The 72,089-nt window shown below is 34.5% G+C and overlaps 1 protein-coding gene across 1 annotated transcript; it reads right to left on the reverse strand.

Annotated features, from left to right (window-relative positions):
• Positions 1-5,517: 5,517 nt before the first annotated feature.
• LOC128239465 (multiple epidermal growth factor-like domains protein 11) lies at positions 5,518-52,956 on the reverse strand. The gene is made up of 15 exons (XM_052956108.1): positions 52,879-52,956; positions 17,170-17,236; positions 16,460-16,585; positions 15,642-15,740; positions 15,236-15,361; positions 14,845-14,940; positions 14,192-14,314; positions 12,437-12,553; positions 11,750-11,839; positions 10,594-10,722; positions 9,800-9,895; positions 8,192-8,311; positions 7,866-7,952; positions 6,730-6,843; positions 5,518-6,271 (listed from the first exon to the last, which is right to left on the reverse strand). The coding sequence occupies exons 4-15, from the start codon at positions 15,664-15,666 to the stop codon at positions 6,195-6,197; spliced, it is 1,200 nt and encodes a 399-aa protein (XP_052812068.1). The 5' UTR covers positions 15,667-15,740; positions 16,460-16,585; positions 17,170-17,236; positions 52,879-52,956; the 3' UTR covers positions 5,518-6,194.
• Between the last annotated feature and the right edge of the window lie 19,133 nt (positions 52,957-72,089).

The raw sequence follows: 72,089 nt of genomic DNA on the forward strand, positions 1-72,089 counted from the left end.
AAGTTGCTATGTCAAATCAACCACAATATGTCTATAAAATTTGCAGCTCCATTTATGCAGTTTCTGCGTCTTTAGACATATTAAGAAATATGCATTCTTACCCAGAACAGAGTGGGAAGATCATGTATATGTCAGCAATGCGATATTTTCATCGAAGCTTTTACGCAGTACTTATGATACCAATGGGGGTTGTATGGACGAAAATTAGGAATAAATTAAGAATAAAAAGTTCAGTATTGCGTGTATTCTTTTTAAAAATAGCTGTACTTGGCATATGCAATTTGTTTTTTTGCTTCGTTTGTCCAACCCTGGTGGTGCCCATTCTAGACTATTTTATGCTTTGATGCATTTTGCGCACTAGTATTTTGATAAGGCTTTACATTGCTTTCTTTCGAATATAATATAAGAAACTTATAACCTGGCTCATAAAGTATAAAATATGACTACCGTAATGAACGGCAAAAACATCATTGACTGGAGAGCATGTTGCTGTTATTATGGGCATTGTTGAAGGAGGAGGACGGTAAACGGTTTGAGGTATTGCGAAAAGAGTTGGGATTTATAAAGGAATTAATATACATTTTGCAGGCTAAGAAAAGTTACATGACAATAACATTACCAAGCTCAAACGAGGAAGGAGGTCATGCAATTGCTGGAAAGACATTGAAAGTGTAATAACAAGATGGTGTTTAATCTTTATATTAAGGTCCTTATATTGAGGGCAGACCATTTTGAGGTGTTTTCAAGCTGGTCGCCACGTGATATAAAATCATTTGTTACAATGTTATACTTTAAACACCGTTTACTTCCAAAACACCATCAAAGTACATGAGTGTATAGATACGACAAATGAATACTTTTACCTTTTTTTGAAGTAGCGACAACATTACTTGTAACTTTATTATATAAAAAACAAGAGGTATACTTTATATTTATGTAGACCTAATTTAGGTAAAAATAAAGGTTTCCGATTCTAAGTGTCTTGTATGATAAATGAATATTGCTATTATGGGAACGGATCTACGTACCTGTTTTTTAGATGCATCATCTACTTGCCAGACGTTTTTAATATGTTGTCTGTGATCTACGCATAACAACCGAAATAAATACTGTATAACTTCCCTTTCCTTTCTAAAATTCACTAAAAGCGTAACACAATTTTCTTCTCCAAAAATCAATTTTCGAATCAACAGTTCACTATGGTCTTTATAATGCTCATTGACCTAGTACATATGTACTGGTTCAAAATAACCTATTCAATAGACTTAGAATGTTGATAAAGAAAAGAGAAGTTACTTTTTGATGATCTGATATCAACAGCACATAACTCACAACATGTATATATACCTAAGTGGATAAAAACCTATAACAAGGTCCCGGGTCTAATCCCCGCTCAAAGAATGGTCAAAAGTAAGGAGCAAACTCAAAAGGAAAAACATCCATAATGGCAAGAGGATAACATATTGTCGCAAACTTTGGTAATAGCAAATGCCAAAATAGCAAGGTCTCATGTATAGCGACGAAAACTGCAATAAATACATAGCAAAACAACTAAAACATATTTTAACCTATTTAGGCCAAACCATTTTAAGGGACTCGCTCATGCTTTTGACCAAAAATGAATTATGCCGGTCATGCATCTAAAAAAAGGATTCTAGCTGTTAGTATTTTAGTCATAACACTCCTAATGAATTGCCACTCTTTATTTTGTAATAGTGCATTTCATAAATAGTCCCTTTGGTAAAATACTAGATACGGGCCTAGTCCCTGACTACAGGACAACTAGTAACCTATTACTTAATTACAAAGGGAAAGGCTCACATACAGATCCTGCAAATTATCGATCCATAAAAATTCTAAACTCCCTTGGAAAAATATTCACAGCTGCCTTGGATTATTGCATAGTATAATTAAAGTACATGTACGAAACAATAAACAAACACCAGGTAGGTTTCCATAAGAAATTCTCCACTGTTGACCATATTTGCACGCATTTTTACCAAGTTAACTTAATCAAATCCAAAAAGAAGGAAAACATGATTGTTATATCGACTTTGCACGTTATATTGATACAAATCCGTGGGCGGAGCTCTTTTCAAAATATAAAAATACAGGAGTTGATGGAAAATGAATTACAGTGGTATATATATCGAAATCAAGTCCTGCTTCGTTTTCATGGTCAGACATCTTCTTTTTATGTTCCAAATTGTATAGTTTTACAAGGCGAAAGTTTGTCGCCGTTATTATTTTCTTTTTACCTAAATGATCTAAATGGCTACCTTGCTTATCTTCAAAATGAAACTATAAACTATACTTACAATAACGCAACATTATTTCTTCAAATTTTTGTTTTGCATTTTTTTTTGCTGACGATACGATTATTCAAGGAAAAACTCTCTAATCTTTTCATAAAAGTCTTAATGACTTAACAGACTTATAAATGCATTTAAAACAAAACTTGTATTTAGATCAACCAAACAGCTCCTGGACTTATTATAGTTATACTTAAATTGCACCAAGCTTTATTTAACCACACTTTTCCCCCGATTCGAACGTACTCCTGTGACCCTAATTTATTTTTCCTCGAAAGAAAACATCTGTCATTCCTAAGGAGAATAACAAAAGCAAGAAATTTCACACCTGTGTACATGCTCTTTGTAGAGTTAAACATATAATCTTTAAATTTAATAATTAGTTCAAGCATCATAAACTACTGGAACTGATGTGCAGTCCGGCAGATACATATATTAACAAGAGATGTTTGACAAACATTATGCCCCCTTAAGCGCCGTGTTGTCAGGATTATATGGTCAATTGAATGAAATATCAATTGACCGAAATGACAACTGATTTGTCACTGACATTGGATGCGGTTGAGGCAGTTTTAAGATTATGACCATTCAAAGTGTGAGGATAGAGTGTGTAATGACCATGACCTTTGACTAAATGACCTCAAAATACATAGGAGTCATTAGCTGGTCACCAAAAATCTGAATATCAAGTTTGAGGGCCATGGGCGCAGGCATTGAGAAGTTATCAAACAGACAAGCTTTAATCAGGTTCACTGTGACCTTGACATTTGACCCGATGACCCCTAAAATCAAAAGGTGTCATCTAAAGGTCAGACGCAACTCCAAGTCAAGTTTGAGGGCTATGGGTGCAGGCATTGTTCAGTTTACTGGGGGTTTAAACCATTTTGCATGCAGATCAACCAATCAGCTCCTGGACTAACTGTTTATTTAACTTGAACAGCATCAAACTCTTAATCGTCCTAAGTTACAAATACTTACGTGTTAAGCTGGAACGCGACCCTGTGCTCATTTCCAAGTAAATGACTAAATATTGGTATACAACTAAAGCAGCATATGCCCAAACAGGGACTCTTTACTTTTGCAATATTTAAAACAGTTTTTAAATAACGATTTGTCAAAATATACATCTCACGTCAATATTGAGACTTCTGCCACTTTTTGGAGTTCCAGCTACAATGATCGATATTTTCATAAACTCTCCATGTTAACATCCTTTCTTGGACTATTAATTGAAAGTCAATAGGTATGAAGATCTGCTCGCGCCAATGCATTGACTTCGATAATGCTTGACCCGCGTTTACCATCAATACTATTTTCATAATATACTTCTGTTTTTAAAAGCTGTAATTGACCTGTGTTTGAAAGTTCACAAAATAATTAAGACGAGTTGAAAAACAGCACAAAGTGTGATACAAAATCCAGATGATATTCCCTTAAAAGCTCTTGTTTTCTGTAATACAAATGAAACACACGTTCAATTGGAGATACGATACAATCGGTATATGGTCGGAGGGCTGTGTATGGGTTTAACTAGGGGCTATGCCGTTGACGGGGCGGATGCACGGGACTGTTGCTGGCCATGAGATAAGCAGTTTTGATTGCATCCTGGGTCAATTAACGGGAGTAAACTTTATTCTGGGTGTCAAACGCAGGAGGTGCATTGTCCTTAAGTTGATCTTGAGGCATGTTGAATGACTTAGTAGTCGAATCATATAGATATCTGTTCACATTAAGCCTATCGCGCACCAAAGACACTTTGTGTACTCCCTCACGAGCGGATACAGGGTTTTCCTCGATTCTTCAACTTCGCGTTAGAAATGCTCGTAATTTTTATAACGCATCTAAGCCTTATTAAGTGTGAGTCCAGCACGTCATACTGCTCCACGTTGCATGTATTTGTCGAAGAAAACGACTACTGTTCGTTGTCGTCAGTCAGACGATGGTTGATTCGGCTTACCAACGCGGTGGAATTTGGTGAAATGCATACTTGCGACGTGAACGTCACACAGACTAGACACTTAACGACGTTTCTCTAATCCTCATCAGCAGCATCATCATCATCATATTCATCATTATCATCATAGTTTCGGGTATGTTAAAATGAATTTACAAATAATGATTGTTCACAATTGGGAATTGAAAGGTACACGAAAGACAATTCTTTTGTAGGTGTATATTGGCTAGCTGACTCTAGATTGCTAATCATAATTGCTTTTTCGTTAACAATCCAGTATGTATAACTATTTTGCACTTCACAATTACAAGTAAAAGTTGATCAGCAGATAAACTTGTTTATCATTTTATCTCATTTGTTTTTAACCGTTGCACACCGATAATAAGCTCATTTTGTTATGCTAATATGATAAAATCAAATCCCATCTTTAACTTAAGGAATTTGCAGCTATTGTAAGAAAAACAACGGTAAAACTTGACTAAATACAACTTTCAGAAACGTTCTGACATACTGTCACTTATGTTTCATTCCATTTTCCTTTGTGAAGACGGTTTTCATTTTTTTTTTTGTATTTATATGTAAAGTATTCGATTGTGAATTTATAATTTCCATATATACTCTTTCGTTAAATAGGACAAGTCCAGTAGCAAACAAACTTAAATATAAAACCTGTTTAGAGACACAAAGAAAGTGCAAAACCCTGAATGAGCGACACATACGTACAAATAGACCTCATACGCATCAAAATAGCTTCATCGATAAATTATCAGATTACCGCCGAATCCGGATTGATATAGAAACATGAGTAAAGCACTATTTGTAAATGACAGAGATAATGAAGCATTCCTGAACACAGACGTCATTAACCGCCATATTGTAAAACGCATTGTTTTTCTATATTCATGGCCGAGACAACAAGACAATACTGCAACAGCATAATCACAAATGCCACCTTAGATGTTGGCATGAAACACAAGTGGTCCACTCATATGTGTGTGTATATAAAGAGGCCGAAACCATTGCTAGGCGAATCAGGTAAGTGATAATGTACCATCTGCCTCTTGTATTAAGGCATATCAAAGATTTAAAAGTTGTCGTCTCTGCCTGAGGTCATCAACCATAGCTTTAACCACTGAAGTTCCTTTTACTAGAAACAATGATCAGCGATAACACGACACATTTCGATTTTTTTTTATTCTGTGTCCAAGTATTTAACACACAAGTTTCAAAACATAAACAGCTATCATTTAAACCACAAACAGTTGCATAATGCGATAAGTCGATACGTTGAACATGGGATTGAATGTAAACTCAATAAAATAATGTTCAAATAATTAGATTTCAGTTCAAATCTTAAAATTTCTTAAACACGATATATTTCAGATACTTTCATTATGAGTATATGTATTTTATGTGTGAAAATAGAACAAATTGACAACATGTGATTTTTTGCCTCAAACTGTTTGTATGTGTTATTCCACTTGTTCATTAGTTTACAGTTAACACAGAAAAACATAAGTAAGCAAATATACAAAACATCAAAGTATAAATACTATGTACATTCTTAAATTTTGAAAAAGACATTTCAAACGGTTAACTTAAATAGTTAGTTCTAATTTATTCCAACAACTTTTGACAGTTTTAAAAAAGTACTTAAACGCATATCTTAAATAATAAGTTGGTGGAAAGTATACAATTCTATTCCACTGAATGTTTTTTATCTTCAATGTCACGTGGAAGGCTATCCGCGTATGTAAAAAAAATGCCCAATTGTTGTAATATTGTGATGTGTACGTAAAAATGTTACTTCATATGGTTAGTGGTTTTCAGAAAAGGGCACTACAATACACGGAATTTTTTAATTGTTTCATTTTGAATTCGTTGCTTGACTATTCGATCTTCGTACACTGGAGTCAGCCCGATGGTTGTTAAAAGAGCGAAACAAGGAGACAGATCATCAGCAATACAGCAGAAACAAAACAAGTGGATGTCGCCTTGTTGTAATCTGAAAAAGAGGTGAATGACGCTTCTGAATTGATGTAAGTAAAACACACCATCAATTTTTCAATTGAATGTATTAGGAATATGAATCATGGACTTGAAAATGCATTTGTCATTATTTATATCATACAATTGATTATCAATCTCGTTGTAAATAGGAAATATTTTTATTGAACATAGTGGGACATGACATGTTTATACTTTTAATATCCAAAATAAAATGTCGACTTAATATATATTCTTATGTAGATTTATTTCCGTGAGATAAAGAACACACTTGTAGACAGTAGTTAACAAGTGTGTTTTGATCAGAATGGTGTGATTGTAAAAAAGATCATGGCCAATTGATACCGATGTCATTTTAGTTTTCATTTTGTGATTGACGTGTTATATAATTCACAGAGATTATATCGAGTCTGATCATGAATCATTGTACAGCTTGAAGAAAATATGTTCACTTACCACATGTAAAGGTAGTAGAAGCGTATGTGTAGCTGTCCAAACACGCACACAAGCTGCACGAGGCACATTCAGCATTGGTTATACACTGGTTTGCAGAGCAGCTTGCAGCAACGTCTGTAGACAGAGATAATAATGATAACACATGTTCCATATAGTGAATACAGCAGAGTATACATTCGCTTCGTAATAAAGTCATGTTTGTTATACATTGGTAAAAAGCTATGCAGGTGCCAAGAACGGCTGAAGAAAATACTTTTTCACATTGTTTACTCATATACTACAATTAGCAAGATATAGAGATGTTATACTGTCATGGAGGTTGTATCAATTTTTTAATGGAAGCCGAAAGAAATATTTATTTCGGATCACGCAAATGCCACTGAAAATAGTTTACAAATGTAAATAAGACTTTTAAGCTAAACATATTTATGTAAGATCTAGTTTGAAGAATGATATATTTTCAATAAAAATGCAACAACTTATTATTATAGGACCTGATTTTGTTTTTCATTTCACATTTAAAATGGATACGGGATTTACAATCGAAATTTCTGTCAAATTTAACTTTCAAGAAATGTTTACAAGCCTTTCCATTGAACCTAAACGGGTTTGTCATATAACAGTTTTGGTAATATTGGAATCTTTATATCTATTACCCAAACCCTTGGTTTAACGGTATGTGAAGCACACAATAACATTGTTCGTTGGAAGTGCTTTGTTGCTCACAAAATAAGCTTCACATTGATTATTACAAATTAAAGAACACTGGAAGACTCAAACCGGTTTTGCTAGTGCTTTCTTGTTTATTTTGTGTCGAATTATTTGTGTCCTTTTACCAATAAATTATTTCAGTGGTTGCATTTCGTTACATGTGAAATATGTCATTCAATAATTGAATTAAAAGGTTTCCGTACTCTATTTCATATGGGAAATTCGCATGAACCGTCTATAGTGCAAATTTTCATAAAAAATAACATACTGTCTCCATTTCATTGTGAACGTAAACTTGTCGATTGTATATTATGGATACCAAATAATCGTATTGCATTTAAAATGTTCAAAATACGTTTATTATCTAACATTTGATATTACATTTTAAAATAATGCAAATCTAATAAAATTGAATGATTCCTTACCCTTTTTGCATTTACTAGATGATGTGTCACACACAATGCCCGTATTCGCATCACAGTCATACTGATTGTCACATGTTGAATCAACACCTGCAACATAACCAAAAAATATAACTGCATGTTTTGTTTGATGATACCGCTACTTTGAATGATGTTGTCCTTGTACGGTTTAGCCAAAAACGTCGTTATTAATATTAATGCACACATGTATGTAAACAATTCGAACACATAATTACTCATTCCATAAAAAAAATATCATCACGTTTTTCTAAAAGAAGTTATACACTTAGTGTGTTTAAAAGTTCCAACATTTAAGCTCATCACATTACCTCCTTCACAAAGGAATGTTGTGCCATCTTCGGAAAATCCGGTTGCACAGTTACATGTACCGCCACTACAGGCGTTATTAGCAACACAATTGGTGGTGTCTGCGCCGCAGTCGGTTAGCTCTAAAATAAGAGTATACTGATTAATACATATTACAAATAACATCCATCTACCATCATACGCTTCTTCGGGTACCCACTGGTGACACATTATGTAGCACGCCCTGTATGTTTATGTTCTATGCAAGTTATAATAAATAATCATATATAATCAAACACAAACACAGAACGTAACTGATCGATAAGAAGTCATAATAACTTGATAACAAGGCCCAAAGATCACAAAACACTTTGGTCTCTCAACGTCGACTCATTTAACCATAGAACCGCATAGCATTATTCAAAATATTATTCTAAAATACATTTAAATATTATTAAAAAGCGCATTCGTTCATAGATGACGTGAATAAAACAATGGGCAACATTAAAACAGCATTATTTTACAGCAGACAATGTAAGTCAGCCAAACTTCTAAGTTTAACATAATTCATAATGCACCCTAACAAAGAGTGAACATATAGTTGTTTAATTGACCTCATGCTGTTGTGAGGAATAATAATTTGAGAAATGTCCTTAAGTATTTTCGTAATATTAAGGCCAGGCCCCAATATCACAAAAATACTTAAGAGAAATCTCAATCTCAACTTATTTTACTGCATTAATAGAGCATAGTATTATTCAAAATATTTTCAAATTTTTCATGTTTCTTTTTCACATTTTGAAATCGTATTTTCTCTTAGCATGTGTTATTTAGAGATTTTGACAATATGTCAAAGATAACTAATTCTAGAGCAAACATATACTTGTTTAAAGGCAATTAATTGTACTCGCGTACATTTTTGGCTGTAGAATATTTTCCCTTGGAGTCTAGACCAAAGGTTTTAATCAACATGTTTAATGATAGAATGCAGTTTAAAAATGAGTAAAAACGTATTTTCTTTCAATAAATTTTGATGTTATATGGTTAAATGAGTTGAGACTGAGTTTGAGATTTGTCTCAAGTATTTTCGTGATATTGGGGCCAGATCTTTCATTTGATATAGAAACTAATAATTTTCGTTAATCCCTAAACTCCTTTCCTGTTAAACGTCTGCTAGTTATATGTGTTTGATATTCCAGGCAATTTAGTTTGTTTCATTTAAAGCTTAACTAAATAACATCGCATAATTGTAAACATTGTGAAGGTATCTATATCATTTTAAACATGTCACAATTCACAGCAAATTATGACGAAATATACCCTGCTTTTATTACTGGACCAGAAATAAATTAAAAATCTTAAGTGAATTCCTTTCTTAAGTCTTTGTCGTAAATTAATTATCTCTCATATCAAATGATATAATAATTCAAAAATATCTGACATACTTAATAGACATTGATCATATCCCATAAACATACTTTAAAAAAACAAACAGTTTTCTTTTAATTTGACTATGAAAATGTTAAGAAATCGACTTTAGAAATGATGTTTTACGAATACCGGCCCTGCTTGTCGGTCTCTAACCTTCGATACGACTGGAAAAAAACATACCAGAAAATGAAAGGACTCACTTTTCCTGCAAACTGGTGATGAAACGGTTAGATCGCATACCAGAGCAACTGTTACTTGGTCACAGTCTGTTGATGCGGTACATGTTGTTCCGGCGTCTGTAACAAATATTCGAAATGGATTTGGAATTGTGAAAAAAGATGCTATGATGTTTTCAAGCTTTCCTCTGAGAGAGAAATAATAATAAAAGTCGTATGTTTAAACTCACCCGACCTTTCTTATTTTAAAGATTCCGATTTACTCCCAAATAAGATTTAACATAATTAATACAATTGTTTTGATATACCAAAAAGAATGAATAAATGTCGAAAACAATGGTTCTTATGATGGATATCGAGTTAAATTTAAACACGAACGGCGAAGAAAACACGGTTTTTCTATCTTATGAGACGATAGTAGATCGCACTAAATATTTTAGCACTCACCAATCATTTAATATTTTTGCGTTTCCAGCTAATACACGCTTACAATCTTGTTATCAGTAATTAACATTTTCCATAAATGCATTATTTAGTAGTTAAAAGTTAATCACTCGAAATTTATGTTTGATATTCAAGTGTATGTATTGATTTTGAATAAGATTGTCACTATTAATGCCAACCCGTAAAGTTGTTTTGGTATTCTGTTTGTAAACATTTAGTTCATGTATTTGTTCTTTCGCGCTGTTTACGATCCTTCGTCATGAAACACGGTATGCTACTAGCAGTAGCATGTGTCAACAAATCGTCATGGAACATGGTATGGTACTAGCAGTAACATGTGTAAAATTCATCGTGAAAATAATAATTATGTTTACCTCCCAGGCATAACGCCGGTGTAGCATCCTGTGTGTACCCACTGTTACATGCGCAGTTGGAAGTTCCGCCGTCACAAGAGGCGCCTGATACACACTTGTCTGTGTTTCCAGCGCAGCTCGATCCCGCCTCTATATAGGACATTGATAAGTGGTTAGGCTTCAGAAACACCTAATGTTTTCAATAATAACCTGACAAAGTGCTCAAATCTCCATTTAATTATTAATTAGTTTAATTCGATCACATTTTTACAACGATTGTGAAACACGCCGGGACCTCGGGTTGTCTGGAGAAAACCCATTTGTCCGGATTAGTGACTTAAGGCGCATTGAATTCCTTTACACATATCACTGTATGTCGACGAGTGTCTAGAACATAGATAAATATAAGACAAGAAAATAGTTCTCGCGCATCATCCCGATTTTCCAATATCAAAATAAGACTTAAGACCCATATTTATGTGAATATATATATGAAATACATCCTTTAAGAAAATGACACAAATATATATTATCACAACTTAGATACTATGCGAACGAATTATTGCAATATTTCAATTCATAGTCATAGATTAAACCATTAAGCACTAATAATAACCTTTTTAAACGCACAATGATTAATCCTACCTAACTAGAGACACACAATGCAATACGTATTACCTATCTATCAAAATATCCTAGTCACTTAAAATTGGAGGTAACCGCCTACGCTCGCTTGTAAACTTTGCGTTTTTGTTCATACCAAACTAGTTTCAGTTTTGGTTTCAAGGGTTTGAACAACATGGTCGAGCCTTTGCATGTAGCCATTATTTCTGAATTTCTTCAAAACAATGATACCGCAGATGATCGCTTGGCTGTTTTAACTAAATGGTGTTTCAACGCACGTGTTTGATTACTGTCCGCCATGTTGTTTTTTCACAGTGAACTAGTTTTCGGATTGAAGGAACCGACAAAACTGCCTCAGTAGGGGGTTTCGATATTTTCAAAAACCAGTTTCGGTTTCTTAAAACAAGCGATAAAACTTGTTTTTTATTTTATTTGAAACTGTTAAAGCAAATACACAGTTCGTGAAACCTATATGAAACACTAGTGTGTTACCAACAAAAACGCCATAGGAACTCACTTAAGTTTAAACGTATAAACCGCGCAAAAAACTCACTTATTTTACAGAAGCCAGTATTATCGCATACAGCCAGGGTGTTTGTTGCTGTATCGCATGGAGATGCTACTGAACAGGCAGTTCCATAATCTGTAAATACAAACAATATTTTCAGGAATAATATCTTCTTTTTAGATTTCAATGTATTTTATTACAAAACAAATCGGATAATTGATTGAAGAAACAAACTTTTAAATAGTTTAAGGCAAAAAGTAAGATAATTGTACATTACTAAATGCTCTGAAAAAGTTAGATGTATATCTTGTACACTAACAGTTGATGTAGCAATATACGGCAGATTTTTATATAGTATATAATTTATGTACTGTGTTGTATTTATGTACTGTGTTGTTTGTAGAGTTTTGTGCTGTTGTTTCCGGTGTCTTGTTTGTGATTGGTTGTTTTTGTGTTCTATGTTCTTGGCGTTTTCTCTGTGCCATTAACAGGGTATATGTATAAACTTTTTTGTCTGCAAAACAATATTAATTGTACGTTGAAATTTGGGTTTCACTTGTTATACAATAAACATTGTCTCACTATATGCGGAAGGGATGTGGAAGTATTAACCATTTTGACGTTAATTCGTCTAACTTCAGGACAAAAATGTCCTTCATTGACATGCTATATCAAGATGTTTATACGTATTCCAACACCAGCCTGACTTTCAATTTTCACCAAAGACCGTACCTCCTTTACAAGCAGTATTGCCAGTCGCGACATATCCAGAACTGCAAGCACATGCACTTGATACACATCCGGCGTTACTGATGCAGCCAGCGTCATTGACGCAAGATTGTGTCAATTCTGAAACAATATGATAGTCACATGAGTTTCACTATTTCTAAATAGATTTTTTCAATGGCTATATTTAATAAAACGTATATATCGGAAGGATCATAATGCGAATATGGCTGCAACTGTGTGTTGGTATTTACGTGTATTTTCAGTGTTTAAAATACCTTATGGGATTGCTTTGAGTTGGTATATTAGAGGGAAATAGAATTTAAAAATACATGCCCAGCACAAGATAAATAATATGAGCAAGTCGCTGAGTAAATTATTATAATTTAGGTATCAAAATAACGCATAAATTAGGTATCAACTGGATACAGCATATTTTTTTAACATTGAAAGTAATTTCTTTTTATTAATGATTGTTTTAGCCTGTCCTTACATAAACTAAGGAATACCAATCGACGTCTTAACAGTTTCTTTTTATAGTGAATGTGCTTTGATAAAATAAAACGTAACCAAATTTTTAGGCTACGGTTCAAGATGAATATTTAGAAATTAACATTTCTTAACACTGTAGGAAAATTGTATGCCAAAACAGAGTAATGGAATAATTGTGATCTCGATTTTAACAGTATAGGTTAAACCGATTGACACTCCACAGTATTGATTGGTTCTGACATAATTTGTGCACATGTATTTTTATGAACATAATGACATACATTATTTAATCATGAAGTGGAAAACGAATTTATTAATTGAAATATACATTTATATATCATAATATGTTAAAGTATGATTAATACTGATTAAAAATGATCCATACAATCTTGATAATGATAAACATGCAAAAGTATAAATTATATGAAATTAAATAGTTTATTTTACGTCCGCCCATATTGCGATATATTTCTTGAAATGTTTGAATTTTGGTTCATACTGACATATTTAAACATTTATGATGTATTTATTGGTACTGAATTAAAGTAATTCGACGTAATAAATGGATATTTGCGATGGAATCGTCTCGTGTTAAGACCATTTTGCTGTTTTGTTGGATACATTTAAAACAAAAAATTATGATACGCTAATAATGATACACCCGATGCATAAATCTGATAAAAAAACTTTATTTTAAGAGCCAGTAGCAGAGTGTGTACCACGTGATAAATTGCGTCATAAATGTTACATCGGAATGCAACATTTTGCTTCGCATGAAGACTTTAAACAAAGATAACTTTCCCATTTCTTCACCATTTTAATTGAAACATAGTGCAGTCTACGCCGCTTACGGAGCCCCGCCTTCGGGCTTTTACCAGAGTTTGATTGAGAGTTTAGTTTCTTAAAACATTTCGACAAACCTTTTCACAATACGGCCGTCTGACGGAGCACTGTCAAAAAAAATTTTGGAAACAGGTTTGTCGAAGTGTTTGATCAAACTAATCACCTTATCAAACTCCGGTAAAACAACGAAGGCGGGGCACTTTAAGCGGCATAGACTGCCCTTTGTTTCATTTAAAATGGTGTAGTTAAAGAAAAGTTCTTTTGATTTAAGTCTTCATTTTAAGCAAAATGTTGCTTTACGAAGTAGCATATATGACGTAATTTATCACGTGGTATACACACACTGAGTAGGCCAGTTTGAACGCTTTTAGGTCTGAACGCTTAATATTGTATCAAATGTATTTCTTTGGTTATAAAATGGCCTACCTCCAACACAAAGAGTACCCAAGGCTGGATAATTAGCAGAGCAAGCGCATAATGAACTTCCACCGTCACAAGCTGAATTAGTCGTACACTTGTCTGTAACAACACCGCAGGCTCCACCAACCCCTGTATGAAACAAAAGGTGATATCATCATGCTTTTTTTGAATGAAGATATTATATACGCGTATGAGTGTTATCTACTTCGAATGTTGCACTAATATTACTCTCTAAATATATTGTACAATAAAACAAGCAGAATTCAATACTATCTGTGAAAGAAAAGGGATACATCGATGTTTTGTTGAATCAATTTATATACGCATGTCTTTGGTATTCAAACATATCCAAATTTCTGTTAATCCAATAACATTTAAGAATGGCAGTTTAAGTGGTATATCTAATTTTGTGAACGCCATCACATGCAAGCTTAGATGAAATCATATATTTGAGAATCTTTAATGAAAACAACGGAAAGTACATGGACATACCCAGTAGCATAACATTTAAGGCAGAAATTAACTAATAATACAATGGTAACTGCATGGACAAGCCCTTTAGCCAAACATTTAACGAAGATCCTTTTAACAAACATAAAGTTAAGAGATAATCACTAAGACACATCTTAATGACCCAAAAGGATTCGGCCACTGGTTACCTATTTTGCAGACAGGAGAAGCAAGAGTCGTATCGCACACTACAGGTGAAATGTTGTTTTCACAGTCAGATGTAGCGGTGCACGATTGTCCTAGCGCTATTCAATAATAAAACATACAAATCGATAGCTTAGTTTAAACTCTTAAGGAATGAAAACATAATGGAGTGTATCACTGCCAAATACCTTCAAGACATTATAGAACACATATATAATTTAAATAAAATCATTATTCGGACACTTTATTTAAAACGTTTAATTTTAAACTGAATAAAATAATAAAAAGTCTTAATTGCATCACATCGACACTATATAAAATGCCCCGAGGATTACTACGGACTATTAACGACTGATCGTTTTTTAGATATGTTTTTTTTTTATTTAGGGTACTGACCTTTCTTGCACAGCTTTGTTGATGTTTCTTCTGAGTGGGTGGTAGCTGTGCATGTACAAGTGTTGGAGGCGCAGGCAGAGTTTGATACGCAGTCATTTTGGTTGTTTGTACAAGCAGATGAGGAACCTTTTTAAAAGTAATGTTTAATTTAAATATTCTGTTGTAGGTAAACATTGCATATGTTATCCATTAATCTGAGTCTTACCGCAAACACTGTTTAAAGACATAATGATAAGGCTCAAACATCAAACTATCTTTGTAAATACATTTTTGGTCAATTTTTATAATAAATCTGTATTTGTCAATATTTGGTCATAAAATAGATACCACTTTGTTAATAAAATCAATATATACCAATTCCTACAATTGAAATTCCGATGATGGAAGTCATATTTTCAAAACATACCTATCTTACAAACTGAATCCGTCATTGTTGTATCGCACACCGTGCCAGTCACTGTTGTGGTATCGCAATCCGATGTCGAGGAACATGTTGTGCCGATGTCTGAACATAGATATTACAGAGAGATTGCAAAATGCTATTTGTAATTTTTTACTACGTTTAGAGCATTACGTTATTGTTGTAAAGTTAACAACCTTTAAGCGTCTTTGTGATCAAGAGATCAGGTATGAAATGTATAAACTATGTCGCATTATTTGAGTAGGATCGTGTAAAATGAGTTTTGTTTCAAGGTGATACGGTTATGAAATGAGCTTATTCTCGAGTAAAGCGTATCCAATATCGATTATGTTGCTATGCGTTCAAAGAGAGATTCAAATTGCAACTTCCACGTGTGCAGGTTGCCCCTTGATACAAATAGAAGTAAAGGTAATGTTTCGCAATCTCTCTGACTTAAACACAAGTAAATCATTCTATAAACTCATACACTGTAGAAAATGTATAATTATTATAACACACTTCACCTCCGGTTTTAAAGAAAGAGTTCAACGACAGTAGAGAAAAGAGAAATACTGTCAACGCCCCCTAGAGGTGGCTTAAGCGGTATTCTTTTTCATATGCGATTTAAGTCAAAAGTTTATGAGATACTGTTGAAGATAAAATAACAATTATAATATTCGAATAAGATTCGACCAAAATAATTTTTTCACTCGGTTTAACATTTTTGCAACAAATAGTTAAAGCAATCGGATAGTGTGTGTAGGAAGTTTTCTTGTCAATAATAATGTATCAATAAATATCCGTGACAAAACTCAACACAGTACCTGCTTTACATGTTCCACCAATGGCAGTGTACCCAGTAGCGCATTTACACAATAAGTTCTGACATGACGAGTAGGCATCTCCGCATATGCAGTCGTTGTTTGTTGTGCAAGCGCCGTCCAATGCAACTTTATACAAATACAAAACAAATATTTTTTATTATATATCTTTTACATGAAATTAAAAAAAAACTCTTACAAGAAATACTCTATTTTCAGGTGAGTATCTTCCAGCTACCGTTTGTTCATAAAGGTAAATAAAACCATAAACACATTTAATGAAGGAATGAAGCCAACAAGAAATTTGTGATTAAGTCGATTTAATAGAACAGTGACTGTGACAAAACAAATTCAGATTTTCAAATTTCAGTAAATGACTGTGCTTTTCCCACAAAGGTATTGATATTAAACGATGATTTTCATTCAAGTTCTTCTTAAACCGAATAAAATGCGTTTACTCCGACCTGGCATCATATGAAATTACGGCTTTTGAAGTAAATAAAAGGCTAATATAGTCAGTTCCACGCGTTTTAATAGGCGATTTTTTTCTTGTTTTAAAAGTTATCATGTCTATGAAAAATAAACTATTATCTTTAAGGATATTTTTTTGAAGAAATATTGAGCTATTGAGAAAATCTGAACAAAATTGTTCAGTGATACAGCGAGGTGAAAACAATTTACACAATGAAAAACATTAATAATGTAGTTCCTACCGGCATTGAGAGTCCCAATGAATGCACAGACCACCAGGAGTACTCCGAGTGTTATTGTGTTGGTATTCTGTTGAGAAAAGATAGGCATTTAGCACACTTGACCAATTGTCAATAAACCGGACCAGTGCCTGTATTTAGGGCACTTCGGTTTTTAGAAAAAATGTTATTGATTAATCATAAAACAAAAACAAAACTTTGCTTTGAGCGTCTAAAGTTTCGTAGGCAACCCAAGTGTCCGACTTGGTGACCAACAACCAACCTCACCAACGGCCAATCCGGGAATATGGTACTTTCCAAAACAGTCATCTTAGAATAAAATAAATTGTCCTTTAGGTTAAAAATCATTTGTTGTTTGTTTTTTTGTTTTTTTAATTTATTTAAATCTGAAAATCGCCGAACCAACACAAGAAGACAAAATAGAATGGCAAATGATAAACATTGATACACTTTCAGCATACGCTATGCATATGCACTGTTTTTCGAACGTCATCCATCTTTTTCAATTTTGTAAGTTATATTTATATCGATAAATGCTAATATTTCACATTGATTTCGTTAAGGTTTTGTAAATTAATTAAACTGTTTGTGTACAACATAAAGTGATCAGTGTTGCTGGTCTTATCCTTTTTATCATATATAAGAGATATAAACAAAGGTTTTAAAAAATCGAATTCATTTTTCAAACCTTGAAACTGTCACTCCATTTTCATGAATTATTACGTAAACATGTCGTGCGTTATTTAGAGCACTTTCCCAACCTTTAAGTCCATCAAAATAACCTATATGAACGCAAGTTCAACTAACCATAGCTTCCTCTTCACTAGAATTTACAAAATAACTTTCTATCCTCAGAAGGGTTGATGGTCTGCATGATCATTTATGGTTTGCTATCTTTTTAGGGTATTTGTAATTCGTCATCATGGAGTCCCTGTGATACCAAGTTTAAGGCCCGTTTCAGGGAAGACTGACTATCAATGAGCAATTGTTCCTTTGTTCGATAGCAACGCGTCCTCGTCAGTGGGCAAAAACTTCCCCATCTTTATAGCAATTATCAATAATTTACGTTCTTGCCTGTCTTTCATTTCGAACCCGCTCTGGTGAATAATTTCAACGAGCTATCGTCAATGACATTTTCAGTTTTTTTCACGTCTTCTTTCTCCGTTGGCAATCCTTAACAGTGAATCCTCAAATAGGCTTGCGCAACAAGTATTTGAGTAAAATTGGTTTACGAAAAAACAGCCCGTTCAACTTTGCTTAGTTTCATTATCTAGATACATTGGTCTGATTTTTCTTTATTCTATTTTATTTTCATTTCATTTATTTTTTTATTTTTTCATTATTATTATTTTACTTTTATTTTTATTTTATTTTTAGGGGGTGGGGGTGGGGTAGGGTGGGGGTATAGAAACGATTTTGTGGTTACCTTGTTCAAAGAGTATTTAATTGATAATTATTTGCAACAGTTTTTTTATCTTATGATATTTTTATTTTTCGATACGCAATGTTCCTTCATTTACGTAATATTGTGTTCATTAACATAAAATATATGGATTGAGAAGGAATTTTGTCTACATCGGTTTTTTGATTGTCGTTTTTATTTGTTAGATTCATTAGTTGTCCTTTTTTTTAAAGTAAGAATAATGTTTTTATTTTCTCTTACTGTACTTTTTAATGATGAAGTTTTCCTTCTTGTTCTTATTTCGTTCATGTACTGTGTAAATTTGTATAAATTAAGTGTAAACATGATTTTGCTTCATTTGTTTTGATATTTTTAGATACACTAATCTATTATTTAGGATAAAAAGAAAGAGAAAAGAATATTTTTGTATCAAACGTATATAATATTTAACTCTACACACACGGGGATGCTACATTTACATATCACTTTGTCTGTTTCTTTTCTTGTTGGTTTAAAATAAATCATAAACGGTTGATTTTATCTCAGACATGTTATATAAAAAGTATCAATGTTTCAGCAAATACCGAAAAAACAATAAGTTTTGATTAATAAAAACTATACAATACATATTTTAGTGTATCCTTCCAATAGTTTCATTTCACATTCTATTATTGAAAACACTAACCATGATGGCTTAAAAATATAAATCCTAAAATCTTCACACAACTGAAGCCGGAGAACTGATCGTTTGGCGTGCTTGATTGTATTTTATACGTGTTTCATGTTTTCTGGTTGATCACCATGGCCTCATCGTTAGACTACTTATGCGCTTGGCTCCACAAACCCCATCTTTGTTTATTTGTGTTCGCTTTTAAATTGCCTCTTTTGTTCCAAAATCAGCCTAACTCCGTCGTCATTGTTTCTCTGTCCTCTCAATTGATTCGTATTACATATAAAGCACCTCATGACTCGGCTCAAACATTGCCTTATCTTTTTCCAAAATCTCCCTAACTCCGTCGTCTTTGTTCCGTTGTCCTTTATGAACTAAATCTTGATCCCATAACCTATAAATCACTTCATGTTTCGGCTTGCTTACCGTTTTATCTGTTCCAAAATTTCCCGAACCTTGGTGTCTTTTGTTCCGTTGTTCTCATAATGAGAGGATACGGTGTGTCAAAAGTATTCGAAAAATAATGACCTGAAATCAATGTTTACTCACCTTGACAAGGGAATATCAGGACAAAGGTTTAACCCGTTGCTAATTGTCAGTCCTGAAAATTTGCCGGAGGTCTGTATGATGGATTCATGCCCAAATTAGTGTAATTCAGAAAGACCCTTTTTAAAAGTGTTTCTCAAGTGGTTAATTTTCATATCAATGAACTTCTCACTGGTTTTGAAGCAAATGTCCGAAATGGCTCTGATCTATTTCGCTGAGGTTGCTACAAGGTTTCAGAGCGGTCACAAAGTGCAGTCGTAACCTTGTTTAAAGGAATGTAATATGTATCATTGGATGCTCAGATTTTTCATCTGTTCAAAAGTTTTATTGCAATCACAGATTAATTTCAACTGTGCGACAACCGGTTTCGTTAAGAGTGTTGACTTTGTGAATATTGTTGCGACCTATCTGGGAATGATTGATTGCTTATAGGGTGCAAAATAGTTCCAAGCGTTCATTTGCCATTGAGTTTGCTGTTTGTATCTGTCTTTAGAAAGACCTGTCTACGCATTTTGTCAAATGTCTTTATAAAGTTTACATCACAACAGCGGCTGCAAACTGTTCTTCAAAACTTGCAAAAAATGTGCAGCTTTCAAAAGGCATGTTCATTTATTTTTATACGTATTGTTGAAATGTTCAAAGTGGACAACCGAATGTTTTGTTAAAAGACAACCTATTATATCAATGTTATTTTTTTGTTTTGTGTTCTTTTCTTGTCACTTTGTTTATCAGTTTGATGTTGAGTACTGAAAACTAGATTTAAACCTGTTCAGCTGTTCAGTTCCTTTTTAAATACAAAGGTTCTGAAGAGATTTTGATAGCCATGTGTTTTTAATATTTTTATCTAAAGACAAGAGACAAGTATCAAATTGGTCAACAGAGTACCTTCGTCAGCGCTTTTTCAAAACAAGTGTCCGTATCGAAGGCCACGTTTCGTCGTGTTTGATTGGTTTAAAGGAGTGTAAAAACATCAAACCGTGATTTTCATTGGTTTACATTATGTTTGCGTAGTGACGATCATTGTCACATGTTATTGTGTTTGGGTAGTAACGATGGTTTGGCGAAGTGTTGACGGCGTGGGAATTCATTTCAGTTGGAGATATTAAGTCGTGCGGTGTTTTTTCAGTTTTGTGTTAAAACATTTACAACGAGAATGGGAATAGTGACTCGTATTTTTTAAACTTAAAGTGAATAAAAGGATAAATGTTTTTTCAGCAAAAAGAGAAAATATTTCAGCAGTTAAATCTGAATGAAAACGATTTAAACCATTTTAAAATTCTTACGGTGGTGAACTTTTTAAAGATTTATGGTAACATATATATTTGACAGCGAACGCGTTATGGTAACCTTATTCATGTAACTCTTTCAGTAGTAAAATGAAAAATATGTTATCTATTGTTTTCACAAGATATATTATGGAACATCAGTTATATAAACTAAAGGTAGGAATATATCATGAGATAGCGTTTGAAATATATATATATATACAATTCTGTAACTTCATCTTTTCGAACAATACATGCAAATTGTTTCTAGCAAACTTTATGTTTCAAAAATATATTGAACGGAACAAGAATCTCAATGGATGTGGTACATTTGCCTTTGTATATTATGTTATTAATAAGGTGATTTCATATTGGTCCAATTATTTGTCCAAGGCTTCATGCCAATACAGTTGATTGAGAGCAAATAACTATGCCAATATGAAATCATCTAATTAATGAGTTTTATACTAATTAACTATTACGTATGCAACGACATTTTGGTTAAAACATTGTTATACCTTACGTTAAGTTATTCATGAAGCTTATATCCCTTTTTCATTCATGGATTCCGTTTTTCTAGGCTGCACTTTGCTGATTTTGACATTCATCCCGTTACGTCACATTACGAAGACTAATGAATAAAGCCGAACTCACTGTAAAGTCTAAGGAATCAAATCTTTTCGTGATTATATCGTAAATCGTTCGCCAAATGTTCAAAACTATTTTCACATTCGTCGTCCATTTTGTCGGTTTCCGAAAGCATACTTGTCATAAAATCCGCCAACAGTAATATCAAACCGTACAAAGTGGTTAAAGATGCACTATTACTCCCAAATAAGATTTACCACAATTAATAGTTTTGTTTCAATTTTCCAAAAAGGATTAATAAATGTCGAATTCCAATTGTTCTTATGAAGGATACCTAGTTTAATTTGAAAACAATGAGCAAAAAACACGGTATTTCAACCTTATGAGACTACAGTAGACCACAGTAAATCTTTAAGCATTCACCAATCATTTAATATTTCTTTGCCCTTCTGCTATTAAATACACGGTTACAATCTTGTTATCAGTAATTAATATTTTCTATAAATGTATTATTTAGTAAGGTGTTAAAGGTTTATCGGTCAAAATTGATGTTTGTTATACATGTTTATGCATTGATTTTGAATAAGACTTTAAGTATATAATAGGCTAGTTATTCCTCTTATGTTTAAGACAGGTCACACACTATTAAAAACATTCGATAAAACGGAACACAAAATGGCTGGCTTTGAAAGTAGTGTACAACCATATCATATTAGGACGAGTTTCGACAGCCAATGAAAATTATCCCATTTCTCTTATCCCGTATTTGGCGGGATTAGTAGCCAATCAAAACGGCAAAAACTCGTTTAAGTTGATTTTGGTCGAAATTGGGTTAGTTTTGGCATATATTGTCATCAGTTGTTAAGTATTAGTACTACGATTGTCCCGTTATCGCATCAAATACATACTAATTTATTAATTATGTGTCGTATAAAGGAAACAACTAATTCGTTCCTGTGATAATGATACAGAAGTTATCTCTTTTTATATCTCAACGATACTTGTGCAAAATCAAATATCTATTTCTTGTATCGGCGAGATATGTCCCAGGGGCAAGTTTGCCTATATCAATGCAAAGTTAAACATAATAATTGAAACCAACATTATAAAATCAAATATGCAAAAGGATTGGGCCACTTCTTTTTGCAACTTCAATTCAATTACGAATCCCTCCCAAGTGAGGGATAATCAACCCTTACTTATATAAACGACTTAGTCAAATTGAAGTTGTGTCGATATATCTAAATTGCCAGACTCCGTGCAATTTCAAACATTAAGCTTTTCATATTATGAAATGGGAGACTTCGGGACGCACTGTTAAAACCTTATTTAAAAATAAGAACAAATTGCATTAAACATTTTGTCAAAGCAGTTTGACGGTTGATGAGCAAAACATAGCAGAATTGTTAGCTTACAGTAACATATATTTCACGAGAATTATTCATTAAATGTACCTGTACATACGCACAAATCAGCTAGCATAACCAAATGGTTGCACCCATAAACATTCTGAAAACCTTACATATGTACACAACTCTTGAAGATAATCTACATTTACTAAAAAACGCCATTAATATTGTAATTCACGAAGTTGTTTTTTCGTCAAAGGCAAAAAACTATGCCTCAAATACGTTATTAAGCCAATGTATACTCTCACGTGTCTTAACAAGTACATAAAATTATAACGAAATGTGCATGTTATTATGATATGTGTAATTCATTTTCAAGGGATCCGACAAAATGCTGCTCGCAATGGACATAAATTTAAAAATGACTATTATCAAACACAACGTTCACAACAAAATATGTGCAAGTATATGCTAATTAAATTTATAACGACGTTGTACATGTACTTTACATATGGATGGCAAAACTTCATGTTTCATATGCACATGCACTCAACGTAAAACATGGCTATTTTTAATTATTCGTCAATGATTACAATTAAAATCAAACTAACATCGATGAGGATTTCCCATGAATTTGGGGTAAATTTTCCCCGTTCAATGCTCTATTAAATCGCCCCCTTGGTATTCCAAATTTGCTAGTGTATATTTCTTTAACGATGCTACGATTATAGACTGAGATTTCCTTAACCGATTCATAGTATGGTCAGGTGTGCTTTGCCTTTCGCGGCGACAACATTATTTACCTCCTTGGGTAGTTCAGTTTGAAGGTTTTTAAAGTAAATAATTAACAAAAAATCAAAATGTCGGTAGTTATTTTTCCTTAATTTCACACTCGTATTTAAAATCAATACATACATATGTATAGTAAACATAAATGTTGACTGATAAACCTTTAACTACCTACGAAATAATCCATTTATAATATTATCATAAAATATAAATTCCTGACAAAAAATGTTTGTGACCATGTACTTAATAGCTGAAAACGCACAAACACTAAATTACTGGCGGGTTCTAAAAGAAATACAGTAATCAACTATCGTCACATAAGGTAGAAAGTGACTTGTTCTCTGCATCTGCAAAAAAATGTATTTATTGTGATACATCTTGTTCGGGAATGAGAGTGCATCTCATATAAACCTTTTTCATTTCATTATCTTACTTTAAGAATTAAAACTGAAATAGATAAAAATGAAACTGTTAACTTTTCAGATGACAAATTCATTTGATATACATGGACAGTCCTCAAATTTAAAAGACTTCAGTATTTTCAAAAATATTGATCGCATTTTGAAACTATTTAGAAAGAATAAACACAAATATGTTTAACCTAATATAAGTTCTATCCTCAAAATCCACTGAAGCAGTATTTAAAGTCATTGATGGCACAATGGCTAACGCCATTCAAGATATGGGTCATATGTCCGAGATATTCAGAATACCTGTTCACGGTTAATAATATATTATATCTGTTTCCGTTCAAGATAGAGAAAACCGACTCGAAGATATGTGTGGAAGCCGGTTACGACGTTTTCCGACTTACCGACCAGGTAGCGTGACGGACGGTCGGAATTTTCGTTTCAGACCGTAAACACGTAATTAAAATATTTTCGGCCATACGTAAAAAAATATCAATTTCTGAAAACCTTGTCGTAGAAAACACATTTTGTACATTTTACCAAGGAGCGTGTGTCATATTCTAATAATGCGTAATGACGCTAGCAGTTTTAGATGACTGTTGACGTCTAAATAGTTTCTCGAAAAGTCGCGTTTTTGACGAGTATTTTCTTTTTTATTTATACATTACATACCCATTTATTTGATTGTGTTTCATTGAAATGACATAATATGTTCTTTTTTTCTAAACCGTTTCGATATGTTTTGCGAGCCTTACCTGACAAGGAGGTGACAACCAAGAGTTTCCAGCAAGGCTAAATTCACCGAGAATGCCCATCCGGTATATGCATTAATATAGAGTCAGTCATGAAAGGGTATAAGTGTGAAATGTGAAAAAGGATCTTGTTTCATTGTTAAAATATTAACAAATAAGAAGCAGACAATGGACACTTGTAACACTGGAGAAATTTTTAAAAAGGCCTGGATTTACATATGTCTGGTCACATGGGCATTTGTCAGTTGTTTTTTGTTCACAGCAGAGAGTGAAAAAACTAATAATTGTAAAAAAAGGTTGCCGACATAAAATCTTTGAAAAAAGAAACCTTTAATACTAAAGTGACTCTTTAATTCAAAATAAATACGTACACATGTATAACAAACATATATTTTCAGTGATAAACCTTTAACAATTTACTAAATAATGCATTTATGGAAAATATTAATAAATGATGACAAGATTGTAATCGTGTATTTAATGGCTGAAAACGCAAACAAATATTTAATGATTGGTGAGTGATATTTGCTCTTGTCTTATAAGGTTGAAATGCCGTGTTTTTAGCACATTTCTTTCAAATTAAACTTGGTTTCCTTCATATAAACCGTTGTTTTCGACATTTATTCATCCTCTTTAATATATAAAAACAATTGTATTACTTTTGCTAGATCTGATTTGGGAGTAAGAGTGCATCTTTGAAAAACTGTAATGAACAATGGAGTAAAAACTTTCGGAACTGGAATGGAGAAAGGAGCTCGCCAGGAAACTATGACAATGTGCTTTTTAACATTCGATGGATTTAAATGGATGACTTAGTAAAGAAATGTATATTTTACTTTCGGCGGCAAGAACTGAGCATACAATATAAAATGGTATAGTTCTTGTTGTCGGAATGGTAACCAGCGATCACAAAAGGAGATTTATGTAGAAAACATACAGATGAAGTTCAATTTGTGCTCTAGTATCAAGGTAAGTGATATATGTTTGCTTTTTCTTTGTAAGCAGTATCAATAATTATAGATAAATCAACTTTGGACATACTTAATGTGATTGTATTGGAAAATTGAAGTTATATTATTGCAGATAGTTTCAGTTCTATGCTGAATGAATTAATTTTATGATATAAATGAAAACAAACTTAAGGAAATATCAAACACATCAACTGGCTGGCGTTTGTGACGTTCTTACTGACTTGCATTTGGAACAATGAAATACAAATGGAATATGATTTTGATATGCATATGAAAATCTACAGAAACAAGCTCAGTAGCCAACATTTTAAACATAAACCCCATTGAATGTCGCATGTAAACGCAAAAAAAAACACAAACAAGAAACATGGAACAACAGCAAAAAATCTCCACAAAATACACAGTGCACATATACTAAAATGAATATATAAAGCTTGGTGTGTTTAATAAGAATTGTTAAGAACGGTCAGAAAAATGAAAAATTACTGGGGGTTCAACCAGTTTACGCCCACAAACCTCACTCTTATCCAAACAATCCTGAGTTAAGTAAAAACATAAAAGATAAATCTTAATACTTAAATTATGCATTAACTTGAGAAAAATTAATAATAAAACAAGACAAACAATAAAATAATAGATAAGTTCCAAGTACTTCAATGATAAGGGAACCCAATTATATCTGCAGACGGAGGAATACAATTCAGAGTACACTTTGAAGCCTTGAAAGATTGAATAATATGTCATTTCAAGTCAGCTGTCTGCAATTATTGTAGCCATCTACTTTTTATGGTCATTTTGTTTACATATCAGTTATCAGTAAGCAAATCCCTTTCAAATGATACCATCATTAAATGTGGTCCCCAGACATCAAAACTTTTACATTGCTCAATAAAACGGCATCAGATACCTTAAGTAATATACAATTGCAATATCAAAGCTAAAACGTTTTTGCGTGCATATGTTTCTTCCAATAACATTTCATTTGGGATTGTCATTTATGATGTCCATGCATACATTTGTATTATAGGTACGGTCAGCGTTATAGGTCTACCAATTGTAATGCTTTGCAATTTGTTTCAACGCCTGGTGTTAGACGTTATGGATTAATCATCAATGGTCGACAGAATAACATTATAACGTATTGCCCTTTTTTATTCTTCGCTTGTCTATTGATTTAATTTGTTATACCAATTTTCATATTCTTCTATAAAAACAGGTCATTTTACGTCGTTTTAACCACGCCTCAATATCACTTAACTACTGAGGTCATTTCTTCATAGTGTTATCATTTTTACTCAGTTTTCAAAATAAAAGATATGTTTATGTCAGAATTCAAACTTACTTAATGTTTTAATCAATGTAAAAAGAAACATTTTATTGTGTAAAATGTTGATAGGCAGCACTGACCAATTGTCTAAAGAGATGTCCTTAAAGAACATAAATCTGCTTAAGTAATAACTCAAAATTTAAAGAATGTACGCAAGTACAATATTTGCTTAAAATGAGATTTTATTGACCGTTCCAAGACGGTACCTAACAATCCTTAATAAACATACCTAGTTTTTATATATAGTATGTATGCACTGTGCTGTTTGTGGAGTTTTGTGCTGTTCTTCCATGTTTCTTAATTGTGATTTTATTTTCTATGTCTTTGGTGTTTACCCAGTGCCATTAAAGATGCACTCTAACAAATTTACCGTTTTTCCAACTTTTTTATTTTTTGTCTTGGAATTAGCCAATATTTGCGTAAATATCTGCTGTAATGAAAGGCTGATGACAAAATATCAGATCGCAGATTTTCATACTTCCGTCCCAAATTAAATGTTTTATGGCTTAAATTGTTACTAACGGTTTAAAAAATATGCATAAAACATCAATTTTTGGACGGAAATATGAAAAGCTGATATTTTGTCAGCAGTCTTTTATCACTGGTTTGCAGATATTTACGCAAAAAATTGATCGTTCCAAGACAAAAATAAAAAAAGTTGTAAAAACGTTCAATCTGTGAGAGTACAGCTTTAAACCGGGTTTATGTATAAACTTTTTGCTACTAAGCTTGTTTCTGTAGCTCTTCGCATAAATATTATTGAGAATATTGTACATATTTTACTACCATTTTTTGAAGAGAACTCACTTTTAAAAACGATGGGGATAAGTATTAATTTAATGCTGTTTGGGGGAAAATGAGTTGAAATTGACTCACCCGTCTACACTTGTGATATTAAATATGGTCATGCTATTTCTTTCATTTAAAGTAGTGAAAGTAGTTGTTCCTAAAAATTATCTTATGTTTCCCGATGAGTTTCTTGAATATATTTGGCAATTTTGTGACATCAAAAAATTCTTGAACGCTGCACAACAAGACACTCCCCTGTGTCATTAATAATGCACAAAGCGGTTGTAAGAAACGTTTCATTATGAAGCAATGCATTTAAAATGTATGCAATTATTTCGCTAATAAAACCAACAACATGATAAACAATAAGTAGCAATATTATAAATGCGAACGGTCATCTATGGAAAATCAATTTATGACTTGAAAGCAAACATTGTTAAATATTAAAATTAAAAATTTTACTGCTTCAATTTTAAACATCGGAAATGGTTCAGTGAAACGAAACCTATGCTTGATTCAACAACACTAAATTTGAGAATCAATTGGCGAAACGATTACAATGGACTTTTGTACTTCTTTAACAGGTCGTTGGTATATCATAAACTTAAAACACTTATGTCACGATAGTTTTATAATTTTGTTAAGTATGTCGTCCGATGGCGGTAAAAGTTTCGTGTTTGTGCTGCCTTGATCCTGATGTATTTTTGTAGTTATCGTGTGGCTACTGTAGTTGACGATTTCAATCGTTTGATAAAAAAACACTAGGAACTGTACAATACAAAAATTAACAAGTAAACTTTAAGCACTCCGGCTCCGCGTAAAGTATTAAGTTTACATATTTCCGGTACTTATGAACAGCAAACAGCGTGCAATAACATGCTTTCATTTGTGGTTCTTGCAAATATTCGTAAAGAAAAGGGTAACGTGCTTAAACACGCAGAATTTTGGTAAACAATATAGGAGTGATACCATACAAGGTGTCAAAAATATCCAAAAATTACCTTCAATTATGAATAGTTGAGGGCATATTGTTCATGGCCATATAACCAGAACGAGTAAAATTACAACCGCTTGTTTGATCCTTTGTTATAAAGAAATACCAAAGTACGCATTATACCTAAAATACACTGACCTACCCGTTTTTCTGTTATTTGATCGTTTCCAATTGAATACAAGATAATGGCTTCATTTGTTTCGATCACGTGATATTTTAGTGGGCAAGCATGATAAATGGTTAGCGACCCGCATGCGGATATAGTTCAATGCCCTATATGTATCATCATAAATGTATCACTATGCCGACTAACTATATTCATATTTACGAGCTAAGGGACGGATTCACGTATATATTATTATAGTACGATTGTAAATAAAAACAATTGTGACTATATATCATTCTGTATTCAGCATGTACCACTCACGGGCTTACACTTTTATGTGATTTTTCAATATTCTTTACATAAAAACCTTTTCAATATTAAGAACATGATTATGAGAAAGTAATACATAGTACTCCAACATTATGTAATATGGCATAACACAAAACAAATGAGATAAACACTTAAACAGTATGGATCCGAATGTATGAAAGCTCACATCACTGGTTTGCAAGATTTCAAGATTTATTTAGATCATGGGTTATTACAACCATGTGATCAGAACAATAACGCTTTAACAAACAATTAATTAAACATATATATATATAAACAAAGTGGACATATATTACATACAGTTTCCTATAATAGGAAATACTAAGACAAATAAGTCGTATTGTTTTTAAAGGAGAATGACTATTTGACATTAGATAAAAGGGATTTACAAAATATAGCCAGTTTAATAAGTTCTTTTTTGTTTTTACTGTTCATTAATTGCCCATACACCGTCTTTGCCACCATAAAAATGGTCAAAGGTATGATGCTGTTTGGGTGCAAGGCAAACAGTTATTAAATACACATGCAAACGTTATAAATATAGACCTAAAACTTCTGCTATTCTAAACTAACCTTTTCTAAAATACGAGAACTTGTGACACAGACTTTAACAAGGAATGAAACGCAAAGCAAAGCCAAATGCAAAATAGAACAATGAAAAACAATCCATACAACCTCAAATGAAGAAATAAATAATAAATAAAGCCATTGAAATTAAACATGTTTGCCTAAATAAACTTTCATATCGTACCATTTGTCTTAAAACATGTCTGTGACGTCATCCATTATTCTTTTTATACTCTATATGGTTTATTGGACTGCATTCTGTAATTTATTTCTAGTAACTGCCAAATATCTTATGGACTGTCCAATATTTTAATAATAGTCATTGTTTAAATAATGCACATTCATTAATCTAATAAGTAACAATTAGTAGAAGAAGTAGTATGGTAGAATAAAGACGCACGTTGACAAACTTAGTTTTCATGTATTGTGTAAAACTATGCACTAATTTGAAGAAAAACACTTTAAATTCCCTTTTTAAGGTTTAATAATACATTTAATTGAAAAAGGTTGTTTTTAAAAACAAATCTGATGTTTAGGTTGTTACAACTCAATGCCCAATAAAGATGTGAATGAGGTCTGTCCAGCCGTTAGGAAGAAGGACAATGTGTATTAGTTGTATATCCCTTAACGAGAAAAAACACAAACTTCTTCAACTTAAAAAGTTTCTGTTTTTAAGTGAATAATGCAAAATAAAAACACAGTTTGCACTTATTATATATATATATATATATATATATATATATATATATATATATGTAGAAGTTGAATTTGAATACATTAGGTTGACATGAATTAAAATCTTAATGATAAAGAATGGTCACAGAGAGCGTAGCGAACGAGCCATTCTTTATCATGAGATTTTAATTCAGGTCATCTATCTAACCTTTATACAACCTCATTGGCTGACACATTGTCAACGCAAAATCTGATGCAAAGATTGTGTATCGGATATTAAAGTGGAAGTGAACGGATCTTTAAACAACCGCGAAAGTTAAAATTCTGAATGATGCCTCATAAGCCTAGTTCTTAATAATTGCCTATCTGCAATTTCATTGGCTGTAAATGTAGGTTGTATTTTAAAAAAATAAATAAGATAATGACCAAAAAATATTTACAATTTATATGTACTCGTAATTGAGCGCGAACGTGTTTTGCTTTGCCTAAAATTCGGATCTCGTTGTTTATCAACGCGGGCCTAGGACTGTTCTTTCTCTGACATAATGGACAGTTTTCGGCCTTTCGCTCTTTCATAAAACCAATCAATCGGAAATTAAAAGAATGATCCAACTCATACTTATAAATTGCAGTTATATACATATTTTACTTATACTTTATTTCATATACATAATATTTATGTAAAAGGACTAGCACAATAAGTTTAACATATCAAAATTATTATCACGTACAAAAGTATCAGCTACAAATTACTTACGAATGAACGAGAGGAACACAGAATGTCATTACGGTCATGAATATACTGTTACCACAGATATTGGAAGGCATCTTTGTTTTCTGTTCTGGCCACTTACACAAACAGCTATTTCACCTGAAATAGGTATTTACATTAAGTTTTAGCGCAGCCGCTTCTCATCAAGGTGTCCCGAATTCGATTCCCGGCCTGTGCGTTCTTGAGTTTGGTTGGTGGTCACCAAGAAGGACCAATGAAATACAATCCATACAAACTATGGTACTCCGTTTTCCCAACAACACTAGATCACACTCTCGCAAAACATGTGCTAACGAGAGTAACTTAGTATTACTTCATATACCTTTTTCAAAATCGTTGTATATTAGATAAAGTTTAAACTTAATTTTGTAATTCATTCAATTTTATATATAAAAAATGTAAATCGGAATGTGTCGATTTTCTAAAGATGTACGTGAGTTTTTCCAAAGGTTCATGAATAAAAGCATTCTAAAAAGTGTCTATTTATTTAATTTCTTTGAAGTATGTACAAGTTGGTAAGATTCCATGACAGGGGGCCGTCATGTCTATCTGCTTTGTTCGATATGTTTGGCGTTGTCGTTTTCGAATACCAAATTGTTTCTATTTAATTTTTCCAACTACAAATTAATTATTGACATCAAATGTCTATATCACTTAAGCCTTCCTTATCAGAAAGACTACAATTAGTGTTCACACAATGTAAGAGTAATGAAACGATGGGAAATCATCTTATTTAACGACATGTCATGAACTGTATCGGAAGGTTGGGAAAAACAAAATGCAAATTCAATAAATAATATGACCGAATTATATTTCTGGGGTCTGTAGTAGTGGAAGAATACAGGTAGTGTCTGAGGGTTTAAAGTTTTTTTGTCGATTATTAAGTTCATTCTGTATCCAAGCAATGTAAATGTAGGACATACCAGTGTACGTAAACCCACAAGCGGATTCAGAGGGAGAGGGGGGCGCACCCGACGCGCAACCCCACCCCCCCCCCCAAAAAAAAAAAATCAAAAAAAAAAAATCAGCCAAGTTTACTTTTTATTTCAATATAGAAGAAGAAAAGTAATAAAATAATAGAAATTGTTAAAACTCTTTAAATCAGATAAATTTCGTTTCTGAGGGAGGGGCGGAAGGCCACTATGTAACGCCCCCTCTATCGTCGAATCCTTCATCCGTCCCTGAAACCCTCACTATTCCTTCGCAAGCCCTTGATAAAGCTTAAGTCAATAGTCATTTTCCATTATATTATGCCACTCAGTCAAAGTAAGACTGTTCATCCATTCGTGTGTAAGATAATTGGTTAATGTATGGCCGTTCTAATTTTGAGAGTAGCGGGTGACTGAACATAATTAGAATTTTTACAACAAAATAATCGTTTCATGACAGTTAACATTCATTGTGTCCTAAATTGACGATCTTTCAGCAAAGCAAAAAATTCACAGCTTATTTCGGCAACTATTTCGTATCGTTTTTCGGTATGGATGATGGTTTGTTTTAAGTTTAATAGCATGTTTAATGCAGACATAAGGTGAATAACCGATATACAAAATAAAATTTATGCTGGCTTGATTTTTCTCTTCCGAACATATCCGCGCTGATATGTACGGCTTTAGTGGCAGTATCAGTGGTTAGTGGGAATACACTTCTTGTCCATAAAACCGAAAGAAATAAGATGGAGAGGGAGTGGGTACCAGTCCGTTTCTTAAAAATCTTTTTTTTTAATGAAAAATAGTTTAATCTATGTATATCATTCATATATTTGTCCGATATTGCCAAATATATGTGGGATGCGCGCATCTGAATTCGACAGTGCTGTTGATATTTTTTTTCATAACATTATTGTATAATTATGTTTTTGAGAGACCTATTTGAACTTTTTAAGTATTTCTTTAATTAATCCAATTCGCTATCCTTTCTACTGAATAAACAGGTTTCTCTTTGTAAATAAGATATTTGAGACGCTAATAACGCTAAGATGTTCAAATGATCACTCGATTGAAATCTTTTGAACAGAGTGTATTATGTTTCATGACCAATGCTTTTTTGCAGGGTCAGAGACCTTAACTCGTTGATTGACCTTGTTCATTTTTAATACTGAGCTATTAAAATAACTATTTATAGTTTTGGAGGGAAACATTATTTTTTTCAACATGTAAGTACATAAACGGCTGCGCAAACGTCAGGCACATCATTATTGGGCGTTGAGTTGTTACAACCTTAAAAAACGAAATTGAAATAAAAAACAACAACACATTTTATAATTATTTATCTAACCTAAATGGAAAGGGTTTTAAAGTTATTTTTCTTCAAATAAGTGCAACGTTTTACACAATAGAAAAAAAAGTTTGTCAACGCTCGTCTTAATTCTACAGTATGTTTATCACACCTTACCACTATTTCTTATGACTGTCCATTATTCGAACAATGACTTCCTATTATTTGAACGATGACTTTCTATTATAAGAACAATGACTGTCTATTATAAGAACAATGACTGTCCGTTTTTATAACAATGACTGTCTATTATTAGAACCATGACTGTCTATTATTAGAACAATGACTGTCTATTAGTAGAACAATGACTGTCCATTATTAGAACAATGACTGTCTGTTAGTAGAACAATGACTGTCTATTATTTGAACAATGGCTGTCTTTTATTAGAACAATGACTGTCTATTATTAAAACAATGAATGTCTATTATTAGAACAATGACTGTCTATTATTTGAACAATGACTGTCCATTATTAGAACAATGACTGTCTTTTATTAGAACAATGACTGTCTATTATTAGAACAATGACTGTCTATTGTTTGAACAATGACGGTCCATTATTAGAACAATGACTGTCTATTATTTGAACAATGACTGTCTATTATTAGAACAATGACTGTCTATTATTAGAACAATGACTGTCCATTATTCGAACAATGACTGTCTATTATTTGAACAATGACTGTCTATTATTAGAACAATGACTGTCTATTAGTAGAACAATGACTGTCTATTAGAAGAACAATGACTGTCTATTATTTGAACAATGACAGTCTATTATTAGAACAATGACTGTCTATTAGTAGAACAATGACTGTCTATTAGTAGAACAATGACTGTCTATTATTTGAACAATGACTGTCTCTTATTAGAACAATGACTGTCTATTAGTAGAACAATGACTGTCTATTAGAAGAACAATGACTGTCAATTATTTGAACAATGACAGTCTATTATTAGAACAATGACTGTCTATTATTAGAACAATGACTGTCTGTTATTAGAACCATGACTGTCTATTATTAGAACAATGACTGTCTATTAGTAGAACAATGACTGTCCATTATTAGAACAATGACTGTCTATTAGTAGAACAATGACTGTCTATTATTTGAACAATGGCTGTCTTTTATTAGAACCATGACTGTCTATTATTAAAACAATGAATGTCTATTATTAGAACAATGACTGTCTATTACTTGAACAATGACTGTCCATTATTAGAACAATGACTGTCTTTTATTAGAACAATGACTGTCTATTATCAGAACAATGACTGTCTATTGTTTGAACAATGACTGTCCATTATTAGAACAATGACTGTCTATTATTTGAACAATGACTGTCTATTATTAGAACAATGACTGTCTATTATTAGAACAATGACTGTCCATTATTCGAACAATGACTGTCTATTATTTGAACAATGACTGTCTATTATTAGAACAATGACTGTCTATTAGTAGAACAATGACTGTCTATTAGAAGAACAATGACTGTCTATTATTTGAACAATGACAGTCTATTATTAGAACAATGACTGTCTATTAGTAGAACAATGACTGTCTATTAGTAGAACAATGACTGTCTATTATTTGAACAATGACTGTCTATTTTTAGAACAATGACTGTCTATTAGTAGAACAATGACTGTCTATTAGAAGAACAATGACTGTCTATTATTTGAACAATGACAGTCTATTATTAGAACAATGACTGTCTATTAGTAGAACAATGACTGTCTATTAGTAGAACAATGACTGTCTATTATTTGAACAATGGCTGTCTATTATTAGAACAATGACTGTCTATTATTAGAACAATGGCTGTCTATTATTTGAACAATGACTGTCTATTATTTGAACAATGACTGTCCATTATTAGAACAATGACTGTCTATTATTTGAACAATGACTGTCCATTATTTGAACAATGACTGTCTATTATTTGAACAATGACTGTCCATTATTTGAACAATGACTGTCCATTATTAAAATATTGGGCAGTACATTCTTTGAATATTGGACAGTTAGTTAAGATAAAGTACAGAACGCAGTCCAATAAAGTGAAAAAGTCTTATTAAACTGGTTTCCATGGATTTTCGCAAAAAATGGCTCGTTCAAAGAAAAAAAAGTTGTCAAAACGTTCAATCTGTGAGAGTGCAGCTGTAAGGTAAAAAATGAAACATTACGACTTATTTCGAATGTGATATTTTTTTATATTTATTTGGTTATTTTTAGTTGTGTTGTTTCACTTTCACGATATGTGGTTCTTGAATGTAAAACCCTTGTCAGTCTGTAAACAATGAAGTTGCTCTTTTGTAACCGTGCGAAAAGAGCAACTATGAAAAAATTTGGGCTATGCACTTATTTCTGTTGCCGGTTCATAACCGAGTTTTAAATGTGCCTGATGTTTTAAAGCAATTATGTAATAGTAAGTAGATATTAATTATGTAAAAACTTATTAAGAATGACCGGAGCGAATCAGCCTTCTTCTTTACCATCACAATTTTACTTCATATCTACTAGTTGACATAAAATGTAAGCATTTTAATTGGCCGGTACGCATTCAACGCAAAACCTAAACTAATGGGTACCCAATTCGATTGAATGTAGTTCAGGAAAAGGGTGGCAGAATAAATAGAAAGTAAAATTGAATAATTTTAACAACAGTTTAGAAATTTGAGAACGAATTCCATCCACATGTTAAATAATGATCATGCAATGCTCGCCTTTACTGCAGTAAACAAAACGTTTGATCATCGCCTTATTGGGACTTAAATTTTTGACAATCGATTCTTCATTGAAGTGGCTGCTATTTTGCCGGTTTGTTGATGTTTTTTTTCTAGATTCATTTTTAATTCCAAATAAGCACAAATACCTCCGAGAAAATCATTCGCGCATGTACATCACGAAACAAGAGTAGTATGTTAACAAAACAAAATACTTTTTATATTGTTTATGTATTACTTTGATTTCAAAGGCTAAAAAACAATACACAAAGAGATATATTCTGATAGAATGTAAACGAAACAGTGCACACCGTGTTTTGAAAGGTTATTTAATATAATAGACAGGAATAGCAAATTCCAAACTTTGTAACACTGACATATATATTGAAAGGGCGGAGCTTCAAAGGCCCGCTAAAAGTTGAAACTTTATGATTAAGCGTAGTATTTAAGACAGGGCGATGAGCATTTTCATTGACTGAAAATGTAGGTTGCATTCTACAAATCATAAAATGAAAAAAGCTCTTAAAGGTAATCATAGATTCTGTAATATATAATCCACTGATCAAAGTCATAAAGCAATAGCGCGCGCCCCTGGGTAAAGAAATAAGGCAGTTGTCTATGGTCATTTCAAAATATCGTAAATAGCGCGGAACGAAAGGATTTAAGTTACAAACCTCATCATTGATAAAGTCAGAGGGAATGAATTTGACTTATTCACAAGTATTGAATTTCTGATGTCAAGTACTAACGAGGTTTTGACTGGAGCGGGAGATTGTGAATCGTTTAAACCTTTCAGAAAGTCATTATCACTTAACAAGAAGGGGGAACAATCAGGTCATCGTCGATTTAACTATGAACTAAACAAAATAGAACCCAAGTATAGGTTTATTAATCTTGATTAACAATTATAATATGTCTGTCACAAATCTTCTATTTCCATTTTGAGTTTAAATATAAAGGAACCATTTAATTTATTCACGATTTAAAGCACTGTTTTTATTGTTGAGGTAGAGATGTTTATCAACTGATTTAACGATTCGCTTGACTGACCACTATATTTAAATATGAATGTACTACCAACGGGACGGGACGTGTGAAATGGACGGAGTTGTACTACAATTGTTTTGTTTGATGTAAATTGCCGAATTAGTTTATTAATTGTATTAGCAATTATTGTTATATTGTTATTTTTGAAGATTTTTGTTATTCATTCATTGAACTGCGTTTCAATGTTTTGGAAGCGTCTGCAAGCCTTTCACATTGTATTCATACTTCCGATAAACATGTAACTCTTGTTTACAGTATCAACCATGTTACATTGAAATAATTGTTAAGGTTATTTTAGCTTAAAAGATGCTCAAATCCTCTTTTGTCAATAATATGTTTCTTCGATATTAAAGAAAAGCATTCCAATAACTTGCTATTAATTATTAGGTTATTGTAGAGAACTTTTTTTATATTAGTATACCGCTGGCAGAGACGTAGTAAGCTGTTTTGGGAGGTCGAACTTCCGGTCTGTCCCGGCAAGGACGTCAGCGTGGAGCGTGAAATTCATTTAGGAGATATGTCACAGTGTAATCAGTGGCAGGTGACACTGTGTGGCTTTCGGTCATGCCAAATTCGGATTCCGTGACCGTCAACATCGAGTGATGTCGTAGAACGTGTACAACGGAGCCCGTGACGCTGTGTGATCGTCATTGGTCGGTTAGGCTTCCGTGAACGTCAAGATTCGAGTGCCATATGAGTACGTGTTTAGTGGACGCTGTGCACTCACCGCTCATTTGTTGTGGCCTTAGTGAACCTTGTTATTTAGTGACATGTATGTGATGTCTGTGGTTTCACGAAGTACAAATGAACTGATTAAATGTACATCTTTTACCTGAGTAACGATTTATTATAGGAAACGTAATAAATGTCTTTAATAACTGTCACATTTCATTTTATATTTCTTACATATGTTTATTATTGTATGATATACTATTTTATTTTATTGTTTGTTTAAGAACATATGTTGTGTACCTTCACAATTAATTGGACTGTCACCTCTGCGTCATTTCTGACCTTCGATAGTATCAGAAAGAAAATTGCCATTCAGAACATGGTCTATATATATATATGTGCGTACTGATGCAACCTCTTGATAAAGGGCTACTACTTTACCACTAGTTCACTGTCATCCTTTGATAATATATTTCCTTTTCAAGCTCAACGGAACTATGGTATTTGTTAAACAAATTAATCGTGCCATAATGCAATAATGTTAAATTGGTATTCCTGGTGACCCGATATATATATTCGGTATCTTTGGAAAGGGTCACCAAGCATCATACAATTGTACAGTCAGGAAGATATGCAATGTAACGTTTCGCTTCGTTTGTTACATTTCGTAACATCATGTGTGTCTGGTATGTAAGCTTCCCATTTAATTCCTTAAATTTAAGTATGCGTTCATGGACAAATGACGCCTTAAACGTAGATGAAGGACATCATCAATTGCATTGGAAAGCTAAATTCTCATGAACTTGACAAGGTCTTGAAAACAAAATACTTATGGGCTTGTCCCTGTAACATTTAAGGCTTTTTGAACGGTAGAATTTAAATTATGTAAAGCTGTATATTCGAAAAGCAGGTAAAAACGATTTGTAAAATCTTAAATTTATCTTTGAGTATTAAGAATTAATGTGTATCGATTAATAATTCCTTCGGTTAAGCTAACACAGCTCTTTTCTGTTGAGGTATCAATCATGTTTTAGCAATAACAGTTTGAAAAATAATTTTCTTTTTTTCGAATATAAGGGAATATACGCAATACAATGATAAAAAATTGTCAGTTTGTGAATGGTTTTTTATATAGCACGTGATATCCCATATAAAGCAAGTATAATGAAATGGAACGTAAACTACTAGTATCTTGACTGGAAATTTTAAACTGTCAATGCGGTTACACCAATATTAACCAGTGCCGTTGTTTATATATTTGGTTATTTTATGCTTCTGTTAATTGTTACTACGCCCCCCCCCCCAAGGGCCGGTGAATAGCGATACTTTGATTTTTGGTCCAGCCAATCCCAGGTAAAATCCCCGTCCTGCACATCCTAGGTAAGGCCCATTCCCGCTATTTTCGGCGCGAAAAAAGCCACCGCATTCACTCGGCACTGCGGGGCTACCTGAAAGGTAAGATCACGGCCCATCTCAACCGCTATCCCCGGTTTATCCCTGAACCTGGGGGTTCGTGGTCACAAATGACTAGTGCATTTTGTCATGTAGCATCATGTGTCTCTGGTATTTCTTTGGCTTTGTTCCGTGTTCAATTATACATGATCAGTGTTAAATATAAGGCTACTAGAACGTTATTCAATATGCAACGCTATGAAGTAAATCTTATTGTAAAAGTGATTCGTCCAATAGTCTATAGTTTTGACAGTCCATCATTTTTGTTTTTTTTTCTTTCTCAAAAAATGCTACCAGACTGTAAATTTTGTCGTGTCCTACTTAGGTTTTAGTGTATAAGTAAACGTTTCATTTTTGGGTCACATCAGTCTGATCAGGTCTGGAAAATTGAACGCACGCTCCGTGTCAAATGTATCGGCAAAGACAAAAGCGCACTCTCTTCTCACCAAGGCGTCCCGTTCCGGGCTCGGTTCCCAGATTGGGCATACGTGCCCTGGCTTGGTAGTCCCCAAGCCAGACAAGTGGGATTTTCCTTGGCACATCGATTTTCCCGACAACCCTTGACAAAATTCTAGTATAACCCCGGGCCAACGACAGTGAATTAGCATCAGTTTACATTGGATATAGTAGCCCAAGCGAGACGTAAACACCGCGAAATGACAATATCTATGTGTACAACAGGTACGATTTTACATGATATTTCTGCGAATTGTTGACTTTAAATGATAATAACATTGTTTGTCCAACAACCATACATACAAGGGGAACTATATGCATTTGGCGTTTACAAGCCAAATTACTAAAACAGTTTTGTTAACACCATGCCGTTGCCCGTGAGCTGTCTTCTTCACCACCAGTTTAGTAATGTTAAAGTTTAATTTCAATTTAAAATTGTCATTTTAAAAGAGAATATGTTTCAATTTCTGGATGTACGTGTATGTTATGTCAAAGGTTCATGAACAACGGTATTATAGTCTCTCGTGTAGATATTCAAATTACTTGAACTATGTTTTAGATAGTATCAATTACTAAAACTGGCATGCTAAATCGTGAGGGATGAAACTAATGGTGACTTAAATCACCCGGAATATGATCACGAACTTTTTACAAAATATAAATATTGTATGTGAATTTCTCAATCTCCACTTTTCTCCCAAATCTTTGAAACAAGATGTAAAACGTTTTAATCGATTTTTCACAAGATTTAAATTTACTTACATTTCTTGTATACAATTCAATTAAACCGTTGTATCTATCGTTTAAAAAATGTCCTTTCAATAGTAGACGCAGTCGTCAGGTTATGCCTGATGTTTTGGAGGTTTTAAACAATTATTCAGGTCATACTGTATCCAAATCATGTCGATGTAGGACGCACCAATGTTTGTAAAATCCGACTTTTCCACCGCGAACAAATGTAGTGGTTTCAGTTTAAAGCTTAAGTTTGAAGTCATTTTCCTTAAAGCTCACAGATTGAACGTTTAGACAAAAAAATTTTTATCTTGGAACGAGCAAATTTTTGCGAAAACCCATAAAAACCAGTTATATAAGACTGCTGACAAAAAATTAGATCCCAGATTTTTATATTTTTATTTTTAGTTTAAGTCAAAAATTGATGTTGTATGCATTTTTCTTTAACCGTTAGTAACGGTTTAAGCCATTAAACATTAATTTTGAACAGAAATATGAAAAACAGCGATCTGATCTTTTGTCAGCAATCTTAAATTATTGGTTTGCCGATATTTACGCAAAAATTTGCGCTTTCCAAGACAAAAAATAAACAAGTTGTAAAAATGGTAAATCCGTGAGAGTGCAGCTTTAAGTTAAAAGTCGTTTTCCTTAAACATTATGCCACCTAATGAAAGCTTTGAAAATAGGGCAGTGTTTCCATTCACCAATGTACGGCCGTTTCAATTAGGAGAGTAGCGGATGACTGAACAAGAATAGATCTGTTTACATCAAAGTAGGTTTTGAATGACACTAACCACAAGTTTTGTCCTTAATTGGCCATTTTCAGCAAATAATATTTTTCACACTTCGGCTTTATCAACCACTGTTAACGACCTCGATATTATAATTTTAGGATGAATTAATCGAATAACCACTGAGAATGGTTTGTATTAAGTTCCCGTTCCCCACACAACCCAACACAAGACCACACCCTCGAACAACATCTTGCCAACGAAAGTGACTAGGTATTATTCACAATCGTTGTAAAAAGGGATCAAACTGGCCTAGCCTGCAACTAAGAAAAAACGCTTTTTGTTCATATAAACGAAATAAAAACTGAAGGGGGAGTGGACACCCGTCCGTGTCTTCATATTCTCTTTTAATGAAATATAGTTTTCTATTTATTCCATTTATATATCTGTCCAATATCGCCATTAGAATGGAGCCTGCGGGGATTATGCGCGTCAGATGCATTTTTGGAGCAACTCGTATTAAGCTTTTTTGTAATTTCGCTTATACATTATTCACAGCACATATCCTCTCAAATGTTAAATTAAGTTTTTCTTTGTAAACAAAATTGTTGGTATGGCAAAGTCACGCTCAGATCAAATGTTCACTTGTCATGGGTGAACTTATTTGAATAGAAAGTATTATGTTGAATGCCAATTAAGTGCCTTGTTCGGAATGTCAGGGACCTTTGCGCTTTGATTGTCAACTTGTTAACTCCTTTAAAACTTAAAACAAATACAAAAGAAACAACTCACTGTATTGAAAGGAAACATTACCTTTATGTAAATGTTTAAGAAGTTATTCACTTAAAAGTTCACAATTTTAGAGGGCGATTGTGTTTCGCAAAATGTACATACAATGAATACATTATTTAGAGAGAAAATTTCATATACGAGTTACAGGTAAATCACATCTATGATTTCTAAAAAGCATTACATTGCGGCAAATAGTGTTTTTACATTTGTATGCATTGATTGGCAATCGAGCCTCTTTTTACCAATGCTGATTGGTAAACAGGTATCATTTCGGGAATATATTTATGAAATTCGATTTTAAAAAGTTAGACAACTTAAGGAAATATAGGGTATATAGGGAGAAATATGTATACACGCTTTGGTTCAGATACATTTACAAGCGATATATATGGTTGTAAGATTGAATTGTGATGAACGAAGACAATCCTAATATAAAACACGATAGAAGTGCATGCAGTTGTTTCTCGCGATTATGTCTCTATGGTGGCATAAAACTGCCGTAAGATAACCTGTTAACGTTCGCCAATTTTTTGGTGTAAACCACTTAATTTTCGCGATAATTATCTAGCTATTTAGTTAATATTCGCGAAACTTTTTCGGTAACATAAATATCATTAAACTAAAAACTGGCTTGAAAGTGCCCAAAATTGCCACCTGTTACCTTTATTAGCTGTACAACATTAACAGGTTAACTAGTTATGGTTTGCGAATTCCACTTAATAGGTAACAAATAACTTAATAAATGCATTTTGGCTGATTGTGATTCGAAAACGCAAGGGAAACCACTCCATAAGTGTCTCCCTTTCATATCGTTGTTGGGTCTTAATGCAAAAATAGTTAGTGTTCTTTTGTTACCGTGTGAAAAGAAGAGTTCCGTTCTGTTAGGTTTAGGCCATGCGCTATAACATTTTAGTTTGTAAGTAAACTTGACGTAGAATCGATTGTTTCTGTTGTATGTCCATAACTAATATTTAGACGTATTTACAATATGGTTTATATCAGTTATATTTCACTAAAAAGTGTTTCTAACAAGTAATCATAGTATCTGCTAAAGTCCGTATATAAAGGCATAAAGTAGTAGCGCGATACACTAGGTTAACAAACAAATCAGCTGTTTATGGTAACTTGATAAAAGTAGCGTAAATATTGGGACGGATTTAGGTTACCAACCTTACTAGTCATTGATACAGCATGCGACAAAAAAATATGACCTATTCGAAAAGCTTAAACTTTTAGTGTTTAGCTTAAGCGAGGTCCTAATTTGAGCGAGGGGTTGTGGATCACTTAAACCTGGGGTCCAACGTAAACTGTTTGTTCGGAATTGTAAGAAAGGTACATGTTCAATGCGGAACAAAATTGCGGAATCTTTGACCAAGTAAGTAGGTTTATTCCATAGTGAAATAAAAGTGAACCCGGAAGTCTCGGATAATTTCATAATTTCTGATCCATTGGTTATCCAACAATTATTTGGAAATTACACTCTTTGGAATGTCTAAAGTGTTCTTTTTACGGGTAATGAGTTTTTGCCCCTGGTGAATCTTGACGTGGGGAAAACATGGTTACAGTATATCACAAAATCTGGTAGAGTTAAATTCGGCCTGAACTTATTATTATATGTTTGAGACGAGTTGCAACAACATAGTTTTAATATTTGCAAGACGACCTTTACACCAGTTGTAACTATCCTGTGAAGTACAGTCAGTAACATGCATAGACTAACTGTCCGCAACATACATACATGAGTATCAGCAACATACTCGCTTTTAATTCACAGATATATTCAAACTGATATTCATTTAGTTTTATTTGTACTGTTCGTATCAATTTTCAAATATGATCGGAGAGTTCTGTTTTTTCACCGCAAGTATAAGTTTGTCGACTAGAGTACAGACGATTTTGTGTAAAATGGGTGACCTCATCACATTGTGTAATCCTTTTTCTGGAAGCCATAAAAAGTTTCCTCTGAGAGCTATGTCGAGGTATGCTTGTGCCATACAACAGAATGACATGATCCATATATACTTAGAAAAAGAATAAATGCCCAAACAATTAATGCACTCGGCCTTGACCCTCTATATTACGTATGAACAACCGAGCTGTCAAAATGGTTCGTCCGGGAAAAGCGAATGTTGACCTACAATCACATGACCTACATCCACATGACTTACATACAATATGACAGGAGTAATGGACTAGAACATTCAACACCCCCGGCACTACGTGTTGTCTGCTACTACTGACTTTCGCAAACAAACATATTCATGGACTCGCAATCAGCGCCTTTTCAACGCAAATTGGACCTCACTTTCCTCAATGTAATCTCTCTTGAAGCGAATGACTGAATTAAATCTCCTTGCTAGGCAACTGAAGTCGATTCATCGGACCTCATCGTTCACTGCACACTCTAAACTATCATCAATGAGTCCTTGAAGTGATTCTTGAGAGAGAGAGAGAGAGAGAGAGGGAGAGAGAGAGGGAGGGGGAGGGGGAGGGAGAGGGAGAGGGAGAGGGAGAGAGAGAGAGAGAGCCTGGCTGGTATGGGGAATGATCAAACACTTCCCAGCAATAATAGTTCAGTAGCTTTACATCCATACTTCTGTGTGGTGACGCGTTGTCGTGCAAACTGAGCGGTGTGCTATCTATGAGTCCTGAGCACTTACGGCGTAATGCTGAACGGAGTATTGTCCTAAGAAACATATTGTAGTGCACTTTATTTAAGGATTAAAATTCGACATGTTGCATTTTATTGGGGAATGGTATGCAATGGGGCTGTTCAAATGGGTGGAGTCCGAAGGATAAACAACAACCATCGTTAAGGAATGAAATGTGAATGTACATATTTACTATTACACCGCCGGTACCCTTTGTGATGTCAATACGCCGCGAAAATCATATTCAAAATTTTGACCGGTCTAGGCGAGTTTTTGATGTCTTATTCGCTTCTCTGTCGCTTCCGTTCATGTTTAAAGGATTGCATTCAAGTTTCATCAAAAGCAACGATTCTTTGCAGCATTTAATCGCCTTAGTCATCGTACCTTTGTAGCGATATGCACACGATGCCGTTTTTTGTTTGTTTCTGAGACCATGTGTAATACCTCTACTCATCGCATGCGTTTCGTGTAAAGCAGTTTTGATACCTTTTCAACATTTATATTATGTGTCGCAGACAAAGTCGTTCCGCACAGGTACTATATCCGAGAAGAGCCTCTGAAGCAAATTCAGAAGTCAGCAGCCCAGCAGCCTAGCAGCGTGAAGTCAGCAGCCCAGCAGACTGACAGCCTAGCAGCGTGAAGTCAGCAGCCAAGCAGCCCAGCAGCGTACAGAAGTCAGCAGCCCAACAGACTGGCAGCCTAGCAGCGTTAAGTCAGCAACCCAGCAGACTGACAGCCTAGCAGCGTGAAGTCAGCAGCCTAGCAGACTAGCAGTATAGCAGCATGAGTTAGCAGTCTAGAAGCCTGACGGCGTGAAGTCAAAAGCTGAGCAGCTGGGCAGATTAGCACCTATGCTAAGACGAACTCGTGTGAAGTTTCCCGTCGGTTTTCAGTTTTCAAAGCCAAAACAATACATAAAAAATGAAAAAAAATCATTCCCTGGTTTGCAAAACACACCTTAAACTGAAGCAAAAATACTAAAATGAATCATTTAAAAACATGTACACTACTCCTTTTTTGTGAACTAAAGAAATCACTTTACTCCACTTTTTGATTTTAAGCGTCTGACAGCCCCGGGCAGCCCCAGGCGTTTTATAATAATTTTACTCGGGCTGGATACATGGCTTCTAGTATATGAAAAATGAAAAAAAATCATTCACAATAATTCGTTTGCAAAATACTCTTTAAATGACGCAAAATACTAAAATGAATACTTTTTCCACATTTACACTATTCTTTGTGTGTGAACTAAAAACATCACTTTATTCCACTTTTCTATTTTAGTTTTCATTCTGGCAGCCCCAAGCAGCCCCGGGCGTTTTATGGCATATTTACTCGGGCTGGATACATGGTTTCTAGTATATAAAAACGTTCGAATGATTACAAGTTGAATGACTTAACAACACGGAAAATTCAGAAATTCATGTTATCAAAGCCGAAAAAAATGAAAAAAATCATTCACAATAGTTCGTTTGCGAAATACTCTTTAAATGACGCAAAATACTAAAATGAATACTTTTTCCACATCTACACTATTCTTTGAGTGTGAACTAAAAACATCACTTTACTCCCCTTTTCTATTTTAGTTTTCATTCTAGTAGCCCCAAGCAGCCCCGGGCAGCCCCAGGCAGCCCCGGGCGTTTTATGGTATTTTTACTCGGGCTGGATACACGGTTTCTAGTATATGAAAAGTTCGAATGATTACAAGTTGAATGACCTAACAACACGGAAAATTCAGAAATTCATGTTTTCAAAGCCAAAAAAATATTTAAAAAATCATTCACAATAATTCGTTTGCAAAATACTCTTTAAATGACGCAAAATAATAAAATGAATACTTTTTCAACATTTACACTATTCTTTGAGTGTGAACTAAAAACATAACTTTACTCCACTTTTCGACTTTAGTTTTCTGGCAGCCCCGAGCAGCCCCGGGCAGCCCCGGGTGTTTTATGGTATTTGTATTCGGGCTGAATATATGGCTTCTAGTATATGAAACGTTCGAATGATAACAAGTTTAATGACATAACAACACGGAAAATTCAGAAATTCATGTTTTCAAAGCCGAAAAAAAGGAAAAAAAATCATTCACAACAGTTCGTTTGCCAAGCACTCTCTAAATGTCGCAAAATACTAAAATGAATACTTTTTCAACATTAACACTAGTTTTTGTGTGACTAAAAAAACATCACTTTACTCCACTTTTCGACTTTAGTTTTCTGACAGCCCGGAACAGCCCCGGGCAGCCTCAAGTGTATAACGATATTTTTACACGGTCTGGACACAAGGGTTTAACTATGTGTAACGTTCGGATGATTCCAAGTTTAATGACTTTAAAGCAAAGATAAGATGTAAAATGTTACAGAACACTAATTATTTAACGTAATCTTGCTACAATTTCACTCGATTTTTATCGCTTTGCTAAGACGAAATCGTGCGAAGTTTCCCGTCGTTTTTGTAAAAATAAAAGCGCGGCTTCAAATTCAAAACACTTCATTTTGCCATTTAACTGTAATTTAATTCCCCTTACCACACTACGCATCAGAGCGTTATATGCTGAATATATTTTTTTTCTAACAACACGGAAAATTCAGAAATTTATGTTTTCAAAGCCGAAAAAAAGAAAAAAAAATCATTCACAACAGTTCGTTTGCAAAGCACTCTTTAAATGACGCAAAATACTAAAATGAATACTTTTTCAACATTTACACTATTTTTTGTGTGAACTAAAAACATCACTTTACTCCACTTTTCGACTTTAGTTTTCTGGCAGCCCGGAACAGCCCCGGGCATCCTAAAACGTATTATGATATTTTTACACGGGCTGGATACAAGGCTTTAACTATGTGTAACGTTCGGATGATTCCAAGTTTAATGACTTTAAAGCAAAGATAAGATGTAAAATGTTACAGAACACTAATTATTTAACGTAATCTTGCTACAATTTCACTCGATTTATATCGCTCTGCTAAGACGAAATCGTGCGAAGTTTCCCGTCGTTTTTGTAAAAATAAAAGCGCGTCTTCAAATTCAAAACACTTCATTTTGCCAGGTAACTGTAATTTAGTTTCCCCTTACCACACTACGCATCAGAGCGTTATATGCTGAATATTGTCTTTTCTAACAACACGGAAAATTCAGAAATTTATGTTTTCAAAGCCGAAAGAAAGAAAAAAAAATCATTCAAAACAGTTCGTTTGCAAAGCATTCTTTAAATGACGCAAAATACTAAAATGAATACTTTTTCAACATTTACACTGTTTTTTGTGTGAACTAAAAACATCACTTTACTCCACTTTTTGACTTCAGTTTTCTGGCAGCCCGGAACAGCCCCGGGCATCCTAAAACGTATTATGATATTTTTACACGGGCTGGATACAAGGCTTTAACTATGTGTAACGTTCGGATGATTCCAAGTAAAATGACTTTAAAGCAAAGATAAGATGTAAAATGTTACAGAACACTAATTATTTAATGTAATCTTGCTTCAATTTCACTCGATTTTTATCGCTCTGCTAAGACGAAATCGTGCGAAGTTTCCCGTCGTTTTTGTAAAAATAAAAGCGCGTCTTCAAATTCAAAACACTTCATTTTGCCATTTAACTGTAATTTAGTTTCCCCTTACCACACTACGCATCAGAGCGTTATATGCTGAATATTGTCTTTTCTAACAACACGGAAAATTCAGAAATTTATGTTTTCAAAGCCGAAAAAAAAAGAAAAAAAAATCATTCACAACAGTTCGTTTGCAAAGCACTCTTTAAATGACGCAAAATACTAAAATGAATACTTTTTCAACATTTACACTATTTTTTGTGTGAACTAAAAACATCACTTTACTCCACTTTTCGACTTTAGTTTTCTGGCAGCCCGGAACAGCCCCGGGCATCCTAAAACGTATTATGATATTTTTACACGAGCTGGATACAAGGCTTTAACTATGTGTAACGTTCTGATGATTCCAAGTTAAATGACTTTAAAGCAAAGATTAGATGTAAAATGTTACAGAACACTATTTATTATTATTATTTCGAAGCCGAAAAAAACACAGAAAAAACAAAAATTCCTTCACAATAGTTTGTTTACAAAACACGCCTTTAAATGACGCAAACTACTAGAAGTATACTTTTAAAACCTTTACACCATTCTTTTCATGTAAACTAAGGCATTTCTTTATACTCACTTTTAGATTTCAGCCTGCTAGCAAATCATGCTCGTTCCAGCAATGCCAAGCGTTTTATAGTATTTTAACCCAGGCTGGATACAAGTTTTTCAGTATATGTAATGTTTGGATAATTCCATGTTAAATGAGTTCGAAGCAAAGGAAATATGTGAACTGTTTCAGAACAACAAGTAGTTTACGTAATATTACTAGCAGACATGTCTCTCCTGCAATCCAAGGGAAGCTAATTTACATGCCAAGAAATCTTATCCAATTTTCTATTTAAAAGGAAACCTTTGTTTTCAGGGTCTATGCCTGCATATACCAGGCAACATGCAGAATTTTCCAGTCAATGGTTTTGTGATTCTCTAGGCAGCTATTATCAGTTATCTGCTTATAGCGAAATCATCAAAATTTAATGGCCATTACGCCCAGAATGAATTGCATGGGAGCAATGAATCTGGTCAGTTTTTGGAGTAGTGCATAATTATGAGGTTTTACGCTTCATCATAATTTTTATATTTCGATATTTGTCAAACATAACACAAACATTTCAATAATAGTTTATTACTGATTATAGACATGATCTTCTGAACTTGATTAACTAATGCTAAAACTTTGATGTAATCTTCTTGACAACAGAGTATAATTCCCTAAACCAAGCATTTGAGTAATGTTTAAAAATTTAAAACATCAAGTACAGACAGTTGCGTAGCTACATATAGGCCTACAACTTTTTTTGGAACATCTGAATAACTAAAAAATGCAGCAAAAACTACTCAAACACTTTAAACAACTCAAAAGTCTGCTTTATTTTAACGAAATCAATATTGATGCTCTTATTTTTAAACTACGTGCAGGGTGTTTTTCTTGGTTGTATTGTAAACATTGCAATTGTAATGTATAATTGAGTGTGTGTAATATGCATATAAACGTCCACAATCTCACATAGTATCATCGAGCCTACAAGCTTTTTAGACCCTAGCTACGCCCCTGTCAGATATATCTTACTTTATTCTATAACTCCACAACCTTCTCAATGTAATAAAATAGCACCTTCAGCTTGGATTGTGTCGATTAATTTATCAACTTCATTACTGTATTGTTGTAAAAGAAACTATTAGGGTTTGGCCTGCGTAAGGATGTATTTAAACCCAAATAGAACTACGACTCAGTCATTATTCTTAAAAAAATGGCCCATGGGTCACACTTTATCGACTACTGGGTGGTTGTCCGGTTAGCGCACTGGCAAGTGCGCTCGCTTCTCACCAAGAAGATCCCACGTTCGATTCCCGGCGTGGGCGCATGTGAGTTTGGTATAGGGCCGGACATTTAAGTTATCACTCGTCCTCCGATTTCCACCACTAAACAAGATCACACTCTCGCGTTAAATCGTGCCAACATGAGCAATTGATATAATGATTTTCAAAATCGTTGTAAAATATAATATAATATTATATGTTAAAACTAATATTTTAACTCATTTGCACGAATTAAAATGATACCGGGGAGGAATTTTTTCGGTGGATGTCAAAAATCTGCGAAAAAAAGGTTGTTTTTAGTTTGTGCCTTCATCATTTTAAGTAAATAAATGATATAAAAACGTAATCCCTTCATCCACAACTACTTATAGTTGATTATCGCAAGATTAACAGCAGTACAAGTATTCATTGGATAGTTAGTAGTTGGAGTCATAGCTGAAGCTGTAGAAGTGGCAACAACAACAGTATCAACAGCAGCGTCAGTTGTTTTAGAGGAAGCAAAGTCATCACAATATCGGTGGTGGTGATGGTTGCGGTGGTAGTGGCGTCGCTGGTGTTTTTGCGGTGTTGGTGACAGTGGCAATAGCAGAAACAGTAGTGGTAGTATGGACAGCAAAAACTTAAGCATTACCAGCTGTATTACTAAGATTAGAAGCGCACACACCAAATGACCAAACATGCTCACCTAATATATCAATTTAAACTTTAATAGAACATAGTCGGTTCTGTTCGGGGTTATATACTTTTTTACAGACACGATCGTGGGAAGTCATTTATTATTTTTAGGGGTTGCGGGGAGGGGGGGGGCAATATAATACAGAAAACGAGTCACTCAAGGATAATGGTTTTATGTCGGCCAAAATATGTTCTTACACAGATCAAGGTATGAAAAAAATGCAAGATGCATATGTTATACGAGAATGAATTCACAGTGCCCTAGAATGTGTTCATGATGATGAAAACACAATTGAAGTAGATTTGACATTCGAAGTTCGATTTCACCAATATGATATATTTTCAAGTTTTGATTGTATTTTCCATGGTGTTTACGCATACAGTACAACTCCGTTGGCTCAAACTCGTTTGGTCCGAATTCCTCGTTGGCCCGAAAATGTCCCATTATACTGAAGGTAACCATTCCCGCTTGGCTCGAATTTTCTGAGGCTCGAGGTATTTTTGCCCGGTCCGTATGAGTTCGAGCCAATAGGGTTCGACAGTACTAAAGAGTTTTATAAAAAAAAATAGTGATCAACGGCAAAGCTTTAAAAATGAATAATTAAGAGTTTTCGTACCTTTTATAAAATGCGAAATCAATCAAGCTTCCATTGTAAAATTAATATCTATATGCTTAGTAAAACCCCTAAATACATTAGATTGATAAATACAACTAGATTCATATAAGCAATACAGGTTACATTTACATTCCAAATAAAACGATTGTCATAAGCGTACTATTTTGATTAACAGCTGCCACGTGTTTAAAACAGTTTAATGTTACTCATTAAAGCTGCACTGTCACAGATTGAAAGTTTTACAATTTTTTTAATGATTTTGTCTTGGAACGAGCTAATTTTTGCGAAAATCCATGGAAACCAGTTATATAAGACTGCTGACAAAAATTTGATCGCAGATTTTTATGTCTTAGTTCAAAAGTTGATGTTAGTAACGGTTTAAGCCATAAATCATTAATTTTCGAACGGGAATATGAAAAACTAAAATTTGATCTTTTGTCAGCAATCTTTTATCATTAGTTTGCAGACATTTACGCCAAATTGTTCTCTTTCCAAGACAAAAAATAAAAAGTTCTAGAAATGGTATAACTGTTAGAGTGCAGCTGTTATTAAAGACCAACAAGTTAGTCTATGTATAAGTTTATATTAATTTTAACTTGTCAATAATTATGTATAACACTTAATACTTATTAATATTTTTCTTGGCTAAATTAAATACATTCTTCCAAATCTTGACCCAAACCGCAGCAATTCCCTAGGCACGATATAAACATGAGAAATTGACCTTAGAATCTCGGTCAATTAGGGGTTAATGAGTAGCTGAAGTTGACTCTCGTGTAGAAATGAAAACTGGAAAAATAGGCTTGTATTTCTTGGCATGATATACCTTATTTCACAGTGATTTGGAGGGAATGTGCTGAATTTTGACCTCTACAAAATTTAGTGACATTTTACCTAAACCAACCTAAAATATATTTTTTTCTTCAGATTCATAAAAGGGATATGAGTGACCCCTTTGATGAATCTGAAGAAAAAAAATATATATTTTAGGTTATTTTAGGTAAAATGTCACTAAATTTTGTAGAGGTCAAAATTCAGCACATTCCCAATCACTGTGCTTTATTTGTACTTGTCCGATTTATACTCCATTAACTAATAATACTTTTTTAACACATCCATATAAAAACGTTATCAACTTAATGTATATACTCACAATACATACTGTTATTGGACTTCTAAATCCTCACCGTAAATCAATCGCAATCTGTTTTTCGAATGAAGCACAATGAAGCAGCAGACAACAGTTTTTATTACATGGTATTACACATAAGGCCAAACGAGTAGCCTCCCTTTACAGGGAGCTTAACTTTATATGCGTTGACACAAAGACCTCTTTGGACATATACTGGTGACGGTATTACTACTACATTGTTAAAACCGCTCTGTTTTTTTTTGGCAGTTGCCTTATACAGTTATGTGTTTTCGACAAATTTCAAACAGTTAATACACTCATCATTATTCCCTAACAAAAGTTTTTCCACTTCTGGCAAAAACTGGTTGGTGCTAAAACATGTAGTCTAAAATAATAGACGTGTTATACGGGATTCTTCCAATCCCTAACGTCTAAACGGGAATGTGCAAAAAACGGGGGTGTTTTAAAAATATTGAAATTGTTTTAAGTGAAGTATTTTATGGTTGAAATTGATCATAAAGTGTTATATTCATATTTTACCATGTAAGTGAAATGTTATTTTGCACTTAACAAGCATTTAATGCATTAAAACAAGTTACTTACCTTTCCAATAAAACGAAAGTTGACTGACACAGAAAACAATTATGCGAAAGGGAACAACTCGATACAATCGTAATACGAGTTATTACGATTGTATCGAGTTGTTCCTCTTCGCATAATTGTTTTCTGTGTCCGATTTATACTCCATTAACTAACAATACTTTTTTAACACATCCATATAAAAACGTTATCAACTTAATGTATATATTCACAATACATACTGTTATTGGACTTCCAAATCCTCACCGTAATACAATCGCAATCTGTTTTTCGAAGCACAATGAAGCAGCAGACAACAGTTTTTATTACATGGTATTACACATAAGGCCAAACGAGTAGCCTCCCTTTACAGGGAGCTTAACTTTATATGCGTTGACACAAAGACCTCTTTGGACATACACTGGTGACGGTATTACTACTACATTGTTCAAACCGCTCTGTTTTTTTTTGGGCAGTTGCCTTATACAGTTATGTGTTTTCGACAAATTTCAAACAGTTAATACACTCATCACTCCTCCGACAAAGCTTCGAGATAGACCTCGTTGCACAATCGTAACAACTCGGCCATGGCCGAAATGTTCCGAGCGATTTAAAACTGTGCCCTGAAGCCTTGCAGGTGCCCTTCATGTATATATCGTTATGTTTTGACAGAATGAAATGGAGAAAAGCCGTCAAATTCATAATTATAAGTTGGATATTTATTTTTTGTGTACGGAACTAATATAAAATAACATTATCTGGTAATATTTCTTGTTTTGATGATATTTTATAGATGCTATATGCTTTAACTCAGAATCCTGATCGGAACAACTACCCACTTTTGATACTAAACAATTTGTACGTGAAGGATTTGCCATATCAAAAATCTAAAAAAATCCGTCAACGTACAATTATTTGGACTACTAAAACATGGTATCCGACACTGATATGATATAACAGATGCTAACGTGAAGCTGAAAATCGGTGCCTCTGAACATTTTATTTTGAGTTCGACAATTCCTTACTATGACATAAATATTTTGTATTACCTCCAACTGGCTTAAATTTCAGACGATGTCCTCGTTATAAAGGTGAAGTTTACCATCTACTCACTAAAAATAATATATACTGATAAAAACTTGTTCTAATAAATAATCAGATTACGAAAAATACTACATTTTAAAACATATTCAAAGTTGAATTTATACCTTTTGCTTGTAATCATCAATGGTAAAACATTGAATTGAATCGATTAGACATTATTGTTTCAACGGCTTGTGATTGAATAATTGAATAAGTGTTGATAAATGACATTTTCTTTTACTTGTTCATTTTAAGGTATGTACGAGGGCTGACGCAGTAAATCTTAGAATCGCGTTTTATTATAGGTTTCCGGTAGTTAAAAGAATTTTAACAGTGAATTAAAATGATATTTTACTGCTTCAAACTTTTAATATTTAACCACGCTCTCAGTTCCGTAATGAGCGACGGCGCGCACAAGTCTGCGACACCATTGTAGCTAACCTACCCATCGTCAATCTCCGTACTGATTACATACACTGGAGTTCACGTTCAAAGCACTAGTAAGTCAACTGACCATATATCTCTACAATGGTGTCTTTGACTTAGTTCATGATCTTAAGCACTGTAGTTAACAACTGACCGTACATCTTTAGACTGGTGACTATGACGGGAGTAAACGTTCTTAAGCACAGTAGTTAACAATTTACCGTTCATCTATAGACTAGTGACTATGACTAGAGTGAACGTTCTTTAGCACTGTAGTTAACAACTGACCGTACATCTATAGACTGGTGACTATGGCTAGAGTGAACGTTCTTAGGCAATGTAGTTAACAACTGACCGTACATCTAAAGCCTAGTGACTATGACTAGAGTGAACGTTCTTAAGCACTATAGTTAACCACTGACCGTACATCTATAGACTAGTGACTATGACTAGAGTGAACGTTCTCAATCACTGTAGTTAGCAACTGACCGTTCATCTATAGACTGGTGAGTAGGACTAAAGTCAAAGTCATTAAGCACTGTAAGTAACAGCTGACCGTATATATGGAGACTGTTGACTTTGACTAGAGCAAACGTTCTTAAGCACTGTAAATAACAACTGACCGTACATCTATAGACTGGTGACTATGACTATAGTGAACAGTCTCAAGCATTAATGTTGACAAATGACAGTACATTTATAGACTGGTGTTTATGACAGGAGTAAACGTTATTAAGTACTATAGCAAACACCTGACCGTAAATCTATAGACTGGTGACAATGACTAGAGTGAACGTTCTTTAGCACTTTAGTTAGTGAACTGACCGTACATGTATAGACTGGTGACAATGACTAGAGAAAACGTTCTTTAGCACTATAGTTGGTGAACTGACCGTACATCTATAGACTGGTGACAATGACTAGAGTGAACGTTCTTTAGCACTATAGTTGGTGAACTGACTGTACATCTATAGACTGGTGTCTATGATTAGAGTGAACGTTCGTTAGCACTTTAGTTAGTGACCTGACGGTACATCTATAGACTGGTGACAATGACTAGAGTGAACGTTCTTTAGCACTATAGTTAGTGAACTGACCGTACATGTATAGACTGGTGACAATGACTAGAGTGAACGTTCTTTAGCACTATAGTTAGTGACCTGAAGGTACATCTATAGACTGGTGACAATGACTAGAGTAAACGTTCTTTAGCACTACAGTTAGTGAACTGACCGTACATGTATAGACTGGTGACAATGACTAGAGAGAACTTCCTTTAGCACTATAGTTGGTGAACTGACCGTACATGTATAGACTGGTGACAATGACTAGAGTGAACGTTCTTTAGCACTATAGTTGGTGAACTGACCGTACATCTATAGACTGGTGACAATGACTAGAGTGAACGTTCTTTAGCACTATAGTTGGTGAACTGACCGTACATCTATAGACTGGTGACAATGACTAGAGTGAACGTTCTTTCGCACTTTAGTTAGTGAACTGACCGTACATGTATAGACTGGTGACAATGACTAGAGAAAACGTTCTTTAGCACTATAGTTGGTGAACTGACCGTACATCTATAGACTGGTGACAATGACTAGAGTGAACGTTCTTTAGCACTATAGTTGGTGAACTGACTGTACATCTATAGACTGGTGTCTATGATTAGAGTGAACGTTCGTTAGCACTTTAGTTAGTGACCTGACGGTACATCTATAGACTGGTGACAATGACTAGAGTGAACGTTCTTTAGCACTATAGTTAGTGAACTGACCGAACATCTATAGAATGGTAACAATGACTAGAGTGAACGTTCTTTAGCACTATAGTTAGTGAACTGACCGTACATGTATAGACTGGTGACAATGACTAGAGTGAACGTTCTTTAGCACTATAGTTAGTGACCTGAAGGTACATCTATAGACTGGTGACAATGACTAGAGTAAACGTTCTTTAGCACTACAGTTAGTGAACTGACCGTACATGTATAGACTGGTGACAATGACTAGAGAGAACTTCCTTTAGCACTATAGTTGGTGAACTGACCATACATGTATAGACTGGTGACAATGACTAGAGTGAACGTTCTTTAGCACTATAGTTGGTGAACTGACCGTACATCTATAGACTGGTGACAATGACTAGAGTGAACGTTCTTTAGCACTATAGTTAGTGAACTGACCGAACATCTATAGAATGGTAACAATGACTAGAGTGAACGTTCTTTAGCACTATAGTTAGTGAACTGACCGTACATGTATAGACTGGTGACAATGACTAGAGTGAACGTTCTTTAGCACTATAGTTAGTGACCTGAAGGTACATCTATAGACTGGTGACAATGACTAGAGTAAACGTTCTTTAGCACTACAGTTAGTGAACTGACCGTACATGTACAGACTGGTGACAATGACTAGAGAAAACGTTCTTAAGCACTATAGTTGGTGAACTGACCGTACATCTATAGACTGGTGACAATGACTAGAGTGAACGTTCTTTAGCACTATAGTTGGTGAACTGACTGTACATCTATAGACTGGTGTCTATGATTAGAGTGAACGTTCGTTAGCACTTTAGTTAGTGACCTGACGGTACATCTATAGACTGGTGACAATGACTAGAGTGAACGTTCTTTAGCACTATAGTTAGTGAACTGACCGTACATGTATAGACTGGTGACAATGACTAGAGTGAACGTTCTTTAGCACTATAGTTAGTGACCTGAAGGTACATCTATAGACTGGTGACAATGACTAGAATAAACGTTCTTTAGCACTACAGTTAGTGAACTGACCGTACATGTATAGACTGGTGACAATGACTAGAGAGAACTTCCTTTAGCACTATAGTTGGTGAACTGACCGTACATGTATAGACTGGTGACAATGACTAGAGTGAACGTTCTTTAGCACTATAGTTGGTGAACTGACCGTACATCTATAGACTGGTGACAATGACTAGAGTGAACGTTCTTTAGCACTATAGTTGGTGAACTGACCGTACATCTATAGACTGGTGACAATGACTAGAGTGAACGTTCTTTAGCACTATAGTTGGTGAACTGACCGTACATCTATAGACTGGTGACAATGACTAGAGTGAACGTTCTTTAGCACTATAGTTGGTGAACTGACTGTACATCTATAGACTGGTGTCTATGATTAGAGTGAACGTTCGTTAGCACTTTAGTTAGTGACCTGACGGTACATCTATAGACTGGTGACAATGACTAGAGTGAACGTTCTTTAGCACTATAGTTAGTGAACTGACCGAACATCTATAGAATGGTAACAATGACTAGAGTGAACGTTCTTTAGCACTATAGTTAGTGAACTGACCGTACATGTATAGACTGGTGACAATGACTAGAGTGAACGTTCTTTAGCACTATAGTTAGTGACCTGAAGGTACATCTATAGACTGGTGACAATGACTAGAGTAAACGTTCTTTAGCACTACAGTTAGTGAACTGACCGTACATGTATAGACTGGTGACAATGACTAGAGAGAACTTCCTTTAGCACTATAGTTGGTGAACTGACCATACATGTATAGACTGGTGACAATGACTAGAGTGAACGTTCTTTAGCACTATAGTTGGTGAACTGACCGTACATCTATAGACTGGTGACAATGACTAGAGTGAACGTTCTTTAGCACTATAGTTAGTGAACTGACCGAACATCTATAGAATGGTAACAATGACTAGAGTGAACGTTCTTTAGCACTATAGTTAGTGAACTGACCGTACATGTATAGACTGGTGACAATGACTAGAGTGAACGTTCTTTAGCACTATAGTTAGTGACCTGAAGGTACATCTATAGACTGGTGACAATGACTAGAGTAAACGTTCTTTAGCACTACAGTTAGTGAACTGACCGTACATGTACAGACTGGTGACAATGACTAGAGAAAACGTTCTTAAGCACTATAGTTGGTGAACTGACCGTACATCTATAGACTGGTGACAATGACTAGAGTGAACGTTCTTTAGCACTATAGTTGGTGAACTGACTGTACATCTATAGACTGGTGTCTATGATTAGAGTGAACGTTCGTTAGCACTTTAGTTAGTGACCTGACGGTACATCTATAGACTGGTGACAATGACTAGAGTGAACGTTCTTTAGCACTATAGTTAGTGAACTGACCGTACATGTATAGACTGGTGACAATGACTAGAGTGAACGTTCTTTAGCACTATAGTTAGTGACCTGAAGGTACATCTATAGACTGGTGACAATGACTAGAATAAACGTTCTTTAGCACTACAGTTAGTGAACTGACCGTACATGTATAGACTGGTGACAATGACTAGAGAGAACTTCCTTTAGCACTATAGTTGGTGAACTGACCGTACATGTATAGACTGGTGACAATGACTAGAGTGAACGTTCTTTAGCACTATAGTTGGTGAACTGACCGTACATCTATAGACTGGTGACAATGACTAGAGTGAACGTTCTTTAGCACTATAGTTGGTGAACTGACCGTACATCTATAGACTGGTGACAATGACTAGAGTGAACGTTCTTTAGCACTATAGTTAGTGACCTGACGGTACATGTATAGACTGGTGACAATGACTAGAGTGAACGTTCTTTAGCACAATAGTTGGTGAACTGACGGTACATGTATAGACTGGTGACAATGACTAGAGTGAACGTTCTTTAGCACTTTAGTTGGTGAACTGACCGTAAATCTATAGACTGGTGACAATGACTAGAGTGAACGTTCTTTAGCACTATAGTTGGTGAACTGACCGTACATCTATAGACTGGTGACAATGACTAGAGTGAACATTCTTTAGCACTATAGTTAGTGAACTGACGGAACATCTATAGACTGGTGACAATGACTAGAGTGAACATTCTTTAGCACTATAGTTAGTGAACTGACGGAACATCTATAGACTGGTGACAATGACTAGAGTGAACATTCTTTAGCACTATAGTTAGTGAACTGACCGTACATCTATAGACTGGTGACAATGACTAGAGTGAACGTTCTTTAGCACTTTAGTTAGTGAACTGACCGTACATGTATAGACTGTTGACAATCACTAGAGAAAACGTTCTTTAGCACTATAGTTGGTGAACTGACCGTACATGTATAGACTGTTGACAATGACTAGAGAAAACGTTCTTTAGCACTATAGTTGGAGAACTGACCGTACATCTATAGACTGGTGACAATGACTAGTGTGAACGTTCTTTAGCACTATAGTTGGTGAACTGACTGTACATCTATAGACTGGTGACAATGACTAGAGTGAACGTTCTTTAGCACTATAGTTAGTGAACTGACCGTACATGTATAGACTGTTGACAATGACTAGAGAAAACGTTCTTTAGCACTATAGTTGGTGAACTGACCGTACATCTATAGACTGGTGACAATGACTAGAGTGAACGTTCTTTAGCACTATAGTTAGTGAACTGACGGAACATCTATAGACTGGTGACAATGACTAGAGTGAACGTTCTTTAGCACTTTAGTTAGTGAACTGACCGTACATGTATAGACTGGTGACAATGACTAGAGAAAACGTTCTTTAGCACTTTAGTTGGTGAACTGACCGTACATCTATAGACTGGTGACAATGACTAGAGTGAACGTTCTTTAGCACTATAGTTGGTGAACTGACCGTAAATCTATAGACTGGTGACAATGACTAGAGTGAATGTTATTTAGCACTATAGTTGGTGAACTGACCGTACATGTATAGACTGGTGACAATGACTAGAGTGAACGTTCTTTAGCACTATAGTTGGTGAACTGACCGTACATCTATAGACTGGTGACAATGACTAGAGTGAACGTTCTTTAGCACTATAGTTGGTGAACTGACCGTACATCTATAGACTGGTGACAATGACTAGAGTGAACGTTCTTTAGCACTATAGTTGGTGAACTGACCATACATCTATAGACTGGTGACAATGACTAGAGTGAACGTTTTTTAGCACTATAGTTGGTGAACTGACCGTAAATCTATAGACTGGTGACAATGACTAGAGTGAACGTTCTTTAGCACTATAGTTGGTGAACTGACCGTACATCTATAGACTGGTGACAATGACTAGAGTGAACGTTCTTTAGCACTGAAGTTAACAACTGACCGTACATCTATAGACTGGTGACTATGACTAGAGTGAACGTTCTTTAGCACTATAGTTGGTGAACTGACCGTACATCTATAGACTGGTGACAATGACTAGAGTGAACGTTCTTTAGCACTATAGTTGGTGAACTGACCGTAAATCTATAGACTGGTGACAATGACTAGAGTGAACGTTCTTTAGCACTATAGTTGGTGAACTGACCGTACATCTATAGACTGGTGACAATGACTAGAGTGAACGTTCTTTAGCACTATAGTTAGTGAACTGACCGTACATCTATAGACTGGTGACAATGACTAGAGTGAACGTTCTTTAGCACTATAGTTAGTGAACTGACCGTACATCTATAGACTGGTGACAATGACTAGAGTGAACGTTCTTTAGCACTATAGTTAGTGAACTGACCGTACATGTATAGACTGGTGACAATGACTAGAGTGAACGTTCTTTAGCACTATAGTTAGTGAACTGACCGTACATCTATAGACTGGTGACAATGACTAGAGTGAATGTTATTTAGCACTATAGTTAGTGAACTAACCATTTAACTGTGGTGATTATGAATGTGCAATTTTGTTTTAATATTTTAATTTCAAATAAAAGTAAAAAATGTTGTTTTTTTATCTGAAACTATTTACTTCTATTCTAATGAGGTAATCAGGATGCTAAATTAAGGCTCTTTTGTTAAGGCATGAGTGAAGGCCTTTGTCGTTTTGCACCAAGCAGATGATTCATTTGTACCAATTTCTTCAAGTAGTCAGTTTCAACTCTTCAATGTGTTTCCTTTGTAACCTTGTGGTTGTTGCACATGTAATTTAAAGGTATGATAACACCTGCCGGTGAACGGTAACCGATGAAAACTGTACATGTATGGATGGTTTGCAGATTAAGAAGACGCCTTTTCAGAAGACTTATAGGTTCCATGTGATAGATAAAACAACATGTCATAAGACTAACGGTGGTAGTCAGTGTTTGATGTTGATTGGCCATAAATGTTGCACTTGAATGGAATTCACTTGGCAGTTTTCTGCGGAGCAAAAGCCAAGATCAACCAATGCTTCAGAACCTTGATATGCTATTGGCATTTGCAAATTTGCAAACAGAAGTGTAAAGTTAAATTACTGTATACTTTTTTGAAGAATTTAAGTGTGAAACAATTTACACAAGTTCCTCTGTATGTTGATATCTCCATTCAGATAAGTAGCCATACTTGCATGAAAAACTATTTCTCAATTTCATCAAGCATGACAAACTACCTTCAATGGAAGTCCTTTTGTCACACACACACAATCATGTTATGTTAAATTGACACATCATTTCATTCAATATTTGGCCATTTTTGATCAAACACTTTTCCATTTCCATTTCTTGTTAATGTGCACATGATTATTGATTTCATCATAAATTGTCTTGGAAGTTCCTCAGGTAAATTCAATTGTTTATCTCGCAGTTTCTTTCCTTAATCCAACATTTCTTGCAGTTCATCCAACGTTTATTGGATTATTATAATTCCAAGTTCATTTGTTTTGCTTCTTCACTCAGTCTACGCCTTCTTATTGTTGTTTTTACACAACCAGTAAAATTTGAAGACTTTACTGATTCTAATCATTCATATTGCAGTTGCTTCGATAAAACCTATTTTATATGATGTCTCTTCAGAATTCAGCAACAGTTATTTTCATAGCCTTTTTAGAGATGAATCAAGTTAACACCACTAAGTTCCTCGAGTGAATCCAACCTCCAATCTTGAACACGTCAACGATTCCAGTTTATTCCTGGTCCTTGGTTTGAAGTCAATTGTCAATTAAACTACAGTGCTTAAAATGTGACCACCAGCCATATTTATCAGTATAAAAGGTATATAGTTAAACAACATTCCTGAAGGTTGTGAACGTCATATCGTGTTTCAGTCATAGCCACTCATAGAAAGGGATAAAGTTTGTTGTCAAACTACACTGCATTAGAATCTGTGCCCTAGCCATAGTCACCAGTATTGAGATATATGGTCAGTTGGCTAACCAGAGTGCTTAAGAACGTGTCTCGTGTCATAAAGATATATGGCCAGTTGTCAAACTGCATTGCACTAGAAAAGGCTCCATTAGCTTTGATCACCAGTATATAGATATATAGCCAATTGTTAAACTGCATTGTTTTAGAACATGTCCGCTTAGTCGTGGTCACCAGTTGAGATATATAATCAGTTGTCTGACTTCAGTGTTTTAGAACGTGAATCCAAAGTATGGTCACCATTATAGAGATATAGAGAAAGATTTCTCATTACAGTGCTGTAGAGCATGGACTCAAGTCATTATCACCAGCATATGATCAGTTGTTTAACTTCAGTGCTTTAGAACGTGAATTCGAAGTACGAGCTAGAAAAGCGATATATAATCAATTGCCAAGCAAAAGTGCTTTAGAAAGTGAACTTCAGTGATAGTCACCAGTGTAGAGATATGTTAGTCAGTTGTCTTACTTCAGTGCTTTAGTACCTGCATCCGAAGTATGGTCAACAATAGTATAGAGATTTATAGACCATTTTCTAACTGCAGTGCTTTAGAGCGACAACTCCAGTCATAGTCACCAGTACGAAGGCATATGGTCAGTTGTCTATCTACAGTGCTTTAGAACGTGAACTCAAGTCATATTTGTAGGTATAAGAATATAAGTATATGGTCAGTTGTCTAACTACAGTTCTTTAGAGCGTTAACTCCTTTCAAAGTAACCAGTATGAAGGCTTATGGTCAGTTGTCTAACTTCAGTGCTTTTAAAGGTGAACTCCGGTCATGTCACCATTTTAGACATTAACGGTCAAATGACAATATACTGTTTTAAAACTAGAGATTACTTTTTTGAAAAAGCGCTTGTCTCCCCTATTGTGTGGTCGTATCTGAGAAAAAAAAAGATGGACATGAAATTTGTAATTATGGACAGGAGACAAACCAACAGTGAAGTTTGGTTTATTCACCTGTATTAAATAGTGAATATCTACTGCGACCTTGACCTTTGACCTAATACCTATTGATCTCAAAATCAATAGGGGTCATCTACTAGTCATGACCAACTAGCATACCAAGTATAAAGTTCCTGAGTGCAAGCGTTCTTTAGTTATTGAGCAGAAACGAAGTGTGACGGATGTACTGACGGACAGGGCAAAAACAATATGTCTCCCCATTAATTGGGGAGACATAATAAATTCAGTTGAAGCTTTAAAGAGACTTTTTTTATAAACACAGAATCCTGTCCATGGCTATACTATGACATCTTATCAGTTCTTCCAATCAATCAAACTGGTATAAAATGTAACTAGATCAAAGCATTCTCCTGATATTGCACGGAAATATTTTTTTACATTAGAGGTCACAGCGACGTTGACCTTTGACCTTGTGACCCCCCAAAATATAGGAGTTTTCTAAACCTCATGATCAACCTCCCTACCAAGTTTGGTGAACCTAGGTCAAACCATTCTCAAGATATTGAGCGGAAATGTTTTTTACATTGGGGGTCGCCGCGACCTTGACCTTTGACCTAGTGACCCCAAAAACAATAGGGATCTTCTACACCTCATGACCAACCTCCCTACCAAGTTTGGTGAACCTAGGTCAAACCGTTCTCAAGATTTTGAGCAGAAATGTTTTTTATATTGGGGGTCGCCGCGACCTTAACCTTTGACCTAGTGACCCCAAAAACAATAGGGATCCTCTACACCTCATGACCAACCTCCCTACCAAGTTTGGTGAACCTAGGTCAAACCATTCTCAAGATATTGAGCGGAAATGTTTTTTACATTGGGGGTCGCCGCGACCTTGACCTTTGACCTAGTGACCCCAAAAACAATAGGGATCTTCTACACCTCATGACCAACCTCCCTACCAAGTTTGGTGAACCTAGGTCAAACCGTTCTCAAGATTTTGAGCAGAAATGTTTTTTATATTGGGGGTCGCCGCGACCTTGACCTTTGACCTAGTGACCCCAAAAACAATAGGGATCCTCTACACCTCACGACCAACCTCCCTACCAAGTTTGGTGATCCTAGGTCATGCGGTTTTCCAGTTATCGATCGGAAACGAAGTGTGACGTACGGACGGACTGACGGACTGACGGACTACCGGACAGGGCAAAAACAATATGTCTCCCCCAGAGAGGGGGAGACATAATGAGAACAACAGTTTCAAGATGTACGGTCAGTTGACTAACTACAGTGCTTGAGAGCATGAACTCCATACATAGTCACCAGCATCTAGATATATGCTCAATTGTTCAACTACAGAGCAGCCTTTAGAAACGTGAACTCCAGTCATAGTCAGAAGAAAAACAATGTGACATTGCAAAAAAGGAGATTGGTGACAAGTACACTTTTGCTTCCTCAAAAAGGAGCTATTAATTATTTATGAATTAATACATGCACTTACTACAGTGTTTTAGAACATAAATCCCAAGTATGGTTCCAAGTATAGAGACACACGGTCGGTCAGTTGACAAAGTACAGTGCTTAAGACCGTAGGTACACATATGTATTAAAAGGTATATTATGTTCAGTTGTCTATCTATACAGTCTAGAATGGTTGCCTAGTTCATTTGTTTTGTTTCCCAAATGTAGTTCCACTTTAAACATAATCATTGTTAGGTAATATTTCATAAATATTAACAAGAGCTGTCACAGAGACAGCGCGCTCGACTATTCCACCGCTTTTCGGTGTATGGATTGAAAAGTTTTGACGAAACATGCATGGATCACTGTTAGATTAGATTTCAATGCAATACATGATGTGCTGAGATATTTACATAAATTGAATGGAAAATATTTGAGGTGGAACGCAAACTTTAACGTAAATTCTAAGTCGAAAAAGGGGCATAATTTTGTCAAAATGCTTGATAGAGTTACCTCCTCCTGTGTACAGGTTGGGGGTATGATGGTGAACAAGCGAGCAAAGCTTCCAAGCCAGATGTCAATCGACTTTGAAAATATTTGAGGTGGTACGCAAACTTTAACATAAATTCTAAGTAGAAAAAGGGGCATATTTTTGTCAAAATGCTTGATAGAGTTACCTCCTCCTGAGTACAGGTTGGGGGCATGATGGTGAACAAGTGTGCAAAGTTTCAAAGCCAGATCTCAATGGACTTTGAAAATATTTCAGGTGGTACGCAAACTTTAACATAAATTCTAAGTTAAAAAAAAGAGGCATAATTTTGTCAAAATGCTTGATAGAGTTACCTCCTCCTGTGTACATGTTGGGGGCATGATGGTGAACAAGTGTGCAAAGTTTCAAAGCCAGATGTCAATGGACTTTGAAAATATTTGAGGTGGTACGCAAACTTTAACGTAAATTCTAAATAAAAAAGGGGGCATAATTTTGTCAAAATGCTTGATAGAGTTACCTCTTCCTGTGTACAGGTTGGGGGAATGATGTTGAACAAGTGTGCAAAGTTTCAAAGCCATATGTCAATATTTGAGGTGGTACACAAACTCTTACAAAAACTTTAACATAAGTGGTTACACGGACGCCGACGCCGACACCGAAGTCGACGCTTGGGTGACTAGGATAGCTCTCCTTATTCTTCAAATAGTCAAGCTAAAAATAACACACTAAATCATAGACGGTACAGTATTATTTTCCTTTTTGTTGCATGACTCTTTGTTACAAATACAATTGCACACAAAATTTGACAAAACGTGACAATCAACTTTAATACTTAACTATGTTTAACTTTTATTTTCATTTTACACAGTAAGGTCAATAGCAACAGTCTAATGATAGAAAGTTATATTATAATGTGCCTGTATATTATATTGTAGTAGTTAGGTATAAGGCTAAAAGCTATTTTTGAGTGGTTCCATCAAGCCATGTATTTTTTGTTTGTATTTCTACATAGATATGTCATAATTGACCTCACCAACTGCGACTGCCTTTTTTGGTCATTAAGTGTGCTTTCAAGATCCTGTTAGTGTATGTCCTGCATGGTCATTGCTTTCTGGAGCTTCAAACCATTTTGTGGCAGCAGTAAACCCTCAGGTGCAATCTTACGTTTCAACGTGTCCCTGATCTCAATGGGGAGGTAAAGGACATGTCTCTGGAACTCTTAAAGATAAAAAAATATGTGTTTCAATTAAGAAAGCTAATTTCAAACTTTTATTTCAGTATGCTTGAACAGACTCTGAACCTCACACTGAATGACACAAGGGTAGGTGGTGTCGTCTAGTCTTTTAATCAAAATAATTAACAGATAACTGTTCAAATTGGGGTCATTTACACAATTGGGGTCTTTTACATAAGACTTTCTCTTTGAGGACATACAATTTAATCATCATTTTCTAAAAAAAACACCTCTCCTACGATCTAAATGAAAATGCTTAAAAAAATTCATTAAATTTAACTTACTTCCTTGTGTCATAGGGACAATGGCATCTCTAGTGCTAGCAGAGCTCTGATTCTTTTGACTATTGCACTGGTGTCTGGCTCAGAATTGCTGACATAGGATTTTTTGCGATCATCATAAGACTCAGACCTTCTACTTCTATTTTTTTTTTAAAGTATTAGGTTACCTTATTCTTGAAAACCTGCGTGATTGTTTTGATGACTTCTCTGCTGCTGATTTTGATTCATTCGATGTGGATAGTCTTGAGGAATGGCAAGGGGATTTGGACCTTGCACGTTAATGTTTCTTTAAACTTGATGAAATTGAAGGGGACTTAAAACCATGAGCGTTTCTGTGAGAGTGACCTTGAATTGGTTGAAATTGAAGGGGACTTCGATCATGAATGTTTCTGTGTGAGTGAACTTGAAATGGTTGGTATTGAAGGGGACTTTAACCGTGCATGTTTCTGTGACAGTGAACGTGGACTGGGTGAAATGGAAAGGGATTTTGTCCATGAGCATTTCTGAGAGAGTGACTTGAAACTGGATGGAATTGAATGGGAATTTGACCATGCATGTTTCTGTGAGATTGTCTTTGAAGTGGATGAATAAGAAGGGGACTTTGACGGTGCACGTTGATGAGCTTTCGGTGTAGATGATTTTGAAGGGGACTTCATGAGCGTTTGTGTGAAAGCGATGTAGATGAATATGAAGGGGAAGTTGACCTTGCATGTTTATTGGCTTTAGACATAGATGTTATTGAAGGGGACCTTGACCTGTAACTTAGGGACATTTGATTTGGAGTGCTGCACAGACCATTCAATCTTGTTGCTACCACATAATTCAGATCAAACTTCTACATGAAATTCCATTGATAGCGATCTGGAAAAGCTTGTATGAACTGAACTCTAGTCAGGTGAACAAGCTTTGTACACATGGAAAAGATCCAATGAACAAAATATAAATTAACATTATGAATATATTCAGTTCACTTGAAACTAATGCGTTACACACACGCGTTAAAACTACAGACACAAATTAATTCAAGTTACACTTCTTCAGCTTTATATTAGTTTAGCAAACTTAGTTAAACTTAATTTAAAAAGCCCTTTGTATCATGGTCAGTTAATGAACCTGATATTATCAAATGTAAACGATTATTTGTCTTTTTCAGCAACAATATATAGGACAAGTCGTAATGAATATGATAATATATTATTGAAACTGAACATATCAGAAGCAGCCTACAAATGTTGCTTTTTTAAAGCTGATAAATTGTACTGCATATACTGCAGCATGTATGTTTTAGAATGTTGTTTCAACTGCTTTAGATTAACTGTTAATAATTTGTTTTCATTTAGTGGTCAGCACTTACCAGGTTCACTTATGTCGAGGTTCTTTCTACTCTATTTTGATGTGTGACTCTTAACGGGCGGATTGGGCAAACACACTGAAACAGTCATGTTACCTTTTAATAGTACATGTATTATGTTACATGTATTCAGAAACACTGTCTTATTACGTATTTTTTCAATTGTGTATAAATCATTAATGGTGGAAGAGCTAGACTTTTTCTGTTACTCAGGTTCAATATATTTCTTCTTTAAATATATTTCTTTGAATATTGTTTTCGCAAACTGTGTAAGAGTTGAATCAAGTGTTATTGTTAAACTGTTATTAACAGGTTGTTTTTTCTAGTTCAATGTGTGTACAATATTAACCTATTAATGTATCCAAATAAAACTGATTACTAGCTGTCAGTGAATCTGCCTTCAATTTACTGGAATCCCTGGAATCCTCTGTAATGACATGACCATCCCCTGCTTCAACGGATTCTAGTGTATCAGTAGAACCATACGTATCCACTGAAAAATACAGAAAGTCACATCATAATTTGATAACAGACCATTCATGACCTTCTCTCAAAAAAAGCATACCTTTCTAGATTAATATATAAACTAGCCATCGTTTAAACTGCTTAATGAAAAGTTATGAATAAACATTACTTGTATTCTTCATTTGTCAAGGTTGTACCAAGGTAGCACCAAAAGGCATGCACAGCCCAATAAAACCCAAACCAAGTCACACCAAAGCATAAACAATATAGAAAGTACGGACAATGAGTTTGATAATGGGTTATTTTTTTCAGTAAATAACTTCTTTCAAAAATGGGATTGCAATCAACTGTCCGATATCTTAGTCCACCTAAATGGCCGTCACCCAGTCTTTTGACGATTTTTAGACTATGGCAGACTGGTGACATCCACCATCCCAGCAAAAAGTAGCTAACGGTAGGTAAAATAAGTGATTTTTGAAACTTTAACAAATATGCAAATGTTATACACCATTTTAAAGGGAATCATGAGAGAAAAACAATGGTGTAATCCATTTGATTCTATCACAATTGTAACTAAACTTACAAGCATTTGAATAACACTAACACGAGTTATTCGTCTGTCAGATATTACATTCTATTACAATTGTATATATAACAAGTTTCTGGTTCACATTTCTCCTTTAGATTAAAACAAATGTGCACATGTTGTATATATACCATTTTCACAGTGCATTTCAATATAAAAACCACTGTGTCATGTATTTGATTATAAAAAGTAGAACAAAAATTACTAGTTGAGAGCGGCCAGTTCTAATTCCATGTGTATATACCATACAAAAGTCCAAATGTGGCATTCTTAAATATGTCTTTTCTGTTGGAATGTCCTTATTATAAATGACAAGTGATATGTCTAACCTTATAATATTAGAATTGGTGAACAATTTATGTCATCATCTGACATAACGGATAATTCAGTAACTGAAAGTACAAAAAAGTAAGGTCAGTAGACTGAAAAGAGTTACAAATGCTGATATGGGTCAATGGTGAGTAATTAATTGACCCTTTCTATTATAAACACACTTTCAATGCACTTAGACTAACACAATCTTCAGTTAAATGACAAATATGAGTCATTATGACTTTTATTGCTGAATTTGTAGGTAATATACAATGTGAAACCCATTAAATTTAGTGACCCACTTTCTTTTAATTTGTTTATTTCCTGTTTTTTTCTTCAATATATGTTATTTTCTAAGTATATCGGCATTTCTTAATCAAGTATTCGTCTAGTATCAAGTTGTTAATTGCTTTAATTTACCGCTAATCCGCTTGAGATGTTTATTTAGAAAAACGAAAGTGAAAGTAATTTTTGCTTGTCATGTAACAACAAGAACACCGATCGATTGCGATTTTAAGCGTCCAGAAGACGCAAATTATTTAAAACATTGCGTGAACGGATGTATTTGTACGTATAGAAAAACGTAGATATAATATACTCACTGAGAAATTCTCAAATAGTCAATTAATTCAGTAGAAATGAGTTTTCCATGCGTTTTCGGATAAACCGGAAGTGAATAACGAATGACGTAATTCATTATGGCATAGGCTGTGCGCACCTGCTGAGGCTATCGGTGGGTGATTTTAAGTGTAAATCGGCAGTCTGCGGCAAAACGGGGGGCAGAGTTTGTGATTTAGTCGTAAAGAATAATGCTGTTAGATCAGTTATGTACTATGCCATGCCATGCCGAATGTGCCGATCAGAAGTAAAAACTATTTGAAAATTTCCCTTTTTTTAATTGCTTGTTTTTAAGAAGGAATCGTTTTAAAAACAACAAAAACAATAGTTTCCCCAATTGAGGCCCCTCTTAACTTTGGAAAACACCCTTCGTCATCAAGTTATATTCTTAGAATGCGACAAAAAATAAACCATATTTAGCGCATGTGATCTTCCACTTTTGTCAAAATGGCGGACGTAAAGTGATGTTTAACTCGGGCGTCTGCAATTCTTAACCGGTCAGATTGGCTTTATTACGATTTGTATTTTGTTTGAACTTGATGTAATTACGAAATATAAACATTTATGTTAGTAATGTTGTGGATAAAAACTATATTGACCATTCAAAAAGACGAATTATAAGCACTTAAACTGGGTCTGTTTACAATGGTGACAGATCTATGATCGATAAAGTACTATTACTTGCGGTACCTACAGTCACTGAGTAACGGGCCTTACGCAGAGGATCCTCACGGCCACAATTTTTAAATTATCTTTGTTATAAATTCAAATTTCTACGAAAATATCATTGCCTACTATCAAACACACATCTATTTATGTCATAATACCGAAAAAACATGTTCAGATACCATAATGCACTTACATGAATCGATTGTATCCATTAATCTGTAAATCTAGGACAAATCTGACAGGTTGTGTACATGTATGAAACGGGGTAGAGGATTTCGAATATTTTGGTCGTTAATAGGCTCGGTTAAATAACACTATTAAAAATGCAACCATTTCAATGCGCTGAACGCTAACATGTTTGATGGGTCAAGTTGGGAGAACATAGCTGATATGCCTATGCATTACATTTTTGATGAAATATGTATTTGAATGTATCAATAAGGTTATAAAGGGAGAAGTAGTCACATTTCAGAGAGTGAGCACAGTTCACGTTCCATCGTGATACCGTGCATTTAGAGCCCAAACATTGCTTTAGAACTACATACTACGTTAGTCCACCTAAATGGCCGATCGCTCATTATTGTAGCTACATACAGTACACTCCGCGCGGAACTACCACTTTCCGTTTTCCTCGGCGG

Source organism: Mya arenaria, chromosome 6 (assembly GCF_026914265.1).
Source record: "Mya arenaria isolate MELC-2E11 chromosome 6, ASM2691426v1".
Lineage (NCBI taxonomy): Eukaryota > Metazoa > Mollusca > Bivalvia > Myida > Myidae > Mya > Mya arenaria.

Bases quoted from the DNA above. Each gene is read 5' to 3' on its own strand.
- LOC128239465 (XM_052956108.1), bottom strand. From the start codon at position 15,666: ATGACGGATTCAGTTTGTAAGATAG. The intron at 6,844-7,865 runs GTAAGGAATCAT...CTCTGTCTACAG, and splicing joins ATCTAGTAAATGCAAAAAGG to ACGTTGCTGCAAGCTGCTCT. The intron at 6,272-6,729 runs GTAAGTGAACAT...CCTCTTTTTCAG, and splicing joins TTCTACTACCTTTACATGTG to ATTACAACAAGGCGACATCC.